The sequence below is a fragment of the Macadamia integrifolia genome, chromosome 6 (genome assembly GCF_013358625.1).
Source record: "Macadamia integrifolia cultivar HAES 741 chromosome 6, SCU_Mint_v3, whole genome shotgun sequence".
Lineage (NCBI taxonomy): Eukaryota > Viridiplantae > Streptophyta > Magnoliopsida > Proteales > Proteaceae > Macadamia > Macadamia integrifolia.
Genome location: NC_056562.1, coordinates 37,675,552 through 37,745,840, shown reverse-complemented (window position 1 = coordinate 37,745,840; position 70,289 = coordinate 37,675,552). Strand labels below are relative to the sequence as shown.

General features: G+C 37.2%; 6 protein-coding genes, 1 long non-coding RNA gene and 1 other non-coding gene across 13 annotated transcripts in view; 4 read left to right on the top strand and 4 right to left on the bottom strand.

Annotated features, from left to right (window-relative positions):
* The window catches only part of LOC122082491 (dynamin-related protein 5A-like), a 10,285-nt gene extending 8,378 nt beyond the window's left edge, over positions 1-1,907 (bottom strand). The window contains exon 1 of the mRNA XM_042650095.1: positions 1,465-1,907. Coding sequence (XP_042506029.1) covers positions 1,465-1,593 — 129 coding nt within the window. The 5' untranslated portion in view covers positions 1,594-1,907. The remainder of the gene's footprint in view (positions 1-1,464) is intronic.
* Positions 1,908-4,156: 2,249 nt separating this feature from the next.
* On the top strand, positions 4,157-4,272 carry LOC122082994. Its single transcript, XR_006141523.1, has one exon. It is a non-coding gene; the product is annotated as a U5 spliceosomal RNA (small nuclear RNA).
* A 1,394-nt stretch (positions 4,273-5,666) lies between these two features.
* LOC122081558 (wax ester synthase/diacylglycerol acyltransferase 6-like) lies at positions 5,667-9,265 on the top strand. 2 transcript variants are annotated; one of them, XM_042648735.1, is made up of 7 exons: positions 5,670-6,062; positions 6,177-6,755; positions 7,414-7,480; positions 7,644-7,753; positions 7,829-8,041; positions 8,588-8,725; positions 8,951-9,265. In XM_042648735.1, the coding sequence occupies exons 1-7, from the start codon at positions 5,793-5,795 to the stop codon at positions 9,107-9,109; spliced, it is 1,536 nt and encodes a 511-aa protein (XP_042504669.1). In that variant the 5' UTR covers positions 5,670-5,792; the 3' UTR covers positions 9,110-9,265. The 2 variants fall into 2 exon arrangements, with proteins under 2 accessions (XP_042504670.1, XP_042504669.1); XM_042648736.1 differs by lacking the exon at positions 7,829-8,041 and having other exon boundaries at positions 5,667-6,062.
* Positions 9,266-9,559: 294 nt separating this feature from the next.
* On the bottom strand, positions 9,560-14,386 carry LOC122081135 (zinc finger protein CONSTANS-LIKE 9-like). Of its 2 annotated transcripts, none has more exons than XM_042648122.1 (4): positions 14,007-14,386; positions 11,572-12,075; positions 10,303-10,449; positions 9,560-9,900 (listed from the first exon to the last, which is right to left on the bottom strand). In XM_042648122.1, exons 1-4 carry the CDS (start codon positions 14,109-14,111, stop codon positions 9,811-9,813), a joined length of 846 nt encoding a protein of 281 aa, XP_042504056.1. In that variant the 5' UTR covers positions 14,112-14,386; the 3' UTR covers positions 9,560-9,810. The 2 variants fall into 2 exon arrangements, with proteins under 2 accessions (XP_042504056.1, XP_042504057.1); XM_042648123.1 differs by lacking the exon at positions 14,007-14,386 and adding an exon at positions 13,193-13,927.
* A 5,920-nt stretch (positions 14,387-20,306) lies between these two features.
* On the top strand, positions 20,307-21,997 carry LOC122082272. Its single transcript, XM_042649735.1, has 2 exons — positions 20,307-20,842; positions 21,955-21,997. Exons 1-2 carry the CDS (start codon positions 20,307-20,309, stop codon positions 21,995-21,997), a joined length of 579 nt encoding a protein of 192 aa, XP_042505669.1.
* An 11,328-nt stretch (positions 21,998-33,325) lies between these two features.
* On the bottom strand, positions 33,326-42,691 carry LOC122082350 (cytochrome b561 and DOMON domain-containing protein At3g61750). Of its 4 annotated transcripts, none has more exons than XM_042649849.1 (5): positions 42,195-42,691; positions 41,437-41,830; positions 39,909-40,192; positions 39,020-39,298; positions 33,326-33,983 (listed from the first exon to the last, which is right to left on the bottom strand). In XM_042649849.1, the coding sequence occupies exons 1-4, from the start codon at positions 42,405-42,407 to the stop codon at positions 39,020-39,022; spliced, it is 1,170 nt and encodes a 389-aa protein (XP_042505783.1). In that variant the 5' UTR covers positions 42,408-42,691; the 3' UTR covers positions 33,326-33,983. The 4 variants fall into 4 exon arrangements, with proteins under 4 accessions (XP_042505783.1, XP_042505782.1, XP_042505781.1 ...); XM_042649848.1 differs by lacking the exon at positions 33,326-33,983 and adding an exon at positions 37,356-37,596; XM_042649847.1 differs by lacking the exon at positions 33,326-33,983 and adding an exon at positions 38,250-38,591 and having other exon boundaries at positions 42,195-42,690.
* Positions 33,773-36,101, top strand: LOC122082351. Its single transcript, XR_006141299.1, has 3 exons — positions 33,773-33,914; positions 34,022-34,127; positions 35,534-36,101. It is a non-coding gene; the product is annotated as an uncharacterized LOC122082351 (long non-coding RNA).
* Positions 42,692-45,738: 3,047 nt separating the features above from the next.
* LOC122082372 (protein TSS-like) lies at positions 45,739-63,937 on the bottom strand. The gene is made up of 25 exons (XM_042649877.1): positions 63,611-63,937; positions 63,460-63,521; positions 63,231-63,323; positions 62,657-62,729; positions 62,076-62,465; positions 60,603-60,670; positions 60,376-60,507; positions 59,262-59,303; positions 58,597-59,118; positions 58,309-58,463; positions 56,738-57,266; positions 56,587-56,649; positions 56,392-56,493; positions 55,376-55,693; positions 54,021-54,113; positions 53,794-53,895; positions 53,579-53,683; positions 53,272-53,405; positions 52,471-52,654; positions 51,451-51,582; positions 50,861-50,973; positions 50,199-50,289; positions 47,207-49,661; positions 46,966-47,042; positions 45,739-45,971 (listed from the first exon to the last, which is right to left on the bottom strand). Exons 1-23 carry the CDS (start codon positions 63,669-63,671, stop codon positions 47,328-47,330), a joined length of 5,898 nt encoding a protein of 1,965 aa, XP_042505811.1. The 5' UTR covers positions 63,672-63,937; the 3' UTR covers positions 45,739-45,971; positions 46,966-47,042; positions 47,207-47,327.
* Between the last annotated feature and the right edge of the window lie 6,352 nt (positions 63,938-70,289).

The following is a 70,289-nucleotide window of genomic DNA, read 5'->3' as shown; positions in this document are numbered from 1 at the left end:
TGGAAAGCCAGTTAATTTCAACTCGTAAGTCATTAATCTAAGTTAGGAAGCACTAAAAATGGCTTAAGAATGTCAAGATGTATTTTGGAAGGAAAATGAACAGAGGAGAAACCATGTCTACACCTACTTTTATATGTTGAACAACCAAAAGTCCTCTCAAATCTTTTAAAATAACAGCAGCACTCAATCTGTCAAAAACATTTCTATGTGCAGCAATGACATTTCACCTCCCAGACCATTGTCCATTAGACAACTTCATCAAACAAGGTTCTAAAATAAAATATGTATTGGGTGCCAATAGTCAGATTGGGAGGGGGGTTGAATTCCAAGGAGGGGTCAAAAAATGGAAGGATTTACCAGAAACCTCAGACCACCCCCACACCAGGGAAGAAATTGATATACAGATATGCAAATTCTACCAACACAGTTAGCAAAAAGTAAATCTATGAGGACCAATATCCAGCTACCTAAAATAATTTGACATAGTGAATTACTTATTTCCAATTTGAAAGCAGTAAAACATTGATTAGCTTCAGTAGTAGCATTAACAGAGGACAATCACAAAAAGATTGATGACTGCCGCAAAATTTTCAAAGTAAGGAATAAAATTTAGAAATAATCAGCCCCAAATAAAAAAAAATGGATTCAGGGCAAATACCCAATAAAAATAGGTTCACCAAACATATATATATATATATATATATATATATATACAAGCAAAATCCAAGGAGCTAGTGTAAAGGCCAGCATGCTGATGCGATTTCAATCTCAACCTTCAAGGGAAAGTTTTCGGATTAGATCTAAATAGGAAAACCCATTTCAGAACAAAGCCAGGGTAAAATTGATCAAATACTATCAGATCCAAAGAATAGGAAATATTTCAAAAATTAAAAGTTCATATAGTAACACGAATGCGGTCAACAATAGATTCCACATGAGAATTTGCACGGATTTTTAAGATTTGTCCAGAAGACTCCCAACACCTAAGAACCAGCCCAAATTTCAACGTGGAACGGTGTAACCATGAATTTGAGCATCTCAGGGATCTGAGAGCTGTAAGCTTATATTCGAAAGAAATAGAAGAATATCAATTCATTAAAAACAATAGGATATCGATAGGAACATAAGGCCTAAAATTGACAACTTAATGTTGCAGCATGAAATTGCACCAAAAAAAAAAAAAAAAGGTAGGAAAAGAATGCTTAAGGAGCCAAATGTGACCAAACCAAACAAAAGCCCCGAAAGGAACCTATTGGATTCGGTTCAAACTTTAAATTTGCAGAAACAATGTTTGAAACAATTAAAATGTCGCATTTAAGATCTATTTATTCATTTACCAATCCAAAGCAAGTGAAGGTCTACGAAGAGAAAAATAAACAATCAACAGACAGATCATCCTCCAAATTTGTGAACGGAAAAAAGGAGGTGAAGAAGAAGACTATAAAAGTGAGATCAGGAGCTCACCTGTCCACCGACAACAGCAATTGCAGGCAACGAATCCCATAAGGTAGGCAATGCGCTCTCTTCTCCATGATCACCTAGGGCTGTACAAGCTCTTTGCAGCTTATTCACCAAAGAGATCAAATTCTCCATGTTCTCACTCCTCTTCCTCCTCAAAGAAGAAAAGCAGAACCAATGAAGATGAAAGAAAGAAGCAGACTACGAACTGCAACTCAGAGCTCGTTGGCGATTATGATACAAACGCCGTCCAGAGGGAGTGTCGCAACTCGCAAGCGCTTAAGCCGGAAGACGTAGATCCGTAGAGGTTGGTGAGAGATCTCTGCGAAGCGGACCTTCGCCTCAGAAATCGGAAGAGAGAAAGGGAGAATGTTTCGTCAGCCACAAGAGAACAGAGACAATAGTGTCTGTGACTCTGTGTGACTCTTTTCGTAAAATGTCTAAATGTGATTGCCCAACGAACTCCGTCTGTTGATTTTTATATTCGAATCTGACTTCACAACAGCAAAAATCCCTGGTCCTTACGAAACGTATTTGTTTTTATTATCCGCCACGTGTTTTTTTTTTTTTTTAATATGATCGGACTCTAATGTGAGTGGGGTACTTAGATAAAGAGCCACGATTGGATACCTTACAAATATCAGCATTATTGGATGGTTTTTAATCATAGGATCTAGTTACGATGTGAAAATCGTCCGGAGCCGTTACATTGGTGTATATTGGTGTACTGAGCATTGGGTGGTTAGGAGTCATTGAGGGTGTGTGCCTTGATGTTCTTAGTTGTTCGATCTTCATTGTATCTTATTGCTTGCTATAGAGGATATGGACTGAACTCCTAGTTAGGGTTTAAAAGGATCCGACTTCTTTTCTTAGCGTCTATTGCTCAGGTCAATCTATAGTTACTTGAGCAAGCGCCACGTGGTGAGTTGATGATCCAAAGTTTTAAGAGAGGCATGAAGAATAAGCTGTTGATAGAGGTGCGGAGAATGAAGTGCTAAGAATCATTGGATCATTATCTAGACACGTGGTGCTTGCCAAAGTAACCATGGGCAAGACATTGGCGATGGGCACTTAGGAGAGAAGCCAAATCCAATTTAAAAATCAGGAATCTAGTCCGAATGGGTCCCAACTAATTGCGATTTGAATTGGATCAAAATTAGTGAAAAAACCCTAAGCTCTATAATTTTCATACAGAATTAGTTTAATCCGAATCAACTAGAATCAAACTTGTCCTAGACTAAAATTTTAAAAGTCCATATTCTCTGTAACGAGCAATGAGATGTGATGAACATCAAACGATTGAGAACTTCTAGACGCATGCCCAAAAAAGCTTCTAGCCACCTAATATTGATTGCATCGATATAATAGCTGTAAACGATTTTCACACATATTTCAAACCCTGGGTCTAGTGGAGCACATCTTTGTTGTTCATTTTTGGATAAGAGATTTGGCAATTGGTAATACTTAACCCACAAGAAATGGAGCCTTCAACCACTTGGGCAAATTCTTTAAGTGTCTTCTTATTGGATGACAGCTAGGTCAGATGCAATGGTTACCTAAATGATTGGGTTAAGTATCAGATCTGGAAGAACCGGACACGTGGCCCGAAACCCATGTTTCATATACTCTAGTCTAATTAAAATTGTCTTTGTTTTGAAATAAAAATTTTAAATTAAGTTAAAATAGAGAAATATTTTATTCTCCCCCACCTTTAATCTTTGTCATAACCGAATAGACAATAGTATGAATTTAAGCATCTTATTTATCTTCTTAAAAAACAAATTTCACCATAAAAATGTAGTAAAAGTTTTTAATTGTGCGAATTAGAGGTGGGGCGTGGTAGCATGGAGCTATTCACAATGGAGCGGGCATTAAATACCTCCCAATGGACGAAGTTATCATAATACCTTTTTTAAATCACATCAATTGCATGATTGATTAGTCTTTTTTGAACATAGAACTTCTTCCTTGAAAATATTTTATGTTTTTTTTTTTTTTTTTTTGCTCTGATCTCTATTTTTTAACATCAAAACAAATGCAGAATTAAAAGCATCATGTTTTATTTAAATTTGTGGGAATTTTTTATTTGAGAATGACTTAGTTAGCAATTAATATTCAAACTAAGTTGATACTAAATGCATGGCTTTTGTTGGTAGTTTTTTAAGTTTTCTTTTCTAGTGAATTATTATTATCGCACTCTTATGTTATTTTCCAAATATTACAAATTGAATGGGAATATATTACTATGCACTCTCCCAATTGAATGAGAACATACGATATAGATTAAAAAAATATTAAAAATGATCTTTCAATTTTTCAAAACATAACCTTCCATTATATGGATAACTATCCAATTTATTTTTTCTTTTGCTTTTTCTTTTCTCAATCATGCCCATTTTTTTAAGTGAATTCATGTGTTTAACCACCTTTACTACTTAAAAGAGAGTGAGACTTGTATTTTAAGCACAATTTCAAAAGAAAACAAGATACTTCTTGTTTCCTACTATAAGAAAATAATAAATCCTTCTTGTCTCCTACAGTCCTACTATAAAAATAATACTTCTTTATCATCCGTAAATCCACTTCATCAACAATCTTATTGAGAGGCTTGGAAGTATTTTATTATATATGTGTTTTAGTTAATTGCCAATCAAATTATGCAATACTACATTTGTTCAACTTAATTTAAACCTAATACCGTGTGGTGAGCACAATGTGAACTATTCTTTCGCCTTTTACTAAAGAATACTGTGTGCTTTTTACCAAAAAAAAAAAAAAACAAATAAATAATGTGAATTTTACAAGGGAAAATTTTTCCCCATGCATTCTCACCTTTTTTTTTTTCATCACACCCTTTATTTATTAGACATGTAGTACATTAAAGGTTTTATCAAATTTAGTGGCTCATTTCAATCATATAATTCATTATGTACTTGCTCTTTTGATTAATAAAACTCTTTCTTAATGTCATCTTTCTTACAAAAAAAAACAGACAACATGTCCACCAAAATTGATTGCTACCAAAATTAGCATTCACCTTTTTAAAGGAATGATGGAATGGATTTCAAGCATCGACGTGTTTGGAACTCTATTGGCAAACCTTGAAAAATGAAATCATACATAAGATCAACTACATCACCATCAAATCATTAATATTTATTAGGTTTTTTTTTTTTTTTTGGTAGAAACATTTATTAGGGTTCTCTAAGCAAGTAACATAGAGAGCACGGCAATGAGGTGCAACAAAACAGGATCATACATTAGAAGGCAGTGCATTTCATGTGAGGAGTAGAGAGAAAACACGTGTGTTTATATTAAGAAAGGGAAAATGTTCTTTGAGTAGTCTGGGCAAGGTGGATAAACACTAAACACATCTCTCTCTCTCTCTCTCTCTCTTGCCCATAAACACTAAACACATCTCTCTCTCTCTCTCTCTCTCTCTCTCTCTCTCTCTCTCTTCCCTGACAGGAAATGACTTTGCTGCCCTCCTATGTAGAAAATCATTTCGTCATACCGCATTGGCGCACTCATCTATGCCGCTTCCTCATAGAACTCTTCCGTTAAAAAAAGGGTGAAAATTTTAGTTGTTTTATTCTTAATCATCCCATTGATCTGATGATCAACAAGATGACGAGAACAACATCAGTCCCCCAGCCAGGCTAGCCAGCTATTGTCTTTATGAGATGATATGTAGCACGTAGAGGATTTTCTAAGCAAGCAACGTAGAAAAACCCACCAATAAAATGCAGTAACAAAATATTGTACGTCGGGGGCAGCATTGATTTTTATGTGAGGAGGAGAGAGATTAACACAAAGTTGCTAGTGTCCTCTCATCCCAACAGTTGAGAGAACTTTATTGGATGCAAGACTAAGCATTTATACTTGATGTTACGGTAATAGGAATCTTAAGGACCATTCGACGAAAGTGCACGCAACACACAAACCAATGAGAGGGTATGCAATTGCATCTTCAACACGGGACAACACAATCTTTCTGCACCGCTATGTCTAGGTATGGACACACGTAAGCTGGCAGCGTTCTTTATTTCTCAAAATGAAAACAGAACTGAATTGAATTTCATTATTTAAAACCAAAAGCGAACCAATTTTTTCGTTCATTAGGTTTCAAATGGCCGATTTTGGTTTCGGTTTTCTGATTCGGTTCCAAATTGACACCTTATAATACCGTAAAACGTAAGCGAAGCCAAGAACAGGAAAAATGCATGCATCGTCCCCGTTCTTTGCATTTCCTGAATTTAAGCACTCGCAAACTCTTCAAATAATCTGTTCTTTCGGGTTTTGGAGAGTGAAATCGCAAGCAACGATCAAACAGAATGGTAGGAGTGAAATCGAGAAGGGAAGATCTGAGACCCATTGTGACGAAGAGTATTAAGAAAAAAATCACAGAAGATGAAGTGGAAGACGAGAGGGTGGGAGAAGGAAATGAACAACCATTGAGTCCTGCTTCACGTCTGTTTCATGAGCCTCATTTCAACTGCTACATCTTAGCCATCATGGGTTGCACCAAGCGTGTCGACCCTGATATCGTCAAAGCTGGACTAGAGACTACTCTGCTTAGACACCCTACTTTTTCCAGTATTCAGGTGAGAACTAAGAACAACAACAACAACAAAAAATCTGACTTCTTATTAGGATCCATACTGGTTAGTTTTCTCTTTTCAATTCTGATTTTTTTTTTCAACTCTGGTCCAATTCAGGTCGTCAGCGACGGCAAAACAGGGGAAATGAGTTGGATCCGAGTGAAGGTGGACTTGGAGAAGCACGTAATCGTCCCGGAAATCGAACAGGGCATGGACTCACATGAGCAATTCGTCGAACATTACATCTCCAATCTGAGTAGAACCACCATCGACACGTCCAGACCTCTATGGGATCTACACATTCTCAACGTCAAAACCTCAGAAGCAGAGTCAGTATCTATTTTCAGGATTCATCACTCCCTTGGCGATGGCACGTCTCTCATGTCACTCCTCCTCGCCTGCACCCGCAGAACCGATGATCCGGAGGCGTTACCGACGGTTCCTACACAGAAAAAAAGGGTTGTCCAGACCAGAACCGGCGGATTCTCCCGGCCGTTCTTGGCATTATGGGAACTTTTTCTGCTAATTTGGAATACGATGGTGGATGTTCTCATGTTCATCGCCACATTGATGTTTTTGAAGGACACAGAAACGCCTCTGAAAGGACCTCCTGGTGTTGAGTTCACTCCTAAGCGCTTCGTCCACCGGACTGTTAGTCTTGATGACATAAAGTTCATCAAGAATTCCTTAAACATGGTATATAACTATATATACTCTCTCTCTCTCTCTCTCTCTCTCTCTCTCTCTCTCTCTCTCCGTTTAAAATCGAACCAAAATAAATTGGTTCAGTTTCGATCTTAAAAGCTGAAATCTATTCTGGGTTTGATTTGATTTCATGCTTAAAACCGTTGGATCGAATCAAATTACCTATTTTCAAATTAAATAAAGAAACATATAAATTATGTTCTTTTTTACTATTTTAATCATTGTGGATGAAAAAAGTTTGATTGATTTTGGATCAAGGTCTCGTACGAGAATCATCCACAGCTGGAATCCACTCAAACTCTAGCATGTTGTAAGAAAAGAGAGATTAATTGGATTCTAAAGGTGGATTAGGCAACCTATAAGAATGGTTCTCATACGAGGACCTGATCTAGGATCACTTGAATCCTCCTGACAGATTATGACTTTTTTATAAGTGAAGATGTGAAAAGTTGACCCAAACATCTAAAAATAGGACCTATGCCAAATAAGAAATCAAATAAAAACCAAAATCAAACTGAATCAGGTTTTGAAAATGTGTTGGCATTCTCAGTTCAATTTTATTTTACTCTCTCTCTCTCTCTCTCTCTCTCTCTCTCTCTCTCTCATTAATCTGCAATTTCATTAAGCTCTTCATGAATGAATCTTGCAGACAATAAATGATGTTGCACTGGGGATAACACAAGCTGGTCTTTCTCGTTATCTTAATAGGAGATATTGTAAGCTTTCTTTTATTCCATTAATTTTTCTTTCGTGTCTGTATTCTTACACTACTTTGTTTGGATGCCAAGAAAAAAAAGTAAAAAGAATATGAATTTGATAGAAAGATTGACACATAAATCAATCATTGCATCATTATGATTTTTTTCTTTCTTGTGATAGGTGAGGAGAAGTTGGACAAGGGAGCAACGGAGAAAAAAAACAATCTCCCCAAAAAAATTCGTTTGAGAGCAGCTCTTCTTGTTAACATTAGGCCTTCACCAGGGATACAGGTGAGTCTCTTCTTGTTTGTTAATTTATTATAGATCACTAATAAGATTTTCAGAAGCTCACAACCATGACCACAGGCTTTAGCTGACATGATGGAGAAAGACAAAACTGATGCTAAGTGGGGTAATTGCTATGGCTATGTTCTTCTCCCCTTCAGAATTGCCTTGAGAAATGACCCATTGGATTATGTCCGCGAAGCAAAGGCCACAATTGATCGCAAGAAACATTCATATGAAGCTATCTACTCATACTCTGGTTCTGACTTGACTGTCAAATTATTTGGCTTTAAGGTAACTAACTAAAGGGGGAAGAATTTGCTATCCAATCACGTGGCCCATATAGGACAATGAGGGGTCAAGTAAGGGCATCTAATTGGAGGGGCAGGGCGGTTATTTTGCCCCCTTATGCATGAGCACGAGGAATGCGATCAGACAATGTTCTATTTTGTCATAGGGACCCTTTGTTATATATGGAAAATGGATCCGCGTCATTATGACTAGTGAAGTATAATGTTTCACTCCTTACCACTTAAGTGATAGAGGATCTCACATCCTTCTTTACTAAAATTTAGCCCAAAATAAGTAAGAAAAGTGACTCAAACTCTAATTCTTCAAAGATTTAGTAACATTGCAAAAAATGTCATTAAATAAAAAGGAGTATAAAATATAAATGGCATATTTTGTAATTTTAGCCATTCCCTCTACTCATGTACTATCATGTGGTAAATACTGAAACGTTATATTTCACTTGGCATTAACTTTGAGATCCTGATTTTTCCATAAGAATTATTATATATTTTGGTTGAGTTTCTTAGGTCATTCTTTCTGTGGTTACAGGTAGCGAGCGCCTTATGCTACAAAGTTATGTCACGCACTACGATGTCATTCACGAACCTCGTAGGCCCAGTTGAAGAGATCTGTTTTTATGGCCATCCACTGGCTTTCCTTGCCCCTAGTGTTTATGGGCACCCACATGTAAGTATTTTCTATTTGATCACTAAGTATGAAATATTGTTGGAGGGTCCAACCCAAAACTTTGAAGTCGTGAGGTGAAGAAAGCTCCTCAAGTATATGAAGACACCAAAAACCTGAACTGGCCCATATGGGAGTTGGGACTATGCCTCTATAACCTCTAACATCTCAAAAAATACCATTCAATATATAGGTAAAGCTTACTAATGTTTACTCGTTTTTGTGTAGGCCTTAACAATTAATTACCAAAGCTATATGAACAAGATGACCTTTGTTCTAGCAATTGACCCAGATGTGATTCCTGATCCTCAACAACTCTGCAGTGATCTCGAAGAGTCTCTCAAGCTCATCAAGAATACTATCATATCAAAAGCAATGAGAACATAGGTTCAAAGATTTGAGAAATAAACATGACAAACCGTTTATCACATTGTCATCTTGCAGCTCTTGGGTACGTAATAATTGTGCAACAGCAGATTTTGGAGATGTATTAATCGGTTTAATATATAAACCCACTTGGTTTCATGGCGCATTACTAGTAAACTCTGGTCTTAAATATTGATTCCTAACCTTAACTAATTACTTGTTAGTGTTTAATCAACGAAAATTAAGGGCACTGCTTTGCTGTTGGCAATTAGGAATGATCAAATATGTGGAATCCGCAACAGGATCGGCCTAAGCCGATTTCGGTTCTGATTTAACCTAAATCAATCGGAATTGATTTGAACCCTAAAAAGTCAGTATGGATTGGTTACTGAAAGGGAGCACAACATATGATATTCTGACTAGCTTCTTGTTCAAAGGGAGATTGTAAGGTTCAGTTCAATAATTCACATGTTAGGAACAAAGTAGAAATTTTGCCATCCTTTATTCAACAAACAATATTTACAGCTCTTTAACAGGTTGAACTACAGAAGAGATTATTATTACAACGAAGAAGACATAAGCTGGTTTCAAGATCTGAGGCCTCCCTAATTGAGCAAATAGTCATTATCTTAAAGGAACCTAGCAAGCTAATTATCTTTTCCTTTACTTTTATTCTTCATGAAATAGCAACCTCATTCCTTAGTGCCATATTTACAAACTTTCTAGCTCTTCGGAACTTCAGAATCTTCGGTCTTGGCAAACCTTCCCCGTACTCTCGGCTGGCTGTCAGCTAAGGCTTTCCTGCATGCATACTGAAATAGACCACCATTAGCACAGTATAGACTGGTGATATAGCTTCAAGTAACCCACGCTTCCCGCACAAACCCCCCCCCCTTCCCTTCTCTCTCTCTCTCTCTCTCTCTCTCTTCCTCAAAACTAAATAGGTTTCCAATTAAAACCCAGTTAACAGAAATTCCAAGTACAAAAAGGTACGATTTGGAAGTCTTCCTTGAAGCATAAAAGTATAAATAGGAAACTAATCAAAGAAAATTCTCAGATTAGTGGCTATGAAGCAAGTTCTTGACCACATGACTAAACTAGCACAGAAAAATTAATTTGATGAAGTTGTGATTTCTTTAAAACCAAAGAACTATGACCCAAAATTTCCAGCCAAGCAAAAGAGGAAATGGGAAACATGGCGGCTGAGAGCTTACCTTAATTTTCCGGCCAAAATTCCTCTTTGTCTTTTTCTTCCTATATCTGGAAAGCCTTTGACGGCGCTCTTCAAGGGTATAGTTGCCAATGGTTACTGGGCGCTCGAACTGAGAGTGGATGAAGCTTGTATTCCCATTACCAAGAGTCTGCCAGAAAATCCAACGTCAATAACTACCCCCACATCTTGTGGAAAGGGCCTAAACATACTAAACATCTCTCAAATTCTATAGATTTTTATTGCAAAAACCATGAATTGTTAGAGGCCATAGCAAAGATAAGTCGTGCAGAGCACCCCAGAAATTTGTGACCATAGACAAAAGAGAAGTGTTGTTTCCACTCTTTAGCTTAAGGCCCTGTTTGCATGATATTAAATTTTCTTCTCACTTCAAAATTTTTCATCAATATCGTTTTTTGAATTTTACATCAAAATATTTGCCAAAAACCGCTCTTATAGAAAAAATTTTCCTATACTACCTCTTTTACATGGAAACAAATATGCCCATTGTAGGAACAGAGAAAACAGGCATCCAAAAGAAGTCTGAAGACAGAAGCTCTTTGTAGACCATAAAGAGGGTCCAATAACAAAGTATTGCAGAATGAAGTGCAAACATGAGGTTGGACTAGCATTCAACAAGTACCAACTATAAGATTTCCTAATGCACAAAACTCAGCTTAGTTTTTAATCCTAAGGTAGATCAACCTTAGTCATCCAGTTTCACTCAAAACTCGTTGACATGGTCATCCTGGACTGTTGAACCTTTAACCTTGTCCAGTTTGATCATTTAAACATGTTTCAATGAAAATTTTGGAAAATGCCAACATAGTGCCTAGCAGGATTGAATCTTGAAAACTTTAATAACTCTTATCACAGCCCTCAATACTTTCCACCTCAATTTTGTGATATATTAACTCCACTCCATATCTAATATTCACTGAACTCAATTGAACACGCAGAGCCTTGGAACCAAATCTTGTAACCTGTTTGAACCGGTCAATTTAACCAGTAAACCACCACCGGGCTTCATTTACAGGTCAGGGGCAGGGCGGGTTTCAGATCATTGGTCTAAACCTTTACATGTCAGGTTTTAGTCTGATTTCTAGTTTGTACCAGATACATCCCACACTGGCCGGGACCAAAAAAAAAAAGGTAAATTGAATGTGAACAGTAGTTACTTGATAATATTTAATTTTTTTCAATCCATAGCCGCAGTATTACCAGATTGCATAGATATTAGACGGATCAAGAACTCTGAAAACAAAGCTCATACCTGTATATCTCCCTCACTAAAGGCCCTCCGCATCCCATAGGCAGTTTCAAAAACCATTCCCTGAAAATCCAGAAAATTTGGTCTGGCGGCACCCCCATGAAATTGGTCCATAGAGCTCAAACAGTCAAAACTCACACTTTTTGGGATGGGTGCGTCTGAAGTCGACCAATGTTTCTCTGCTGTTGGATTGTCATCCATCTGGACAGCAGGAATCTTAACATCCAGGTCCTCAGGAAATGATTCCTCTATGCCAGAGTTGGCCAATAAATCCTTCTTGCACTCATAGTAAACCTCACTTAACAGTTGCTCGCTTCGAATATCAATATCTGTGACTTTGATTGGTTGTGATGGTATGATATCTTCCCCACAAGAAATCATCGAAATGGCAGCTGACATGGGATCAAGGCGTATTATAGGTTCTTCAATGATGGGTTCTGGAGCTTTAAAGAGATCTCCTTCTCCTCCCAGGTCATATTCACACACACTGGTCTGAAACAGGTTGTCCTACAGAAGAAGAAAATAAATGTCAGAATAAAATGCAAAGATAAGAACATTTGGGAGCACCCAGGTAAGATGTATCGGCAAGATGTATCGGCAGAACATTATACAGGGTCTACTACTTTCTTTTCACTTGCAAGTAGTACTGTTAAATCTCTTTCCAGTCATTACAATCTGAGAAATTAATGAACCACTACTATAAGAGCAACAAAATAGAATCTCTCTCCAGATAATTTGAAAACACCAAAAATGACATGCAAGAGAAGAGAACAGGGAAAAAAAGGAAGCTATCAGGATTTCCTCACAAGCCTTACACTTGAATGTCCAACTGGTGCCTAAAAAGGGTATTATTTTAGAAAGAATGGTACTTGTCCCCTTCTTTCATAGAATAATACTTAAGCTTTCTTTGTTAATATAAAATGATAGCATTTGGGGGAACTAAGAACTAAATAAGATTGCTGTTTATGACCAGACAAAACTGAGTTGCCTTCAGCTCAAATAAACCGATAACCATTTGAACTCCCTTAACACTTGAACATAATAACAGAGGTACTAACAATAATTTCTAGTCTGCAGTACCTGTTTCAGAAAATTCTCCTTGAAACTAAGACATAGATATCAACAAAAGGCTTTCAAACTTAAGTTTCTCTGCAACATTTTTTCTAATCGATTCAAGCTACAAGCTATGTAAGTATGATCTATCGTTAGCCCATCTTTTAGATTCTTCAACCCAATATCCTATCACCTTCATCTTTCCAGAGGATCATCTACAGGAATGCTTCCAAAATATTTTCTTATTTCTAGAAAATTATGCCTTATACCGTTTATGAATCATCAACAGAAAGGGAAAATTTTTATTTTGCATCTTTGCTCTTAAAGTACATATCGGGAGTTGGTGATTAGTTGACCAGAAGCCCAGCCAGTCGAAGTTCGTAACCCATTGGAGTTTGGAGAGGCAAAACTAAGGCCATGATAGAATAATCCCCGGATCGTAAAGGAATAAACCCTCGGTTCATAGCTGTGGCCATGGGACCCCTATCGGAAACCACTATCTAAGCAGTAAATCAACCTTGACAGTGTCTTAATATATATATTAAAAGACTAAAATGCCCAATCGAGCAACCTGGGTGATATTTTCCCGGGGAAAGTAAGTCCGGAAAAGATCTTCCGCAACTTTATAGGACTTTCCCATCAACCATTAGACCAGTACCACTACGTCTCTCTCTCTCTCTCTGTGATGAAAAAGCTTCTCATTCCCAACTAGTCCTCAGAATCCAGATCCCATAAACGGAGTGGTGCTGTGGTGGGGATGGAAAGCAGGAAGGCAAGCGGCCGAAAAGGGGACGATCAACTTTCGCTTTTCTCCAACTTTTTCCTCTTTTAATCCCCGTAGGTGCGAAGAAAAGCGAGTCCTCAACTTCGAATTCACATCAGAAACCGAAAGTACACCATACCAACACAAAAAACGAGAAAATACGAAAATTTTGGGAAGAATACATGTTGTCTCCGCAGATAGGGGAGAGAATAACCGAGAAAACATGGAGAAGATAACTAAACAAGACCGCCATTATTAACATGTTCTTCTTCCCTTGTTTCACTTCTTCTCTCGCTTCTGGATCCTCCCTTGTTAGGCCAGAAGTAAAAGAGACGCCCAAAAAGAACTGGAATAGAACTAAATCCCTATTTACAGTCGTATTCAAGGATAAACAGAGGAAAATCGAACTGTAGTTCAAGCAATCAGAAGCAGGAGATGAATGGCAACAAAGAAACAATCAGCAAAAAAGAATAGAAACCCTAAACTAAAACCGAAGAAGAGATCCCAAAATATGCAATAGGTAAAGGAAGCTCAATCTGTGATTCTATGGAAGCAAATACTGCAGTAAAATCGATGACCAGAGTCAGAGAACAGTGGAGAAAAGAAAGAAAAGAGAATATACCCCTGGAACATTGGTCTTCTGGAATCGACAGAAGTCCTCGAGTTGCTGAACTTCTTGGGAGAAGCCTTGGAAATATGGATACAGAAACCCCGTCTCTGCATACATTTCTTTGTCGACCTTGCCACCTTCTCTCAATGGTGAACTCTCTCCCTCTCTCTGTGTACCTGCACCCTTTCTTTGACCAGATTCTCTCTCTCTCTCTCTCTCTCTCTCTCTGTGCAATCGAGCTGTGTTATATGCTTATAGGCAACACACAAACCACTGAGGCAAGAGCAGTGAGTGACCAACAGAAGCAGAGCAGCAGAGGCGAAGTGGCAGGGAAACCAAAGAATCTGACCGTGGTTGGGTCTCTGTTTGTCTTCTTCTCTCAGTCTTCTCGTTAGTCCCCCGTACCCCTTTATTATTTATAGTTATAATAATAATGCGCTAATCAACTATTTGCAGAATGAGGAAAGCGATAGCCGCAATCGCTTCAGGACTCGCCCAATCTTACTCGCCCCTATCACGTGAATTTTATTGGCACGTGTCAAACAAACTATCGCTAGGTCTTGCAATCAACATAAAAATATGATTCATTTGAAAAAAATAGTTAGAAAAAATAACATATTTGTGACAATGATATGCAAGGTTTCAAGTATCGGAATCGTATCGATCATATCGTATACTATTGATACTTGATTCGGATTGATTATCTGCATCATTTTAAAAGTAAACTAGTAGGAAAAAAAAAAGATAAGAACAGAGATATCGAAATAAAAACCTATGAAAAAATTAAGACCGGGCGAAGGATAACCAATAAGAAATTAAAAAAAAAAAAAAAAAAAAAAAAAAAAAACATATATTTATAAAGGATAAAACCTAGGATCTCACTCATCAATAAGTGAAAGGAAAAAATTGTGAAGTAACATCAACAAGTTGTACATTGGAAGTTAGTGTAATAATATTTTTTAGATTCTTTGTATACTTTTGTTGATAAAGAGTCCCAATTCCTCTTGGGAATGCCTTGTTTGAAGGTAGAAATATCTACAACATAATAAGTTGAAGAAGGATTAATATTTTGTGGATATATATGTTCTATAGTTTTAAGTATCGGTATCTTATCAGTTGAGATCGATATTAATTCCTACTCGATTTGAATCGGTTATCCATATCATTTCAGGGGTAATACAATAATTAATTTTTTATTTTTTTTAAATAAGTGCAAAAGTGATTGACGCATTAGATCCCTAAATCCATGGTATGTGCCATGGTTATATATTCTTTTTTTTTTTTTCCCTGGGAGGGGAGGATGTGGTAGAAGTTCCAAGTATATACTCATTGTGTAAAATTTCAAATGGAGACAAGTTGTTCAAGTGACAAAATAAAGTTTCAAAAAACTAATAAAAAAAATCAAGACAAAAATAAAAGTATGTGGTGGGGGTATAGGATGAAGTTCAAAACATAGGCTATCTAGTTTCTAGACTAGTTGAATGGTCTGATTGTCCTGCCACTTGGTACATCTAAGTGGATCTATTGAAAATAATCTTATATTGAAAAACTTTGGGACCTTAGATACCTTGCTATGCGTATTGAACTTCTCCACCAAATAGCTTAAGTTTTGGAGTCGAATACTTCAACATGATATCAAAGTCATTAAATATATTACATCAATTAAAATTTGTATAAATACAACATATAGTAAGGCCATACATGTCATATGTACTTCACTCAAAAAAAAGCCAACATGTGAGGAGAAGTGTTGGAAATAATCTTGCATTGACGAAATCTAGAGTATTTTTGATGCCTTCATATTCGAATTGGGAAAGACTTTTGATTCGTTCATATTCTACTTGGGTATCTGCACCTAATAGTTTAAGCTTTTCGATTGAATACTACAATTAAATCATTGTCTAAAAAAATAAGGGAATCATCTATAATATTTTTTCCCTTAAAAGCTTTATATATGTTTTACATATATATGTAATTACTACTGCATCAATATTTAGAGCATTCGCATCTTTGTTATGTGAACAACACATGCACACGTTTTATTATGAGAATGGCATAGAGATTTCTTATGAACAAGTATGATGAGGATTGAAAGACTTGTGACCACTAAGAAGCTCCATCAACCATGATAATGTCATAGGCTTTCAGGAGAAGAAATGTTGTTACATATTACATGAGACTCTTACAATTACATGAGTGGGTAAATGGTTAAATTATAATAAATGGTAAGTGTTTTCTATGTAGAAGCAACCCCTGTACTCATATACAAGGGTGCGTGCTCTCAAGAAGGGCACACTGGTCATTGCATACCCCTTGTATATGAGGTGTAATTGCCACTTTTGGATAAAAAACTTTGTCCTTATAATAAAATTTGACACATGGTAAATCCATATCATCCCTTAGATTTTTTTTTTTTTGTGAAAATCCCTTAGAGATCCAATGAATTCAAAATTACGAGGGAGAATTCCTATGCTTTCGCGTTCTGATTTTTTTTATTATTTGATATTATTTTATTATTATTGTAATGAAAAAACAAAAGAAAAGACATCTTAGGTTTATAGGTACATGTCCTGATGTTTGTTCTTGTCATCCTTCCGTCTACGAAAAAAAAAAAAAAAACCTATGCCTTCTCCAACACTGCCCCCACCGTCCCCCAAAAATATCCCGGGCTCTCACAACTTTATATTATATAGCACATACCATGTCTGTAATGTTTTGAAATTCGTTTGAAAAAATAAAAACTATTTTTGAGTTTACTTGAAAATTAATAAATTTGAAATACATATATATATATATATATTTATTATTATTATTTTATTTTTAATTTATCTTATGATAGTTATGGGTTCTTCATAAATTTTTAACTATTGTGTAGAAGGAAAATATTCTAAATTAGTTACATGTCAAATTTTATAATTTATTTCACCTGTTTGATTTACGATGTTTGTGATTTTCCCTTCTTTTTTGAAAGTTTTATATTTTAAGTAACGATGGATTTATTTTAAATAGAATTTTTAATTTTTATTTTTAACATATAGTACTATTGGGAGTATAACTTAAATTATTATTAGAAGATGATATGAACCTAATCACAAAATTTCGACATTGATTGAAAGTATCATGGAACCCCATTCAAAAAATAAGGAAAGGGTAAATTTCACTCCCCTCCCCTTACCAAAGGCAAAATATCAACCGGACTCACTATCTTTGCGAAAATATCATTATCATTCCTTACAAGAAAAAGATGTATCTAACTGTCCCAACCGTTAGATTTGACCGTTAAATCAAGTTAAATTTTTATATAATTCCTAAAATACCCCCTTTCCCTCTTTCCGCATTTCCCCATTTCTTTAAAAAAATCCTTCTGATTGCTACCACACCTTCCACGATGTTCTACTTTCGCCACTCTCTCCGTATACTCCGCCATCCCTTCCCACCTCCTTCGGAACTCCGCTACAGCCACTTCATCCAACTCCTTCTCCCTGTGTTGAAATCGTCTGCAATTCCAATCTCGTATAATTCTGTGCAATACCACCTTCAGGTGGTGACACGTGTATTGATATCAATACAATGGTTCATATCTGGTACAACTAATAAAACATTAAATCAGTGAAGAGGCATTTAAATCATATTTTGACCATTGCATTGGTATCAATACACGTGTCACCCCCTGAAGGTGGTATTGCACGGAATTGTAAGCGATCAGAATTGCAGAAGATTTTTTTCCCTTCTCCCTCGCCCGATCTATGACAGCGGTGGAGAAGTTGTAATTATTCTCCGAAGACTTTTCCAGCGTCGGACGCAGCATGATTCCGGTCAGCGCCGCTCCTTGGTCCTCCAAGAACCGTACCACGGTGACTTTAACCTCGGGATTAAAGTACAAATATATGAAACATAATTTATAGAAATCTTTGATGGCTTATGTATTACGGAGAGAGATGATCTTTCAGGAACTTGATCGAGAGAGAGAGAGAGAGAGAGAGAGAGATTTGAAAATCAAAGAGTTTTGGATCTATAGAATTAGAAGGAGCTCTAGTTTAAACTTTAAAGTAGATGATGACGATGATGATGTATTGGAAATGGGATTCCAGGAGAGTAGAAAATGAATGGAAGGAACCCTAGATCACAAGAAAAAAAAATGAAGAATTAATTGGGAAGTTTGGATGAATTTGTTCTTTTTCCGGGATCGAAGGAAACAAAAACCACGCCTCCGTAGATGGGTAGAAGCTCTCGGTCTCGGCAGTTTGGGAGAGAAGACAATGGAAGCGAAGCAGATATGTTGGGGATTTTACCTAGGTCGCATTGGTGTCGGCTGAGAGAGCGGCCGATGCGGCAAATGCAGCGTTGGCAGCAGCGAAGGCGGCGGAGGCCGCAAAGGCAGAGGCGGAGGCGGCGAAGTCGCAGGCTACAAAGGCGAAGGGTTTTCTGCCCTTCACTTGATCGATCAAACTTTTAAGAAAGGGCTTTGTTAGCTTGATTCTCTTTGAAATGTTCAGCTCTTCAAAAGGTTCATTTGAGACAGTCGCTCTTTTCTTGTTTAGGTTCTGACAAAGCCGTAGTGGTCATCGACACTACAGGGATTGTGCGAGTACCCGTGGCGGTGATAATTGCAGGTTCTGCTTGTTGTAAAAGCCACTCGATCGGATTTTTCAGAGAAAGGGGGAAAGGACGAAAGAGGGAATGGAATATTTTAAGGATTATAAGAAAATTTAACTCCACTTAACAGCGAAATCTAACTGTTGGGGGTCGTTGGATAATTTCTTATAAGTGAATAAGAATATTTTCACAAAGATAGTGCGTCTAATTGATATTTCACCTTAGTGCAGATGAGGGGAATAAAGTTTATTCAAAAAAAATAAAAATTTGATTTTCTGAGTGATCGCTTCTTTGCCCTTAGCTTACAAATGGAATCACAAATTTTGTTATTTCTTGTACACAACTTAACCCATGATTTTTATTTTACATAAAGAAATTTGTTACACTTTTATGGTGATTGGTAGACATATCTTTATACATGTGCATACAAAACTATGTGACATGTAAAGAAAAATGCATTGCCCTATCCAAAATAAGTTAAAGCTGATAATTGTATGAGATCTAAATGTTCCAAACCAAAATGTTAGAACCTAGAAAGTAGAAATAACAAAGATAAAGTTCATTTTACAGTGAAATAGTGATGTACAATTTATAATAAGAATATAATAAATTATTCTTTTCAAACTTCAAGAAGCCAGCTACTTAGCTAGTTGCTAGTAGTGCAAGATGAAAACTCTCAAACTTGATTAAAAATCTTAGGATGTAATACATAAACTTAGTGAAACAAAATGGAATCTCAAAGTAGATGAGCACTCACTAATTAAGAAGGTTTTTTGTTGATTAGTCCATTCAAAATGGAGTGTTTTAATCTCGGTATGATTCAGTCCATAAGATTGTAGTCAGCATGGACCTGCAGTATTAGTTAGGCCGAAGGTCTGGATACTCTTCCTCAGCAAAAAAAAAAAATCTATCTATTTTTATGAAATAACTAAATACAAGTTGTTGCTAAAACAATGGATACATATTGTCCACATTAAAACCTACTCATATGACAATTTTATCAGACTAAACTATCATTGTTTGTAGAGAGAGACATCCCCACCTATACAAAACCTAACTTAGACTCAATTGATCAAAACCATAATTTTAACAGAATCAAAATCAAACCACCAAACTTTAACAAATATAACATAAGGGGGCAACAGACTCAATTATTATGATTATTATTAGAGAAAATTGCATTGCCACCCCCTGAACTTCGGTTGTTATTCAACGCCACCCCCTGGACTTTTCGAAACGTCAATGCCACCCCCTAAAAATTCAAAAAATTTCAAATCGGTCCCTGCCGTTAGCCGACCGTGAGAAATGAATGAAAACCGGTTAGTTTTTTTCTAATATACCCAAAATACCCCCACCTATTGTGAGAGGACAATATTGCCCTCTCCTTTATTTCTATCTCCTAAACCCATACCCATCTCACATCTCTCATCTCTCATCTCTCATCTCTCATCTCTCCTCTCTCCTCTCACTCCTCTCACTCACTCGGCCGGACAAGAAGAAGAAGAAGACGAAGACCCACCTGCAACTCGATTCTCCCCTCCTCCGGCGTGCAATTCTTTGTAGGAGCTGCTAGTGACCACCACCTCCCCTTCTTCTAGGAAGTGAGAGAAATAGAAACCCGTCTCTTCATCTTCGGTTCATATTCACTTCATTTCCAATCTTCAAAGAAATCCCAGTTGGGAATTCAGGAATCGACATTCATTTATATATAGAAAGATGGAATTTTTCGAGAAAGGCAAGTCTGTTAGGCTCAAAAGCCACCTAGACAAGTACCTCTTCGCCGAAGACGACGGAGAAACTGTTCGACAAAGCCGCAACTTTTCCTCAAGGAAAACGAGGTGGACGGTGGAGTTCGTGGAAGGGAAGAACCATTTGTTGCGATTCAAGAGCAGTCACGGCCGTTACCTCACCGCCTCCGATGCTCCCTTCCTTCTGGGTGTAGCAGGGAAGCGAGTCACCCAGTCGCTTCCTTCCACCAAATGTGAGTACTCTTCGGTGGAGTGGGAACCCCAAAGGAATGGGAATCAGGTGAAGCTCAGGTCATCGGAGAGTACATTCTTGAGGGCTAATGGTGGTGTGCCCCCTTGGAGAAGCTCCATAACCCACGACGTCCTACAGTTTCCGGCTACACAAGATTGGGTATCTTGGTATGTGCAATTGGTGGAAAACGCTGAAGGCGATGATGATGATAATGAGTCTGTCACCGATTACCAATCGCAGATATCGACCTTATCTTCTGTGACGGACGATCTGTTACTGGATTCCGAACCAGATTCGCCATTGTCGACGGCGTTGAGCAAAGCTAAGAAATTTTCATTTTCGGCGAGGGGAGAATCGCACGCCAGAGGAGGGGAGAATCGAGTTGCAGGTGGGTCTTCGTCTTCTTCTTCTTCTTGTCCGGCCGAGTGAGTGAGAGATGAGAGATGAGAGATGAGAGATGGGTATGTGTTTAGGAGATAGAAATAAAGGAGAGGGCAATATTGTCCTCTCACAATAGGTGGGGGTATTTTGGGTATATTAGAAAAAAAACTAACCGGTTTTCATTCATTTCTCACGGTCGGCTAACGGCAGGGACCGATTTGAAATTTTTTGAATTTTTAGGGGGTGGCATTGACGTTTCGAAAAGTCCAGGGGGTGGCGTTGAATAACGACCGAAGTTCAGGGGGTGGCAATGCAATTTTCTCTTATTATTATTATTGGTGTTGGGGATTCCAAATACCATAGAACAACATAAAGATTGAGCATCCGAGCTCTAAAGAATTAGAAAAGAAACATTAAAAAAAATGGTGTACACCTTCAAAAGAAATTTGGGCTCAGAAAAATTTTTACCTCCCTTCTCTTGTAACTTTAAGTTCAAGTATGAGCCAAGATTTTTGTTCGATTTAGAGGTGTCAATCGGTCTATTGGTCCACTTTTGATTGGTCTGAATTGGTTTGGTACGGAATTCAATTTCTGATTTCGGTTGGTCACCTGGTCCATCCAGTTTTGATTTCTACTGGTTTTATCAACCCAAATGGAAGCTGAACCAATGAAATTTGGTTTGATTCAGTTCGGATTGTTCCAGTTGGTTGTGGTTGGCCCAACCGGTTCGGAATCGAATTTGACACCACCCCTAATCAGATTCATGAAACTATTTAAAGACACATTAGGAGCTGTACAAATTTACAAAGTCAGACTGGTTTACCTTTCATTCTCCTTCTTATGTTTTTTTTATCAAATTTTCTTTGTAAATGTGTGTTTCAATCAAGGATCGGATCCTTTATACTATACCATGCATGATCAATTGATCCTTTATGGTGTTGGTTAATTGAGTTCATTAGATGCTGTTCTAATGATGCTACCATTCTTAATTGACTTTCATTAGATGCTGTTCAAAAGTTCTGGTGAAGCTACCATTCTCCTTCTAGTAAGTGTATTAACAAGATGCCCTAAAAATAAAACTTTATAATCATGAAGGGTTGGCTCCACAGCATCTGATCTGCACTTGCTTTGGTGGGCAGTATACATTTGGCGGATAGATGCTGTCTTCTATGATCTCTCTCTCTCTCTTCTTCTTGTGTTGGTCCATCACCAGTCAACCCCTACTCCCCCTCTGTACCAGCTATTGTACTTCACATAGTTTTTTTAGCACACACTTTTTTTTGGTAAATGTTTTTTAGTACACACACAACACCTAAACAGAACCTAGTATCTCAAGCTGTCCTCCTTTCCAGGCAAATTTTAAATACAGGGGCACCTTTTTTTTTTTTTATGGCATTCTTTGTGATGTTTACTCATGAGTCACTTTTTTTTTGATCCAAGGAAATAACTTTTCTTCTTCAAGGGTATTTTGGTCATCATATATTAGAAAGGCATCTTTCTCTGTTTAAATGTGGCTTTAGCACATTCACTTTCCAATGAACCACATTCATATTATCTTTATTTAAGTCTTAATAGAATCTTTAGTGTGGAGCACCTATGGAGCTACAGTGAGGATTCATATTAAACAAATAGTTATACTCACATTACATAGTTTATGCATCTGTGTTCTTTTATTTATTTATTTTTCTTTTGAGGGCTTTATTGAAAGTGGCCTTAGTCTATAACTCTTTAAAGATAATATCATTAACCATGATTGCTCCTCCTCTATGGTTCCATTTATGTATTAATTAATCAAGTCTTAGGTTCTAACAACCAACCTATAAAATAAAATATAGCTTTAAGGTCACTCTTAACAAAATATTATTAGGAGATTAGGTCAACAACCCTCTCTTTCTCTCTCTTTCTCAGTATAAGCCTATCACCACAAAACCAGAGTCTATATCATGATATACATAAGCATGTGATTGGGTATTGATAAAAAAACAAACATTAAAATAAGGAAAGGCAAAGAAAGATAAGAAAAAAATTAGCTGGAATAGAAACAAAAGATGGATTCTTGTCTTTCAATTCATTCAAATTATTCAAATTCTCTTTAGAGTGCTTGCTGGGCCTACTCTTTGCCCATGCTGCAATTTGACATTAAATAACAAGAAATGATGAAGGAAGTTACATGGGAAGTGCCAAGATACTCACACATGAAAACACACTTCAGAAAACTTGACTAGAGATGATATCATGATACCCTTCTCTTTTCCCTCTTTTCTCCAACTCAAAGCATAGAATATGTAGCATGGAATGAACACAAACTTAAAGTCAATATTAAGACAGTACAATGTAAGTTAAATGAATCAAAGGACCAAACCATTAATAGTAACACCCACTTAGAGATCCTTTGCAAAAGTATGTGTATTTATTCCAAAGTCAAATTAGCTTTCAAGTTTTCAGAGGGGAATTTTTTTGGGCAAAAGTAGAAAGAATATGGAGTATAGGTTGTAAAGTTAAAGCCAAAAAGCTTAGAGAATTTTGGCTAAGCCCTGAAGTAAAGAATCAAAAGGAACTGTGAAAAAATAAACGGGAAAAGGCTATACATACTTTCGGGTTTGTACGAATTCCTCATTGACATGTGGGTCTTTTTGTATACGAATTGTGAGGCATCATCATCACTCGTGCTTTCATTGGTTTAGTGTGAGAGATTCTATTCCATATAAAAATAAATAAGATTAAAATCAAAAGAAAAGAAGAAAGAAAGTGTGGAAGGTAATCCAATTATATGCTGTCGTTTGGAAACTTTTGGAATGTGAGTTTTGGAATGGCTAATGGAACAAAGACAATCATAAGTGCCCACATAAGGTAAAGCATGCGTCAAGAACAGTGTTGTGGTCATTGAGGACACTCATCGAACACATCGTAGACATGATGGGCACGCACTCTTCTCGCACCATTCACACTGGTCTCTTTCTCCACTCTCTAATAATTCTCTCTAGAGTTCGAGATGGTCTTGTCAAATACATTTCATCAGCATTGTGTGGCTCTCCCAAATCTCAAGCTGTACACCATCGAAAGTGTCAGCTTCACTGGTCTCTTGTCTTTGATTTGACTTTTGGAAACTTTTCTATCGCCACAGCCCTCTCAGCTCTCAGTTTCGAAGTCCTTTTTTTTTGTTGTTACCTAAAACTCTCTCTAACTTTGTTTATATTTTGTTTTCTTTCGGCTGAGTGAAGCATAAGCTCAACATGAACATGAAGACACATGATAAAACAGCACATGCCACCAAATCTGCGCAAAATTAGTGGGTCCCACATTGAAGAGGAACTTTCAATAAAATATATGGAAGACCTAGAAGTGTAGAGTAGCTTTCAATAAAATATATAAGACCCACTAGTGGACCAGTAGTATTGATACCGATATTGATAGTTGATATAAAATATATATCAATATAGATTGGTGATATAATAATTTTGATTATTAAATATCCAAAGACATATAAATTAATCACTGATCATATTTAGTATTTAAATTCGAAAACCATCTTAGTTATTATCATGAAATTATTTCAGTATACTTTTATCCGGAAATACATTAGCATCAATTTCATTTTTCAAAATTTTTTTCCAATTTAAAAGAGTAATTTGAAAATTCTTACTCTTGGATTTCAAGGAAAAATTATATGGATTGTTTGGAGGTTAAATTTCAAGCCAAGATTTATCATATCTTTTTATATATAGGTAATATCCTCTCATATATGTCCTTGCATCCCTCTAAAGTTCTCTGTAAGTCCTTAATTATTTTCAACATATGTTGTTACATCAGTTGTCATAATCAGAATTGAAATTTGATAAGTTAGTACATGACCTTGAGTGGAATCAATGCATAACGCACTAGTTATAACCTCTACTAGCTTGTAGAACAGCGGCAGGAGTGTGGAAGGTCTAAGGATCGACTATTGTCACATGCATCCCCCATTTCCTATCATCCCCCCTCCTCTAGTATGCATGAGTAAAGTCCCCTTGAGCCATACTCCATCTAAGTTGTCATATGACGACAATTAGTGAAGCACATGTTATTGTACCTTTGGGTGAAAACATATTGAGCCCCTGCTTGATTCATTTATTGAAAAATGATAAAATTACTCTTAAAGGATCTAAATTTTTATTTCTACATGTTTAAGTTTGTCCTTAAAATTTAAAAAATATCAACCAAAACAAGTTTTTCTAGACAGACAAGGCTAGAAATATGAATGACAAGTTGGCACATAAATGAAGAGAAAAAAAACGTGAACCCATACCATTAGATGCGAAGATGATGGTGCATATCCATCACACAAAAAATTATAGGGCAATTGTCATATCACAGCCTTCCTTTTGTATTTTCATTCATCTAATATATTTCAAAGATTGTGTTTTGAAGACTTCCTTTGTTTCATTTTGACAATAATCCGATTAGACTAAAATTTGATATATGGGAAATATATGAGTTGGGACTCTGAATCATACTTTTCAAGATCATTCGTTGTGAATATATAAAAAATTCATACATGTATGCATATTATATTTAAGATTAAATTTTTCTTCACTCGTGGAATAGATAAATCTCTTCTCCATGTAATCATGTGATTGAACTCTTATGTCATTATTAAACTCCCGCTAACCCTTATTTTACAGGATCAAAAATATCTTTATTCATGTTAATCCAAAGGGTTAGATGTCAACTTAAATAAGTAGATTCCCTCTTCACCATGAGTATCAATTTATATATTGAGATAGATTCGTACTATAAGCATCATTTACTCGTATATTTATTTATTTTTTTTTTAGAGTTGGGAGTTTAAGAGCGTTGTTTACTTCTAATTTATGGTCCACGGCCATTCAATCGAAACTAACAAGTTAAATTATAAAATTAGGCTGATTAATTAGTAACTGTCAGTGTCAAAGAGATTGATAGCCTAATGAAAGAAGCCTTTACCCACATCACCATTTAGATTGATTGGCTATAGGTTCAAGTCATCATGCCCCACCACCGCTTGTTGCATCAGGACTTGGGGCCTGAGAGCTATGATCACCACCTTCACCCTTTTCAGTCTTGAAACGCACTAATGAATTATTTGATCAGAAGTTCACTACCACAGCAACTGCCTTTTCTAGTTTCTCAAGTATGAATCACACACTAAAATCCAATTCCTGACTTTGCTATAGCTGGATGGGAAATCGGAAAGTAGGAATGAGCAAATAAGGAGATGAGATGAAATGAATCTGGTCACACGACCTTTTCCAATCTCATTCCCTTCTTTCATTCACTTTCTCCACCTTTGTTGACTGTTAAATTTTGAAAGAAGGGAACATGGATGCAGTTCATGGCATTGGCATTGATAACTTGCCGACGGTATTGATACCGATTTTGATACGCATTAATCGAACCAGACTGATACATATCAAAATATCGAAATTTCATGTTGGTATCATGCCGTGTCAATTAGGTATTGAAATTAGTCACAGTCAATATCAATACAAATCGTTCAATCCAAGGATTTAGTTCTCCGTATTGGTATCAGTATCGGTCTCTGTCAATACCAATCTGATTTGGATCTGTATCGGTCAATTTTGCCCTTTGGTTTTCAGAAAAAGTATAATTTTTTTACTTTTTTATTCCTGAAACGATACAGGTGACCGCTCCAGATCGATTAAGGATTGGGATTGGTCTCAGCTGATATCGATACGATACCAATACTTGAGACCATGGTCCAATCTGTAGTAATCAGTAACATTAATGGTCACGGTGGATGCTTGTTGGGTTTTTATGTTTTGTATCCTGTAATAATTCACATAATTATTATTGGGATTATATGTATACATGTTTGGATCAGATTTGGGTCTATTATATGCATAAAGGGAAAATTATAATTATGTGAGAATTAGGTTTTTCTAGGATTTCTTATATATTGTTTATGTGAAGAAAATTCTTTTTTTTTTTTTGGTAAGGGAAGAAAATTCTAGACACAAGCAAAAAGGTCACATTGTGAAGTGAAAAGTGGTGTAGAAAGTTCTTCGCACTTGGTGAAAATGTTTTCTCAGATGGAATCACACTAAAATTGTCTATTGTGATTGTTTGCTTGAGTTATTCCTTGTCAAGTCATGATTACACAATTGTTTTGACTAATGATAATATAAATTGGTAACCATATGAATTGGTAACCGTGGATGAGAAAACACTATAAAATATAGCAAAAACATCCTCTGTAGTTAGTGAAGTGGTGTAGTGAGCAATCAGACGGTCAAGAGGACCTCGGGATGCATGCCCAGATGCTCTTAGCCATCTGATGCTCATTACACCACCGCACTCATTGTAGACAATAATCGCTAAAAAATGTATATCTTTTTTTTTTTTTTTTGGTTAACGTGTATAAAATTCCCACAATTGTATAGGCTCGGATTGAATGAGACACCCCCATATAAGAGTCCTAAAAAGGTAAAAATAGTTGAATTCAGAATCATATGCTTTTTGAAGTGAAGATCTTTTATCAACTCGGTTACCCTTGGGGTTAATGAATAGCCCTTCTCTCATTTTTTTAGCGAAAGAAAAGGGAAAGGAAAACTTGAAAGCGGGGAGGTTTTTCCATCACCAATGATGGAAAAAAGAGAAGAACTTGAAAATTTTACCGAAAGAAGTAGAAAAAGAAAATAGAAAGCAGGAAAGATTTTCCATTCCCAATGATGGAAAAAGAGAAGGACTTGGAATTGAGAGTAAGCTTTAGTTGAGAGACGAGATCAGTAGATGTCCACATCAGCCGAAATGGCTTGTCTCTTAGTGCACTTTGGCTTCTTTCTTCCTTTCCAGACAGACGCAGCATTATTGGAGCAGCTTTGCAGATCTTGGACCCTCTCCACCTTTCTTCTACCATATTCTTCTCTTAAAATGGATCCAAACTTTAAAGCACTTTTGGATTTTTTTGCTTAATAAGTTTGAAGGTTTGAGCCATTCTGTGTTCCAGGATTTCTTGAAGTTGAAGCTACTTCAAAATTTGGCTTTAAGAAAGACCTTTTCATAAAAAAAAAATTTTAATTTCTTTTCTATTAATTTTTTTGAAAAAAAAAAAAATACAAACAATCTTCAAATATTTGATTTGTCTTTTAAAGATGGGTTCTTATTCTCTTTCATATTGATCCAGAAAAAATTTTAGGGCTACCCAAAGGTGTTGAAGTTATATAATTTTATTTTGGAATGTGGGCTATGGTAAGATCTAAGATCTGGTTAATTTTAATAGTTGTAGGAGTTAGGTTTGTTGGGTATGAATTCTCGGAAAAAATTTTAGGTCTAGAACGCAACTAAAATCCAATTTTCTGTATTTTTTTTAACTTCATAATGCGTTCTGAAACCCAAAATCTACTTTGAAAATGCATACCGAATACAAGTTAGATGTTTGTTTTCTAATTCAAGTTCAAGATTATGATTTTTTTATTTTAAATATTGATTTAAGTTTGTTTTGAGTTTTTTATATCAGGGATTTCATATTTGTAAATTTAAAGAGCATTGAAAAGCTAGGGGTTACATAGAGTTTTAGTCTCACAACAGTTTATTTAGGTCTTTGTTGCCTTAATCCAAGGAAATAGCGCAATTGGTGAGCAACGAACTTGGAACAAGCCGTAAACTTGGACGTCCTAAGTTCGACTCCTATTAGGTACACCTTGGGCCACTCACATACCCGTCGTTAGAAAAAAAAAAAAAAAAAAATCCTTGTTGCCTTCATATATGCTCTCATATACATATTTAATAATGGATCAATGTCGAAAAAAGAACCTCAAAATAAAAAAAAAAAATCACTTCATTATTGTTTTAAAAAAAAATTAGGCCCTAGCACCAACTAAGTCTTCCTTTTTGTAGTTGGGTCAAAGCATTCTAAGGTGGTATTCACATCACTCTCTTCAATTTTCTATTTTATGAGGTCTGCAAGTGGTAGCTTCATCCTCTTTGGAAGATCTTGATTCCTTTCCAATTCCACATCCTGGACCACACATTGGGAATAATCAAATTTAAGGAATCATTAAATGTATGATCCATGAGTTCTTAAATGACACAGTGCATGATCATGAACATGAAACCTAATGGGAAAAAGGGTTCCGTTATTAACACTGTAGCTATGTAGCATAAGAAACCAATCAGTGTCAATTCGAATACTAGATCTAAGGACCACAAATTCTCAAATTATTAAATGATAGCCGAACTAACTACTATGCCTAAGCATTTGCAATGATATGATTTAGTGAAGAAGGTACTGGTAGTGTTTTAGAGGTTTCTTACTCCCTATAAGACATCACATCGGCTTATTCACATTCAATGTGGGATCATCGTTCTAACGTAAAATCTCAATAATTCCAATAATTCTAGTATCATAGGTTGAAACTCAGGTAAATCTCACTCTTGGATGCTTAACCATTAAAAAGAGGGTGTCTAAACCCTTATAAGTCGATCTTCACCTTGAATTATTTAAAAATAAGGGGACCCACGTCTTGAAGTTGAGCAAGTTTCCTAAACCAACTTGACTTGGGTCTAAGTCACCAAACTTTACTTTTGGTTATATATTTTCCAATTACGTGAACTGTTTTTGGGAGATCTCCCTATATGGATTGTGGTGTGACGATGTTTTCTTTGTCAAAAGAAGAAATGAAGATATCAAGATTTTGCCATATTTATCACAAGAAGTTTTGAGGTGAGAGTATTGTGCCATTATGCATCCACATTTATTTGGGGAGTTGTTTTGTTAATCCAAAATTTTGTTCTCAAAGTTTGATTTGCCTCTAGTATTGTCCAAATAAAAGATCTAATAACTCAATTATTATTCTAATGAAAGTTTTACTTGGACAAGGTCATGTGGTTTTTCTCCATCGCTTAGGAAGAATTTTCTATGATAAAATTAAAGTGTACTTTTACAGTTGGATTTAATTTTCTAATATATTATTATTTTACATATATTTGATTATCATTATATATCTCCATTAACTTGTACACACAGGTAAAAAATGTTTATTTTTTTTTCCAACATACCCTTGAGATTATACCAAGGTTGTCGTTGTCTATAGAAACACGTCGTGCCATCCAAATTTTGGGAATAATCTACGAAAGGGTAGATATTTAAAAATGCCCCATACTATATTCGCTCCCACGATTGGACAATTGAACTCCTCCATAATATTAATTTCTGGACGCTGCGTATAATGTGGAGTATGTTTCGCTTTCTTCTTAGGGGTTGCTCTCCTTCCTTAGCATGTGTGATAGGTGGAACGGTCGTGTTCTTCTGTTTATTTATTTATTTTATTTTATTTTCAATTGACCTAATTCAATGTTATTCAACGGTTGAATCAGTTTAAAAGTTAGGGTTTTGGAACATCGATTTTTAGCAAAAGTTTTAAATGATGAGATACCCTTTCTATGAAAAGACAACACCACAGAATGAGACAAGAAGTAGAAGATGATGATGGCCCATATAATAACCCACTTGTTACTTGTCATCGTTCATCTAGGAGAAGGCCTCTCCTCTGCAACTTGGCATTTACAAGTTTATGAAATCAGCCTCTTCAATCTGTCCATCACTTGCCATTGCTCCTCTGGAACTTTGGCAGGATCCCACTTCATGGTTGGTACTACCCTCATTGAGTGGGACAGCGCACTTGAGACAAAAGATATGGGCCCAAAGGGAGTGGCGGTGGAATTCACAGTTTCAAGTATCGAGATTGCTGGGCGATCATTTGGTGGTACAGGTGAGAATTCAATGATTGTTTTATTTTGTTTTTAAATATATCTTTCTTCTCTTATATAATGATAAAAAATGAGATAGATATTGAATGCCCATTTATACAATCAAGTGATTATATGAGCAATAGATTTATTCTAGGAAAAATTACATTATTATCTATTTTTGAATTTTTCTTTACAAAATTATTCACAAAAAATTTTGATTAACAAAAATACCCAAAATTAGGTTTGAGTTTACAAAATTACCCATTCAAAGTTTTAGTTAATAAAAATACCTAAAATTATGTTTAGATTTACAAAACTACCCAAAATAGTGATTCTTCATCTTCCACATATAATCATGTATTTTTTTATGACTAAAACTTTGAATGGATAGTTTTGTAAACCCAAACTCAATTTTAGGTATTTTTATTAACTTAAACTTTAAGTGGGTAATTTTGTAAATGGAAACCTAATTTTGGGTATTTTTATTAACTGAAACTTTTGATGGGTAATTTTGTTAAGAGAAACCCAGAAGTGGGTAATCATGTAATTTTCCCTTTATTTTATCTTCTTTTTTATAATATTTCATTATGAGTATCCATCAAGACCTTGTCCTTGATATGGTTGATGGACACCTCGTCCGTAGCCAACAATTGTATCCCATGTGTTTGCATGATATTTTTAACTAATTTGATGATTATAGCCCTTGAATTGTAACTTTCTTTTGTGCCAATCAGCTTTGATGATTAATTTTTGAGGGAGAGATGAAACTCGATGAAATTTGATCACCTTGATGAAAGTTTTTTTTTTTCTCTAGAATATCCTGGTGAAAGTTGCTCCTTGCTTTTCTTTCGATATTGAAACTTTCATTATTTTATGTGATGGTGTGATATTCATGGATGAATACATTTTAGAATTCTTAGCCTTTGGATTGATCACTGGATGAGAAAAAAAGGATGATTTTTTACTTTGAAGCTAGGCTTTACCTACTTTCATCATCTACATCTTTTTTCTTTTTAGAAGTACACATAATGTCAACATAAGCTCTCTTAAAAAGTTTCGGGCAACTCCTCAGGCGATTCGTATTATTATCGATCGTTACTAATACCAATTCTTTATTGATACAGATCAATGAATATAGCCAGCATGGTTTGGATATCATATTTTTAACGAAAAAATGGGTTTCGAATCTCTATTGAACCAATATATTATAATACATCCGTTGGTGGATTAGACAACAAGTAAATAAATATATTAGGAAGAAAAGAATGAGCACACTTATGTACCTAAACACACATGGTGGCGAAATGACCACCTCACTTCACTCTGTTGGATGGCTTAACGTATGCTTCTATTGGCTCCTAAATTAGCATAGGTCACACAACTAGATAATATTCTCTCCCTCATATATTATTTATGGGAAAAGATTAGGCACACGTATCACAAGTTAGTGCCAGTCTTATCTGTCTCTCCCTTACCCCCTTGATATGACCCCTACACCTCTTGTATGATGTCCCGTCTCATGCGCTCATTAATGTCACCCGCTAGCTTACTGCCCAAGGCAGTTTGCCTATCCCTCTCCTATTACAATGTAGATGGGGAATTACATCAGAGGGATACACATCGACTTTTGGGGATGAAAGGGAAACAACCTATGAACTGATCCAGCTGTTTATTCTTTCACACTTTGACAAGTGTCCCATTGTGGTTTCAGAAGTCACAATTTCGAATTTTTACACCATGGGACTCAAGCTAGCTTGGCACTCTAATACTAATGGAAGCTGATGTCTGTGGACCACCGTTCAAGGTATTGTTATCATATGATTTGTAGCGGTCAATACGTAACGTTGGTACTCGATATCAATACTTGACCTCTTAACCGATACAGTAGCAGTCTATCGATCTGTACTGATGGTGAAAAAAAATTGTCCACCTCTATCAGTCTATTCACATTAGTATTAATATCGATATCAGTTGAAACCAATACAGATCGTCATTATCTATCTTTTTACGCCACATCACGATTCAAAACAAAATATGGCAATTTTAAGTGAAATTTTGAAGCATCCTATGTAACCAACGAATGCAGAGTTTGAATCAGTTCCATCACAATCAGCATCAATAAAAATCATATATTAAAGAGGAAACCCAGATCATCTATCTGTATGTGTACACTTCACATACGATTAGGTGATGACACGTGTTATATTGTTTTCATAAAAATGTTCCTTCATTCACTCCTAATGGAACAAAAACACACATGCCATCGCCTAATTGTAGGTGAAGTGTACATATACATATTGGTGATCCACAGTGCCTAAGTCATTGGTACATTGGATCTATAATAGGTTGGAAAATAAGCAATTCAGTTGAGTTAGAACACTAGACACCTAGGCTAGTTGGCCATTCAAAATATTATTTAGATAATTTTCTTTTAGAATGAAAATGCTATCCTCACAGATTTTGTGATATCAATTACCAAAGATATGTCAGATAAAGATGATATTATCTTTCATTCTTCCTATATTCTGGGGTTCTTCATGCCCATGATCCTATTTGTTGTGTTCAGATATGCCTAGTGAGCTAAGGCATCGTTTGATAATGTTTCTAAAAACGTGTTTCTATATTTTTATGTTTTCAGAAAAAGAGAAACAGAATAAATACCATTTGATAAATATGTTCAATTTTTTCTATTATCAGAAGCATAAATTGAAATTTATATCAATTTATGGTACAAGAACACGACAAACATGACCAACGAAACATGTTTCACCTGTTCCGTCGTTCCACGAAACAAAATTTCCAACGTACAAAGACCCCTGCCCGATAAAAAAAAGACGCCCTGTTCACACTCTCTTTTTCCTTCGTCCCTGTTGAAACACCACGAAAGGAGAGAGTCCTCCTCTGCTCAACCCGACTGCTACCTCCAAGATTCGACTGCTACCTCCAAGAATCGACTGCACACAACCCTCATGATCACTTACGCAGCTCCCGTGAACACTACGGAGCTGTCCATTACCAGAGATTCGTCCTTCGTCCTTTGCCCTTGCCTCACATTCATCCAGCTTCCGTGAACCCTACGGGGGTTTCTTTCTTCAACCTTGAAGAGTCTACAAAAAGGTGGGAAAAGCATCCGACTTCTTAGGTGAGATCATCCTTCGTAGTCTTTCATTCAGTAGAGGTAGATCAATTCAAGCTTCGGTTTACCTTTCCGCAAGCGTATCTCTCCTTTTCAAGGTAGTATTTCACTTTCCCCAATCTACTGAAACACTAACACATTTTTGAGCTTCGTCGTTCCGCTGCAAGCTAGTAACATATTTACTTATTTATGTGTGTTGATGCAGAGTCCAAAAAAAAAATTAGGGATTTGGGACTCTTCGGTTCCGCTGCAAGCTAGCAATCACAATTTTTGGATCGGCTGAAAGGGAGAACTGCAGAGGACTTACCTAGGTATGAATTTGGCTCTGTTTGGCTTCGATTGGTGTTGGGTGAGACAAAGAATGCTTGGATTTGACTGTTTAGGTTTTGGATTTGGACAGTGTTTTGATTTCTAGTTCAACCTTTGAATTCAAAATTATGAGAAATTTTGAAGAATGAGGAATTGATCGAACATATATGGTCTTCTTTTCTTTTCTTCTGTTTCCATTCTAGACTTCCCAAATCATGAATTAGACACTGTATACTTCTCTGCTTCCTTTTTCAAATTGCACAAGTAATGATTTTCAGAAGATAATGGGAATTGTTCTTATGGATTAATTTGAAACTGTTAGTTCATATCTATTCATGATACAAATTTTTTTTGGGGGCCTTGGTTTTGATTTTATTTACTTGGTTGGTTGTTGGCATTTCAAAATGGCATTATATAGCTAATGTAGTTGAAGGCTCCATTATTTTCAAAATGGCCTTGGTTTTGAGAATTAATTGAGGGGCTGCGCTTTATTTTCTTCTTCAGATATTCTAGTCCCAATGTTGCAGGATACTCTTGGAGAACATTAGATCAAATATCAGAATAGTTCAAAACAGATTAATAACAAGGATGAGATCAGATCTGAGATTAAGAATATCAATCTCAGATTATAGGGTGTCAGAAATCAGAATAGAAGCAGATAATAAGGGGACTAATGGAATGATGAATTAGGTCTACGCAGGTTCTGAAAATTGCTAACAAGGTATGCAATTTTCTGGTCAGAACTGAGAAGGAAAACTGAATTTAATACCTGTAAGAACTTGAGCAAATCAATAACACTTTGTGTAGTTGAGAGAAGAAGAAGATGAGTTAAGGAAGAGGACCTCTTGTGCTTCACACCGCTGAAAGTCAATTGGATCAAACACCAATTCCATCAGCCTTGATCAAACACAAGACAAATCTCCATGTAGAAGACAATAGCAACAACCATTAAATTTTTTATCAAAATCATCTAGGCCTTTAGGAGCCTCCTCTTCTTTATTTATAATGTTAATGGGGGAGGGAATTACAAAATAGAAGGTTCCTCAAAAAGGAAACCAAATATTCTCCTAATACAATAGCTACTAAAAACTGAAATTAGAAACTAACTGAAATTAGAAACTAGTTGAAAAAGGAAACTAACTACTAAGGACTTGACTCAATTAATAACTTGACTCATAAGGAAACAAATATAACTCAAATCAAGCCCAACTAGAAAGGAAACTAATGAAAATGGAAACTAACTAGTAATCCCGTACTCAATCTTAGAGCCCCCTTTTTAGACCCATAAAAGTGGTCTATTACACTTTACACTCAAAACACATGGGATCAAAAGCCTAACATGTATGGAACCCAACCCTAGGCTTATTCCTAATAAAACAAGCTTATTTTGGTAATTAATCTGCATCAGATATTGGTGGGGTGAAAGGCACTGTTGATTCTAAGAAGGTTGGGAACATTCTCAGCTTGGTCTTTGTGCAGTTTGTGTTCATAGTTTGGAATATGGCAAAGTCTTAAACATCCCTTCTTTGTTTTTGTTTTTTCTGAGTTTGATGATGGGTAGCAGAGTGACTGGAGTGAGGGAAGACCAGAGGAGGAAAAAACATTGGCCTTGAGACCTGTGGGAGCTGGGAGTTGGGACTTGAATTGCTAGAGTCCAGGTCTGCTTGCGTCTGTGTGTGTTTTTGGTGGGTTTTGCCTTGTTACTTGAAATGATCTGTTATTCACTACTTCTTTTTTAATCCGTTTCTACCTTGTTGGCTTCTATTTTCCTCATTTGAGATTGGGTTTTTTATATTTTTATTTATTTATTGGGTTTCTTTTTTATATTTTTAAGCTGATGATGAGGAGTGTGATTGTTTAGTCAATCTGTTATGGGTTTCTATAGTTTAAGTGGATTTCTGTTTCATCTCTGACAATCCAAATCTTGGAAGTTTAAATGGGAAAGCAAATAAAAATTGGCACTGAACCTATTTTATGTTTCATTCTTTAAAATTCTGAGTTCTGAATGTATTGTAGATCTGAGTGTCAAACTACAGAATAACATAATACAATACCAGAAGAGGCCCATTTGTTAGAATTCTGAATCAATTGAGCTATGGACCTTTGGATCTGATGGCCACAATTATGCAAATAAGCAATTTTCATATCCAGAGGATCAATTGGATAGAGTTTCTGATAATTTGTTTCTGTACTTTTATTAGCAATATATGGACCTCTCTCTCTCTCTTTGGGGTTAGTTGATTATTTACAGCGCATCATGGGACTGGTTCTTAATGGTTCTGTTTTTATTTTTTCTTTGACTTACATCAGCTGGGTTGCATTCCACATTTCATTCCACCTTTCATCTAGCCTTATGTCCTGTAGCAGCCCTACTTACTTTTGCTAAAAAAATTATTTTTGACTTCGCAGTAATTTACACTTGTTTCCTTGCTACTTTTGAAACCCACCTAAGTTGTAGTTTTTGTTTTCAAGCTTTATTGCATGTCAAGTTTCATATTGTGGAATATTGAATGGGTCTCTTTTAAATAGGCAACCATGTCGGCCAACTCCTGGAGAGAATAGAAGGTTTTCATATGCAAAATTTTCAATGTAGTTGAAATCTACTTCTGGAACCTTGTGTACCAAGTGAAATCTCTTTTTATTTCCTTTTCATTTTTTTTTTTTTCCCTTTGGTTTTGTGAGAGTGCTAGTCAATGCTTAGCATGGATCTACAAAATTGGTGTAATGACGTTCTTGCAACCATCCAATGTTGCTGTGATAGACCACACTGAGTTGAGAATGCAAAAATTTTGCATCACCCTAGAAGGCTTTCTCTATGGCCATTATTAGGTTCTAATACCCTAATTTGTTTTGCACCCATACCATCAGGTGCATGTTCATCCGATTGTGGCACAAGCATAGTTGTTACGGCGTTAAATCGATCCAAGGTGGTGAAGGGGTGGCTAATCGATTTGGTGATGAATCGCTCGTTATGGCGTTGCCATAGCGGTCAAATTGCCCCTGTGTCATTTTTTATTTTTCCTATTTTTTGAAGTTATTTAATATGCTATTTTTTTATTTTTCCTATTTTTTAAAGTTATTTAGCATCTTACAAGCCTACAATACATACCCTATAACATATAAAACCAACATTAAGCAACATCAAATCATCAAAAATCAACATAGCCCTATCAAAATCACCTTGCATTTTACAAAAAATTGACCGCCTAGTGAATCAGGTGTGACTTAGAGTCCATGGGAGTGCCATGGCGACGCTTATCGGCCAATGGCGACGCTTATTGGCCAATGGCGACCGCCATTTATGAGTCACGTAAATCGTAGCATTGTCATGAACTTCTTTTTCCGTCAGGATGCCAAATCATCGCCTTGGCAATGCCTAGACGACGCCATGACAACTATGGGTACAAGCAGTTCAATGGTTGAAGGTCAATCTTCTTCATCAGCACCCTCCTCTGATTTTGTGAAGGGGTACTTGGAAAGAGCAATCAAAGGTGAAGAGGATAAGTTTAGAGAATTAAAAAACAAGATTGATGTGTCTGAGGAAAAGAGAATGATATATACAGATATCCTGGATGCAATTAATAAGATGGACATAAACAAAGATGATAGTTAGACAGTCATGACCAACTGCTGAAAATAATGTAAGACATTTGGTGTACCCAGATGGTATTGTATTATTAATATGTTTTAGTAACAAACACAATATGATGTAAGTTAAAATATCGACAATTGGAAGGTCGTTCAGTCGCTTGTATCCTTGGTCGGAATAAGGGTTATGAGTTTCTCTAAAACTTAACAAATGTGGAACATCAACTCATGCCATAAACAACATTTATCAAACACCAAAGTCTGCCGGAAACGTTTCTAAAAACAAGTATTATCAAACGCCTTCTTTTCCGTTTCTGTTTCAAGAAACGGCAGTGTTTTCAGAAATGGCAATTTCTGTTTCTACTGTTTTGTGAAACAGAAATGAATAAATGTTATCAAATGGTGCCTAAGTGGAAACTTTTTTCTGGAAGAGGTCTCTAACCATGATCCATGTTTATAATTTTAGCATATATCATAAGAATCTGATACTCCATTACTTGACCACATAATTCTTTCCATGCATCATTTCACCTCACTAATAAATCAACAGATCAAACATTTTTTCAATACAAACAAAATTGAATACAGATATATCAATTGGAGTCTGACCATTGCACCAGTCAGACCCTCAAGAAAAACTTCAGTGCACAATGCAATCAAGAATCACCCATTTGCACGATACAACACATAGGTATATTAATATGAACAATGAGTTTCCAGCCAAGGTGCGAAGCGAGTGGCCAAGATATATATGTAACTCTCTCTATTCCATGTCCAAAGGATCATCATCTAGGCCATATCCACATACTCTCCTTCAAAGAGTGCATCCTCAGCCATGTATCATAAAAGTGAAACTGATCCAGCCAACAAGGAATGATCTTCTATAGAGACAAGATGGGTGTGAACATTAGTTTTCCTTACGATCACTAAAAAATGAAAGAGATATTTTGTTGTCTTTAGATCATAGTTGTCATAGCGTCTATGTGACCCAAGGCCTTGGAGGTGGCCTGGATGCAAGGCGACACCAACAAGATGCTTGCCTAGGCGACCAAGGCACCTGGATGCCTATATGAGCGATGTCTAGACAACTATGCTTTAGAAAGAATATCCAAGCAATCAACTACTATAATTTGATCGACCAAAAAGAGGTGCAACTATGGCAACATAATATTTATCCCTCTATGTGAAGAAGCACTAGAAACTCAATGAATCAACCACTGATAAAAATAGAACAGACCATTCATGTACAGAGAGAAAGGAGAGAATGAGACAGCATATGTTTACTTTTCAGAAATATGAAAATTACCTATTCTGATGGATTCATCTGGAAGGCTGGAGGACCAACTGTCTTTCGAGACATTCCTATCCGCAATAATACTTCTAAAATAATAACAGTGATCAGAAGAACTGCAACAAGAACCCAGTAGCCTGCTACCCAAAAACTCCCTGCGCCTCCATTTTGAATTCCAAGGGCAATATTCAAAACTCCAAAGAACAAAGCAAATCTCCCAAACCACTGATGGTACCAATTCCAGAACTTGCGAAACTTGGAATCCTTGTCAGGCCGTATAAAAAAAGCCAATATCTGTCCGAGAGTAAGAATTATTGTTAGGTTTGGAATGTAGCAGATTTCAAAAAAAAAGTGGAAGAAAGAACAGATGATATGGATGGTGCATATATGCATACACGCACAATATGCACACATACATGCGAATATTCATCCATGTATATATGAATTTTCTCATATCTGGAGCATTTTTGCATTTACATAATTCTCTTCTGATTGACCCAAGTTTGGTTTTCATGATCATATGAAGCTTTCTACCTGAATTGTTGTAGAAATGCTGCATATGGTCATATGCAAACGCACATCTAACAATGTAAAGTTTCTCCCATATATGGATCATGGGAGATGCTAGGAACACGAGCATTAAAGCATTAAATGCTTGAACAGGCATGAATGGCAGGGATGCACTGTTACAATGGAAGCACCCATTTATGGATTAAGACCTGCCATCCGGTTGAGAAAACAACCAAATTTCGTTACATCACCAGCCCTTAATACTCAATTTACTGGTGCTCCCCATACATCTTTATGCAAAACTTTTCAAAATAATTCCCACACTAGAATAAATGATACTTTATAAAGAAAAGTTAACATCAGCAAAAGGGAAAAAAGGAATAATTAGATGAACCTGAAGAATACTAAGTACGAGGACAAATATTCCGATGCCTCTGTGTGCCTTTACATTGGCATGCAGTTTACCATAGAGTACCTTCCCGGCAACCACAGCAGCAAGCCCAAAGATAAACCCTACAAACTGAATGGAGATATGGAGATAATACCATAGAGGATCCCGGTGCTTATAGTATCTTGCAATAATTGCCCCAGTTGGAAGGAGCATACCCCATCCAATCAAACCCAGTATTCCATGGTTCCTCTTCAAACCATCAAAGTTGTTAGCAGCAGATGCAGTACCTGAGGCAGAACATTAATGTCTGTCTTGTCAAACATCTAATTTTAATAAATAAATTGGATACAAAAAATAAAGCAAAGACAAGCTTTGACAGTGCATAGAAATTAACATGAAAGATAGTTTGAAAAGTATAGTACTAGCTGGCTTCTCCATCTACCATTATAGGAAGAGTACTGAATTTTTCTTTTATTTGTGAATGGCAAATTGTCAAAGATAGAGCAGCAATTTGAATTGCAGCCTAACAAAAAAAAAATCAACAGTATAAAATCCCATTGGAAGAAACAGGAAATACCAGCAGAGATGAGAACATAGAAACAAATAACTTTTCTTTTTAAAGAAATGTCAGCAATTAAAAAGAGAGTAATTAAGATTCTAAATTTCCCGATTATTGATAATTGCTAAAGTTGGGGTCGGCTACATGGATCAGATCAAAGACAGCAAAAGAAAAGTAAAAGAAAAGTGATTGTTGTTGTTGTTGTTGTTGTTGTATTGATAACTGCTAACGTAAATCTGTTAATATATCAATACTTGTTATGAAGTAGAGATTGGTAATAAGTAAACAAGAACCCTGAAACAACTGATGAGAAAATTATCTGAAAAAAGTTGATATTTCACTCAGTTAAAAATAAGATGTCTGCAAAACATTCTAATGCTTTGTTCAAGACACAAACAAATACCACTGCTCCAATCTTCCATTTGCAAGTCCTGTTTTACTCAGGTTTTTCAGAGGTAGTCAGTTAAGAAGATTTTCAACCAAAGTCGACCATTCTAAATCTTAAATTTTGGAGTTTAAAGGTTCAATCATTTCAAGCTCCCATACATGAGCACTGAAGAATATGCTCCAGGTAATTGTTTTTGACCTTGATGGTACAAAGTTTGAATTTGTGTAAGAAAGTCATAATAGGAAAATGAAAAGACATCCATAGAAGTTTTATTGTTCCTTTTCACTTCTGCAGTGAAAAATCTTGGCCCCCAACCCCAACCAACCTAAAAAATAAAAACTATTTCATCTTTTCATAAGAAATGAGCAATTATATGTTTCTTCATTACCAAAACAGCACGAGCAGTGGTCATTCAGCACTAGGACCTTTCATAACAACTATAATACCACTAGGACCCTCCATATTTTCATTGTTTGGATTTGTGTAAGCAAGAAGTCCATCCACACAATACCACATAGATAGCATATGGTGGTAGCATCTATTGAGAGAGAGAGAGAGAGAGAGCACCAGAGTAAGGAACAAACCTGTACTGAAATCAAATATAATGCTTGTCCTAGCTTCATGCTTCGATAAGTGGGCATGGAGAGGAGTTTTACTTCCGAATGCTAATAAAATATTTTCAGTGTGAAGTCGTGCAGCAAATTTCAGTTGAAATGCCAAGTAAATGGTGGCCCCATGAACAGCAACAATTGGACTGCTAGTAACATTCAAGTTGCCCTCATCTGGTTTGACTTGTGATGGCTTAGATCCTCGTAGGTAGTACTGTTTGATTCTTGCTCGGCCTTCGTTATTAACCCAACCCACCATGGCACTGGAATTAACCATGAGTCCATTCTTTGAAAAACCCATTCCAACCCAACCAATCATGTATTCAGTAGATAATACAACGGTCAGGACATGATCTTCACTCTGAAAGAACTGCAGTGACCATACTGATGTATCAGAAATCCATAAAGCCTTTACCCATTATGAAGACTACTTGCATATCACAGATACAAGAATTGGCTACTATCTATCATCTAGCCAATTTTACTTGTGGGCTATGGTCCAGCAATTGACTGGTTAGGAATTTGAAATTTGTACTCCCACATTTCAAAAGCATACATTTCTTCCACTAATAACATCTATAAACAATTTAGAGGCAAAGAAAAACGAGACAATGGCGTCGGAACGACAACATTTCATAGTTCATTCATTTACATATCCACGGTAAGTGAGCAACTGATGAAATCATAAACAGCATCTAAAACAGAGGAAGAAGGTAAGATCAGTTCAGACTTACTCTGAGGATATAGCCATTCCACAAAGATCTACAAGTGAAGCGGGAGGAGTCGCTGTAAAGAGCAGGAAGAAAACTTGTTAAATCCTCATTACAGAGGATCCCGCTAACATCATCAGCGACAACAGAGTGAACCTCGATATTTAAGAAGAGAATCAGCGTTGTACAGATACAGAGGAACCTTAGAGGCAACATCTTAAGATTCGATCCCGCCATTTGCCGTCGAATTGAAGAAGAAGAAGAAGAAGAAGAAGAAGAGCGAGTGATAATGAAACTGGAGGGCTTTGCAAGGAACAAGAAGAAGAAGAAGAAGAAGAGTTGATGTTGCTATGCCAACCAAGCGGTTGTTGGGTTGTTGTCTCTTGCATTTGAAGCCTCCCCACTCTTCTGATTATTGTGTAGAAAGCCGGTTGGTAACGAAATGTAATCATCCTTTGCCTTTCCATCTCCCTCTCTCTCTCTTGCAATACGGGGAATTACAGTTCCTGTAACATTAAATGCAAGAACTGAGAGAGAGAGAGAGAGAGAGAGAGAGAGAGAGAGGGTTTTTTTAAAAAACCTTGACTTGATCTGAAGATTCTGAACTTTTTTTATAGGCAACTTGCAATTATTATGATCCGACTCGGAATCGGAAGAAAGTACCTTCACGAACTCCCCTAGTCTCTTTCGATCCATAACGATGGATCGGTAAGTATAGTCATGAATTCATGACTCGTGCTTAGTGCTTCCAGCTCGGCGCCATACAAGATTACGATTTTCAAATTACTCTTTACGATCGCCACTGTCACTATACGGTGGCAGATCTGATGGAAGCTGACAACTTTCTTTCGGATAAGTAGGTCGCCTTGTCCCTGTTGTCTTGGTTCAATCAAAGTATGCTTAGCGGCAAAGCTAAGCTTTGAAAAATATATTACTGGGCACATCATTTGTAATTTTTTTTTTTTGGTTTTATTTTAGGGAAGGAGAAAGGTAGATATGGCGAAATGGCCACCCTACCATCATGAAATGAAAATTTTCATTCCTGTTGGACACTTTTGTATATGATCTCGTTTACCCTGTGTTGGTGCAAAAGTCACGTATCCTGTTAGATTGTGTGGAACCTACGCCTAAACACAAGAGCTCGTGAAATTACTGCCCCATCCCATGAAATCAGAAAATCTCACTTGTGTTGATGCTCTACGAGTGGTAAGGGAGCAAGTTTGGCCTTATCAGCCTAAGCCTGCCTTTAGCCTAAATAGGTCTTGAGCTGAGATACCCTAGCCTTAAGGGCGGCGGGTCAAGGCTAAGAATTTTTTACCCTGAGTCAGATTCAGGTCAAGCTAGGGTTGAGGCCTTGAGCTGAGCCCAGCCCGGCCTAGCCTAGTCTAGTCAGATTCGGGTCAGGCTAGGGTTGAGGCCTTGAGCTGAGCCCGGCCCGGCCTAGCCTAGTCTAGCCAACCTTGTCTTCTTCTTCTTCTTCTTTCTTCTCCTTCTTTTTCTTCCTCTTCTTTCTTCTTCTTGATCTTCTCCCCCGACTCAATCCAGCCCAGCTTAGCCCGGAGAGTGGGTCAAGGTTGGATTTTTCAAGCCCCGAGTTAGGGCTGAGCCAAGCCTAGGCATAGCCAAGTGGACCCAGGGTTGAGCTGGGGTTCTTAAGAGCTTGGCCCAACCCAAACCTATTGCAAATCTACCTACCCATGCTTTGAATGGCCTCAGTGTTGGTGCAGGGTCCATGCAATGTAGCAGCAATCTCTTGCCCATTATTATTATATATAGGGAGCTATGCTCCTTATAAGTATTGAATTGGATCAGATAGCTTTCCTCACAATTTTGATTAAAAAATCATTTTTGATCACCTAATTTTATAACTGTCAAGTTAGATATGGCTATAAAGAATTGGCCAAACGACAAATCAAAACAATAGAAAATTTCAAGATTATGAAGAGGGTGCAAAAAATGAGCAAAATAGTATTAAGAATTGGGATAGGATTGGTCGAGGCCAATCCCAATTCCTGCCTCTGAATCAGTTGATCCATATTAAATTTCTAGGGTTTAAGGCATATTTTGACTGATTCCTAATCGATGCACAAATTAATTCTTGATCGGTCCAAATTGAGTTGGGCTAGATCAATCCGATTCTTGAATCTGTTCTTTAAAACCTCATGCATGCAAAACCATTAAGATGGCCATGGTCATACATAAGAGGTTTACATATAGGCCACGGTTTTAATTTCTCAAATATTTCATGAATTTTAGGAAAAATTTACCACATTTAGGCACATAATTTGGTCAAAGGTTTGTGATTGACTAGTGATTTTGGAGAATTAAATATGTATTTTTTTGGTAGAATTAAATATGTTACGATATCTGAATAAGAACAAACTGGCCTCTATAAGTTCGTAGAGGAATGACGAAGGTTATTCGCTTGGTCTGAAATCTGAATAAGAACAAATTCCGAATCTTTTTCTTATTTCATTCAATATTTATATTGAGAATGATTCGAGCACACCCCTAAGAATTATCCTTAATGAAAATTGCTGATATAAAAGAATTTTAACCTCATAAATCGGTTTATAAGGTGAGGGAACCTAAGACTATATCAATTCACATTAATTTTCTTATAAAATCGATGTAGATTCAATCCCCATATGACTGATATGAAATCCTAACAGCCAACAATACCGATAACCGTATCAATTCGTATCAGGCTGATTCCAGTACAAAATAACACTTTTTTGGAGGGAAGGGGGGAAGCACTTATGATTGTATTTAGTTCAGGAATCATACCTTCACAGGCGAAAGTTTTTCTCCCTATTATTATTATTATTCATGGTCACAAATACCCATCTAGGGTTCAATTAGTGGGTCTAGATGCCAAATGGTGAAGAGACTGAAAGAAAACTCAGTCCTAAAGATAACAAGGAAAGAGTTCTCCAAGGAGCTTGGAGAAGGATTTTTTGTATTTAGCATAAATATCTCCCGTGTGGCGACCACATGGGGAGCGAATTCTGTGGACAACTATGCCCTAGGTCCACTACTCACACAACAAATTTCACCCAAATAAAATGTGCTCAACAAAGCATTGAAAGATCCAAGAATGTGAAGAAAGAGCACTAATCATTACGAAAAGGTGGGGGGGGGGGGGTCATAGACACACAGAAAGGTTTTTTTTTTTTGCTAACGGGTATCAAGGCCTTTGGCCTGACTACTGACCCCACAATTGCATGGACCAGATCATACCAGGGTTGAATGAGAACCATTCAACTTTCACTGAAAGCAGTGAAGAGTACTAAACACCCCCGTGTGAGTGGCCCAAGGTGTGCCATTCACATAGGAAGGTATATGAATGAGAACAAAATATAGCTACTCAAAGTTGAATAGTTATCGCTACTTTGCAACAGGAAAATAAAAAAGCATACTCGGTGCACAAGGCTCTCGGATGTGCGAGGTCCGGATGGGGGGTTGGAGGGGTGAGAACTACACAGTTTTATCGCAAGAATGTTAAGAGGTTATTTTGACCGTTTGACCACTAGGTCGCAACATTTGTACCTTATCGTTAGACCACTACTTTTGCACATTTCAAAATTGTCATTATTTGTTTTGGCAGTTTAACTAAACAATATGAATCAGGTTTTGTTTCAAATGATTACAAAGACAGTAACCTGGTAAGAAACCCAATTCACATTCACCAAAAATTAAATCATTTTATTTGAATCAATAACAAAACATGGCCAGTGGAAACCAAAAAGCTGTTACCCTTGAGACATCATCTCTCCGAATTCAAAAGAGATTACTGTAAGCCTGCATAATAGCATAATACACTAATCAGCCTGCAATGATTTAAGGCTCATTATCATACAGAAGGTAAAAGCATTACACGAAGAAAAAATTATACTGCATTCAAGCTATATGATATGAGCCTTTTTATATAAGCCCATCTGCCGAATAAACCAATTACTCTCTCAAATGAGAGTGATTTTATAGGGTGCTCGAAAACTGTATCGGAATCCAAAACATGAGCCTTTTAACCCTAAAGTTCCCCTCTAATGCTGTTTGGAATGTGGTAATTGTAGGATTCGGCAGCCAGCAAGGAACCTCAAATTTTTTGTATCTGGCCCAACCAAAACCCAGAAATCTCAGCCCAACCTCAGGATACCCCAGGACGTTTTGGGTTTAAGCTTGAGCAGGCTTAGACCCATCCAAGTGCCCAGTCCAGGGGAGTAACAACTCCCATCAGTTTTGGGTGACTCCTAATAATTTCTGATATGTTTAACATGAGCTATTAGATAGGAATTCTACTGAACGGTGATTTTCCTATTTCATTGGAGTTAAAACCCTAAAAATTAAGTGGAGGGTGCTGGCAGTTTCTTGGGAATCATGTTCATTACTGAAACATGTTACAGAATTTGGACATGTACACTGTTGGGTTCATTGAGGACTTAAACTAGCATGGAAGTTCTGAGTTTTGTTGGATCAGGTTGTTTTGTTGGGAATCATGCAAAAAGGCCATGTTTAAAAGACAAAATAAATAAAAACATAATAAGACAGAAGTTATGATGAAAACATTGATTGGTTTATGTCTCTCTCTTCATTTTTTTTTTTTTTCCTTTTCTCTTGCCTTCCAAACATAGCCTGAGATCGGCTCGTACCTAAACTTGCGCTAGTGGCACTGTGAACCGTCCTTCGGTGGCCCACTGTGGGGGAACATTCCTGGGCTTGCGTACTTTTGATGGCTTTTTTGACCCTCATGTTTGTTTTATTGATGAAAATGGAAACTATGAAATAGGATTTATACCTCTTCAAACAGAAAAGCCTTCTGCTTCTGCAGTAGCGCCTACTATGGAAAACCGACCAGCTCCTCGCTGTTGGCATCTGCACCAATGGGTTTTGAGTGTCAGTAGAAGCTCAATTTTGACTCTCAATGTAATTGGTAAAGAAGGTTCTGATCACACATGGTTGCTCGCCAGGATGATCCTAAGACCGAATATGTGAGAAAGATGGTACAAAACCTGATTAGTTTAATGGGTAGAACTAACCTGTATTCATTCCCAATTCTTGGCCAAATCAGCAAAATGGTACCACATCATGTGAGGATTAAACCCGAAAGGAAAAAAATACTCCAGCCTACTGAGTATAATATAGGAGTCAACTCTAGTGTTAACCTTCACTAGAAGATATGCCACTGGATTTGGGAACTTCACTTCCTCTTAGTACTCTGTTATAAAAAACTTTGAAGGATTGTGATCCATATGGCCTATTGAGCAAACTTATAGGCCTTCGCAGAGTCTGTTTTCGGTTCCTTCGACCCCTAATCAAAATGCTAAAGCTTCCCCCTTCATCAATCCTTTGACTGTGTCTTGACACATGCTCCTCAAGTCTGCCTCCTGACTCTTCATTTAGATTGCTATTATTACTCGGTTGACTTTTATCTGTTTCATCTCTACAAGATCTTGATTCTTCATTTTCTTCCTTATTCTCCAATCCAATTTCAGATACTGTGCTCCCACTATCTTTGACCTCAGATGCCAGATCATCAATATTGTTGTTGGCTTCCCCTCCATCCCTATTCTCAACTGGCACAGTTGAAGCTGAACTCATTCCCTCCAGATGATTGGTTTGCATTTTTGGCACCAAGACAGGGTCAGCAATTGGCTCAACAAGTGGCAAGACAGATAACTCCATTGGGTCCCTGCTCTCAACTGGCATTGTTGAAGCTGAACCCACTCCCTCAAGAGGATTGGTTTGCACTTTTGGCTCCAAGACAGGGTCAGCAATTGGCTCAACAACAGGTGGCAAGACAGAAAACTCCATTGGATGGCAACCAGGCCACACAGTGCCAGGAACAAATTCTGTTGCATTTGGGTTCATGTTGCATTGCCATGCAATGTGATTATGATGAAATGGGCTGCTAGTCATGGGATAGGTGCTGGTTGGAATAGCTTGGGGCTGAGTAAAAGGAGGATACATAAATGGCACAGGGTGTATAAGGTTTGGGGTTCGAGGGGGTGATGGGTATGGGTGGTGAGGGGACGAGCACATGGGAGTCACTGTAGGGAGGATAGTGGGGGGCCCAGGGTGAATGGTCATTTTCACTGGCCAAGGAGCAATGGAGGGAATATTAATGTTCATGGACGGTGGCCCACAGACAACGGCTGGAGATGGGTTGAATGGAGCTGCTGAGGCAGACAACTTCTTGTTTGGGATGTCTTGAATATCACCCGTATTTGTAGCTGAGAGTTTCCCCTTAAGATCCTCTCCTTGCATTGTAGAGTTAGAACTATCCCCAGGCTCAACAATGCTAGATGTAGCCTTTACGCAAAGATCTTCCTTTAGCACAGTGCTGGAACTTGCACTATTATCAGTTTGGATGCAAGCATTGCTGGAATTTGCACCGTTATCAGTTTGGATGCTGTCGTTGCTAGAACTAACACTATTAACAGTTTGGTTGCTTTCATGTAACAGTCCACGATCCTTAATGATGTCTGATGCATCCTCTTCCAGCACTGGAGATACAATCTCGGAAGTGTTATGTCCCAGTTTATCCTTTTGTTTTGTTTCTTCTTGCCTCCCAACAATTTCAATTTCATCATTCAAGTTGAGCACAGAATCAGGAATGCAACTATCTATCTTCTCTTCCATTGTGCTTTCTACCTCCAATGTCATGGGTATCATCTTTTCCTTTGGTTCATTTTCTCCCTCTTTATGTTGTCCAATTTCCAGCACATCATCACCTGGAAGGTCACTTTGGGGCTTCATGACCTGCATCTTGGCAATAGTGCCTGGTGGGGCAAGTGCTACTTCCTTGTAAGAAGGAGGCTTTCCAAGAGTAACTAGTGAATTGCTCTGTTGTACTGATGTAACTTCATTTGGTGCAGAAGAGGTCCCTGGTTCAAGTAGAGGATTGGATACTTCATCTCCAGTCAGAGAATTATCTGTTATTTCAACTTTGGCAGATGAAGGCATTGATTTAACCCTGTATGTTACAGCCTTGACTACTTTCCGACCAAATTTAGTAGCTGGAGAGTTGCTTTTTGCAGGGTGAGAATCTATGTAGCTCCCAGGAATAACGGTTTTTTTCTTTAGTAAATAATACCGGCTGTTGTGATAAGTGTTCTTAGCTCTAAACTGATCCGTGTCACCAACAACATCCTTTTTCTGATAATTATGTACCCTGCTAACATTTGTCCTTCTTTGTCTTAACTGATGACTGTATGAGCCTGATGATCGTGGCCTTTGGACAGGTAGCCATCCATCTTCTCCTTCAGCATTCACTTCTGCTGGTACTTCATTTATGTTCTTCAACTTCTCTTCTGCAACTTCTTCCACCACAGTCAACTCAGACTGAACTGGTGGAATACTTTCCTGGCTCTCTTTTTCCTTATTTATAGAATCAGGGACCTGTTTTTCCTCATCTGAAGTTGTTGCAGGCAAATCTTTTATAGATACTTCAGAACTTGCTAAGCTGAAATTTTGGTTGGATATTTCCTTAACCTGCAAAGGAGAATTTGAAGTTATATAAATATACATTACCTGTCCAAAAATCTCAGGAAAGAACACAAACATATGCACCATGGTTCATCAATCCAAATTTTCTGTTGGATTGATTATACCTGGACAAGCACCAAAGTGAATGTCCAATAAGAAGAACTCGAAGAATTAAAGAGTCCAAAAAGGAAAGTGAAAGGACTAGCTCTAAAATTAAACAAAGATGAAATTCAGCTTGCATCTTATCACAAGCCAAAATTTATCTTCACAAGCACATGAAAAGTCGTAGTTCCATTATCAGTAAAGTTCTGATGTCAAGATTTAAAGTACAACCAAACACCTATTGCAGCCAATGTGGACAATGTATCTGTTTGATTAGTGGATAACCATCGAGCTGTCACTGACCAAAGAATCACATCTTAGGATGTACCACTAAAGATTCACCACCTAGTAGTGAAGAACTAACTTGTCGTGATCATAAATTCCAGTGGCTGGATGACCGACAAAAAACAGTTTAAACCATACTAAAAGAATTTGGCATACCTTTGTACCAAGGCTTTTCCTCTTCATTGCATCAACATCTCTTCCTTTGGCATCTTGATTAGGATTGATGTAATCAAGCAAATCTGACACACTGTCATGTAAAACAAATGGTAACCAAGGGTCACTAGGACTTCATACCATTTATGACCTATTAGATTGTTACCATTAGTGATCATCAATGCCAGAAAATCTGACCCGTTGACAGTGCCATATATGCACATGCACATGCACATAGGAATAGTGACCCAATGTTTAATGAATCATGCCCAGGAAATCTCCAGGGAAAGAACTAAATTGATGATGCTAACCATCTTGTCTATTGCATTCTTCTACCAAGTCATGACAAACACCTTGGATCCAAGCATCCAATGGTTAGAATCATTTAATTTCCCCATAGCCCCTTTCCAGAGATTGTTGAATCTCAAAGCTGTTAAGCCATCTATCAGACTTGTGGCAGTACTGAGTTAAGTTTATTCCCAATGCCCATTCTTGAGATGTAAAACTAGGCCATATGATATTCATTCATATCAAAATTTGAAATACAAGATAATTCAATATGTATATCAATACTTTCAGAAGAAGCAACAGTTTTACAGAAATGACAATACATCATAAAGATCATCAGTGCTATCACTGCTAGCAACAATGTCAATGCGTAATACCTTAAGTGGCCTTTGCTAGCAATGGATGCATCAGGCTTACGGGTTCCATTTCGGGCAGCTTCTTGCTGTTCAAAAGCCTTAGACTCAAAGTACTCAAGCCAAGTAGCAGCATCCTGCAAAATTGAAGCATTATTTTACACATCCATTCTATGGATAATAAAAAGTAAAAACCAGATTTCCAACTAGAAAGAGCAGTTCAAACCACCCATGTCCCACTATGTGGTGGAGTGGGGAAGGACTTCTGGTTTTGTGCTGCCACGTAGTGTTCATAGAATCAAACCATAATACCATATATAGATTCCGTGTTAAAATTAACAGAGATAGGATGAGCTAATGTATTGCAATCTTTATCTTTTGCAAAGAAAAACCCTCTTGACTCTGTCCAAAGAATTATGGTTGGAGCCATGAGTTTTATCAGTCAGTTATGATTGGGATCATATGAGATACTGACCATGTGGCTATCCAATTGGACATAGAGGACAATGACCATAGATATTATAGAGTTTTCAGGAGTAAAAATAATCCACCTTCTCAAAAGGAAAAACTCATAGTTCTTAACTTTTGTGGAGACCACAGAACACACAAGATACCTGAGTACGCAGATCATCTGGGCCCAGCTTGGCACGGAGAATTTGCAAGGTTGTCTGCTCATGCTGAACACTTAAGGGGTATGCTTCCATCAACGAGAGTGCAATTGCTATTGCATGGTAACTTGCTGCAGTCTGTGTCAATTGGAAACAAAACATTCTGCCTCTCAGAGGATGCAAACAATCCGTTGAAAAAATTCTGAATTCCATCTTGAAGTTCTTGAATAGATAATAATATGTGAAACAATTCTAAAAAATATTCAATGTTTAGAAATTAGAACTCCACTAGGTTCAATCACAAGCACGGATCACATCCCCACAAACAATGAAGAACATTTAAACAGGGTTATATCTTTAATGGTTTAACCTCTTCTATACTTGTGATATTACATGGTCATCTAGCACAAATCTGTGCATGCTCATCCATCCGGAATTCGGAGTCCACAATCAATCAACCAGTCTATTATTCTCCTGTTCAACCAATCACCCCTTGGGTGAGTTGATATCTACACTGCCATTTAAGGGGCAATTCTCATGTTAAAGTTTTGTGGGAAATATCCAAGTAGTGGTAGATGCACTAATCCACGGTGTAGTGATTTTCGTCTTCAGTTTCTCCCCACCTTGCAATCCTGGAACCTTTGTAGAACCCTAAGTGGAGTAACCTTTTAGGGAAGAAAAAAATGAAAAAGACATCTTGGTTCAAAACACACCCAGTAGGATGACTGACTACATTATCATTTGCATTTTTGGGACCATTAAGATGAAATGGACAAAGGTGATAAAAGAAATTGTTTGAATTGGTAACACAATATCAGACCAGCTAAAATTTCATTCCAGATCCTAAGGTATGACTCATTGATACAATGGGTCCATATACTCCCTGCTTGTATGCCTGCCCATGGAGGAACGATTCACTGTGATGATACACAAGAATAACATAACTGTAATACCCCATCACTCTATTGAACAAAATAGAAGAGCATACCCTAAGAAAGGGAGACATTAGATAGATTTGAAAAGGACCTGAATGTGATCTGGGCCCAATAATTTTTTGTTACACTTCAGGGCTTTGTGAAGATATCTAAGGGCAACATGCACGTTTCCAAGGCCTTCCTCCATCATAGCAACGTTAATGTATGTAGCTGCAGTGTTTGGATGAGCTGGGCCACAAGTAAGATGTAAAAGATACAGTGCACGCTTTACATACCTGCTCAACAACAAAAGATAACAAGGATCAATAATTATGAGAACCAAAATAATCTTGGCGGGTTTTATGGGCATTAAAATGGAACAGGTATCTCATGATTATGTTGATGGAAGAATGGAGCGGGATTGGGAATCTATCTCAGATTTGAATGATACCAATCAAGTTTAGCTTAATTTAAAAAGGCTGGATAAAGTTGATCTCCACACCTCTTTGATATTTTACAACGTCACGCTTAGCATTAGCTTCCGGACTACTCCAACAACTTTATTAGTAAAATCATATTTATCAGGTAGACAACTCAGGAGGACCCACCAACACATCAATCAAAAGAACTTAAGGGTTGGCCAATCAAAATATCCAATCATCAATCAAATGATCAAACTTTGCAATTACTCATATAATCACAATGTTTTGGCCACAAAACACACACACATGGCTAGAGTGAAAAGGAGATTACATAGCCAAAACATTGAAGTAGACAGTACAACTCACAAGATTTGGTCCTTATTGATGTATGCCAGCAACAAAAGACCAATAGATTTTACCAAGATCAGATTTATAACATATATGAACAGCAACCACACATTAGTATTATTTAGAAACAGGAACAAACGTACTTGAGAGCCAGCTGTGTGTGTTGAAGCCTGTAATAGAACACTGCAAGATCCCCATAACTCTTCATTGTATCAGGGTGATCAAGTCCTAGCTCTCTCTCATTGATATCCAGTGCTTTTTGTTGATAAATGGTGGCCTGACAATGGAACAATTTCAAGAGGACACCATACTCAGACTATGTTCACATGAGAAGAAGATACTCTTAAAATGCTTACAGTGAGCTACCAAATAGAAAAGAGGAATAAAATCACTAAGGCACATTCTCAGAAGATATACAATTTCACAAAGGAGAAAGAATTAAGACTGGACCTGATTGAAGTCTCCAGTATGATAGAGAACTACAGCCAGAAGACTGTAGGCTCCTGCTGTCATCCGATGGTAGGGTCCACAAACTGCTACTAGCTTTGCTAGAGCCTGAATCCCCAAAAAATTCAACCGGTGAGATGCTAGTATGATATGGTTACTTTGGCTGAACCACCAACATTTTTCAATAATCACTAAGAAATGTTTTGGATAAGTAATACCTTTGTTCCATAGCTGACAGCATCTTCAAGTTTTCCCTTATCTAATGCAGTTTTTGACGACTCCAGCAGTTGCCGCCCATCTGCAGATGAGCAAGCAACTTGCTGCAAAGAAACAAGGTGGCAATTAAGTATGGATATTGACCCATTCAGTCGCTTAAGGGTTCAGTTTCACACTAGTGAAGAATTCATTTCAGCATTTAAAGAAGCAGCACTCTGTTGTTCATCACCTTATGCACTGGTACCAAGCTAATAATGTCCACCTTCCTGAAAGGGTTTGAAGAATCCATATCAAAATCCCTGGGAGCCAGTTCAATCCCCACCTGCAAAGAAAGGATCCATGTTGCATGAAACACTCCAAACAAACCAAACATTCGAGCCAACAAATCCTGAAATTTTCCCCGATTTCATTCCCATAGATGGATCAACAAACAATACTTCACAAGGCTTTAAGTTTCACAAATATCATTAAGTTCTATCGACAGTACTCAAGATAAACGAAATAAGCTGCCCAATGTGCTTCTCATGGCAGAATCCATACTGGTTCACAGCCAATGCTTGATTGGTCCTTACAAAGAGATCTTATGGTGCAAGAGATTTTGCTTGAATGGATTTAACAGCCAGATATGTAACAAAATTTGAATTTTGATCTTCTATACTTATGCACAATCATTCAAAGGAATACATGGGGTCGGATTGATATGATCATAAAATAATCCTCCTCAGTAGAGTCAACAACAACTCATCCTTATCCCAACTAAATGTGGTTGGCTACATGAATCCTTGCCCTCCAATCAGCTCTATTCGATGTCATACTTGACACAAGGCCTAAGCTATGCGTGTCTTTCCTCACCACTTCTCCTAACTTCATTTTAGGTCTGCCTCTAGCTCAATAGAGTCAATTGAATGGAAATTCCAACCATGTGAATGCATACCATGTGGACAGCACAAGGAGGACTGCTTTTCCATCCTCGTACTCTAGGTTAAGCAGAATTCTGAAATTTATATATGTTCTAACAGTAAGTGTGATATCACATTGTTACAGCCGCTCATCCCAAAAGCTCGAGCTGTTAAGGGCCACAACGATGTATATCAACACACAACACCCCCCGGCACATGCAAACCTATACACACACATACACCTCTACACGTGACACCATCATGTGGCACCAAGGGGGCACAGCGCATAATACAAACCCCTCGCACTTACCAGGGATCGAACACCTGACCTCCTGGCTATGAGACCATGTAACAACTGCTTATCCCAAAAGCACAAGCAGTTAAGTAAGGGGCCACAATCATGCATATCAACACAGAACAACACATATAACCCATGATATGTACCACCGTCTAATCCACAGGAACCAGATCAGTAGGACCACTGAATATTTTATACTTTACATTTACAGGGGCTTGCTGAATATGAGAAGATTTTTTACTCCAACCCTACTACACTTGCCAAAACTAGACAGCAGGTTCTTTCTTTCTTTCTTTTTTTTTTTTTTTTTTTTTTTTTTGGGTGATGGGTTAAATAGAAAGCAGATCATTGGCAAAGCCTAGAAATTAGAATCCTAATATCAATTACCTTATGGCATAAACCTCGTAGGATAGCAAATTTCCGAACATCTCTGTAGTTTAATTTGCTTATGTCCCATTTGTATCTCTTCATCAAGAAAACCTCCAGCCACCTCCACACAAGGGCATGCATATTACAAGAGTGACAGGATTCACCATTTTCAGGGACCCCAAGCATCAGGTTCAGTGTGGCAGCTATTGACACAGCCATGTCCTCAAGATTGGTGACAGCGGCAATCACAGCCTGAAGAATGTGCTTAAATGCTCTTACTATCATCTCATGAACACAGAGTGACTGAACATGTGATAGATTTTCTGAAAGCTTAACCTAGTCAAATGAAAGAGACAGAGAGAAGTAGTTAGGGAGATTGAATCCAAATGCAGTAGTGCTAATAACTTCAAATGAATTTTTTTGGCATTCACTGTAACCCTAGAATTGAGCGACAATATTGTTTAGTACGAGTAACTCACACATAAAACAAATCATATAAAATTGGTAAGAAAAATGATTCAGTGTGAAATAATTTAATCCCCACCCCACAACAAAAAAATAAAACTTAGATTGACCAAGTCTATGTCATAAATAGTGTCAAATATCTATCTATATAAATAAAATAATGTGACATGCTCATCTCAACCATCCAATAAAAATATGATAGTATTGGATGATATACCCCTGCTTTTTCATAAAAAGTTGAGAATAATTTCTGGAAAATTAGTTATTTTATGATACCAAGATAAACCTTATTGTTAATATAAATAATGGAGTTAGTTGAAATATCAGCACTTTTAAACTCTATTTTTGCAGGAAATGGCACATTGATTCTTTGCCAAATTAGTACAATAAAGACTCTTCGCTACTAAAAATTTTATCTTATCCTTGAAACTGAAAATCTTTTAGAAAAATCGATGTTTTGCATATAAACAAATGGATGAAAACCCACTACATGGAATCATATGTGTATATGGCAAAAAGCATAACTAGAAAAGTAATAGAAAGTCATAGTTTAAGGAACAAGAACTCACAACACTCCCCAGTGAGCACATCCGAAGACCTCTAGTGTGCATAAAATCAGTCAAAGTCCGCCCATCGACCGGTGAGAGTTCCAGTGAGCCAAAGTCAGCAACCTGTAATGCTCAAAGCATGACAGCAATGAAAATCACAGTAACTATTTATAAATGCAGAGGAAAAAATTAATTCTGATTGTTTTCAGTAGTTACCAGCTTTGGAAGAGCCACTTCATCATAATATTTCTGAGACATCTCAATTAGCTCCTGCAAAGACTGTCAATAAAATTATGGCGGTCAGTACACACTTCTTTACATGAACAAGAAGACCAAACATCATCCGACAAAATCTAGGGAATAATACCTTGCGATGAAGTCCCGTTGCTGATTCTTTTAACCGTGTAAAAGCTGAATCAGAAAGAATCCTTTTCAGTGCAAGCTCATTCTCATTGGCTTTGCTTTCAACAAGAGATTCTGCAGAGCCCAACTGAGCATCTTCAGCGCTAGCAGAAGAACCCTCGGCTGGAGATTTTCCATCCTCAGATTGCACTTTTTGTTTTCTCTCATCAGATTTATTCTTGTGGTTCTTAAGGAGCTTAAGGGGCTTCCCCAATCCCTTGACCTTTGCTTCACTTTTAGCCTTCTCATTGGACGGTTTCTTATCCTTTTCTGCATTATTTTGCTCTTGCAAATGTTGTATCCAGCAAGCTCCAAGTTCCCATCTCATGAAAATGTCCTGTTCTACTTCCTCTTCCTGAAGTTTAGCAAGACTCTGTTCTAACATTCTCTTCACAAAACATTGGGCTCCAGTGAGCTCTTCACATTCCAAATTTTGTGAACGTGATGTTGTTCTGTTATGTTCTGAAGGACTTTTATGAAGCAGCTTCCTCAAACTGTAACCAACAACATATATGAATTAAATTATCCAAAATGAATTAATCAAATTATCTGTGGAATAAAAATAAAAAATGAATTTATGAGATACATTAGGGGGGAAAAACAGATGGTATCCAAGTTCTGAATTGTGCATATAAGTAGCACGATAGACACGTAGAATGATTCAGCCACAGTTCGGTGGTTCCGATTTAGGAGAACTCTAGGAATTCTTACCAAAAATTTGCCAGGTCATGGCTGGGTGTTTTGGGGCATGGAGCCATTGTTTCATGTGTAAGCCGGATGCTAACACTGAGTTGGTCCCCCAGCTGCAACTAGTTGACTATTTAACTCACATCTGTTAGGGTTTTACCTTTTGGGGCTCTTGACTTTACTATTTGGTGAAAAATTCATATCTTTTGGTCTTGGGTGTTCAGCCACCAACACATAGTTTTACGCTTCACTTGTTCTTTCGGCATTCACTACTTTAGTACACTAATAATGTGTTGTAGCATTTAATGTCTTGAATAATATGTCCATAGTGTGGTCTTTATTGCTATCGATAGGATGAACAATCTTTAATTGGAAGAACAAATCTTATTATTTACTTGCCAAGCAGTCCTTGCCTAGGCCTAAACTATATTTGCCTCACCAAGAACACTTGGGCATCAACTAGCCATTTTGATAACCCTTTCTCTAAAGCAAGCTCAACCCAACCTTTGGCCCTGACCATCCTCGTCGACTTAATTCCATAACAGTTCCTGAGATTTTACATATGCAAGGAAAAAGCAATTGATTAAAGCTAACTAAGATTCATTCAATCAAGCCAACCTTGGCCATGAATTTCTCTGCCGTGAATTGCATATGCATCCCAGCCTATACTCTTTGTGATTGACACATACACCCAAGGAATTCTAAATTTCCATTACAGATTAGTAATAATTCTTGGTAATTAATATGGCACACAATAACAAGCATGGCTTATACTTTCTGTAGCTAGATAACAATATACAAAACTGATTCACATTATTTATTTAAAAGGATAAAGGTGCTGACAAGAACCTGTTCATATTGAGGGCATTGGCGCCACCTTCCAGTTGATCGATGATTTCAATGCTTTGAAATGGACCCACATCGCTACCCTCACTCTTGTCAACTTTCACAACTGCAATATAACCGCAGTATCTTACATTGACAATGCCAAGAGTGACAACATCCTGCACTTCATAAAGTACATTTTTACTCACTATGCAACATAAACAAATTTTAACTTAACAATTTCCCAGTCAAAAAATCCTCAAAACCATGTGAAAGAGAAAAACAAAAGCATTTGTTTCGAAATTATCTTACATGGGCTGTGGTATTTTCATCTGCAGTAATCCCTTTCAATAGGTTTCTCTCAATCAGATGCCTGAGGTCTACTCCTATTGTTTGATTTCCATCAATCTTAGTATCTACCTTAACACTGGCATCACAAGCATCCTTCTTCACAGTGATGCTCAGGTCCCCCACTCTTTCACTGTAACAAATATTTTCTTCAATTGCAATGGTTAGATCCACTTTTTCCATTACACTCTGTATGGCTGAAATTGCTTTAAAAATTGCAACATCTACAAAGAGGCTGTGAAGGAGGAAGGCTTTCCTATCCCGGACCTGCCTCTCCTCTGCTGTTTTGCAAGGCATAGACGCAAGAAATGAAAGTTCACAAGCCCAACTAATCAAATCATTTTTTCCATCTCTTCCTAAACCACCTCCATTTCCTCCCCAGGTCTCATCCTCCACTGGGAGGGGAGGAAAAATTGACGGCAAATGTGCTGCAACTGGAGGAACGAGCCATGTGTTGGCACGGAACCCATAAGGGAGATTTCCAAACTGCAAAATAAATTAGTTCATGAAAACAGAGAGAAATGAAAGTTTTGAACAAAAAAAAAATACTTTAGGAAAAGAAGCATTAAGGAATGCCAAATTCCATCTATAGAATGTTGCTTCAAGTATATACAAGATATGAAACATGCCTTGTTGCGGTCTGAGAATGCTTTCATGAGGTCATCATAAGCCTGAAAAATAAGCCACAAGAAATGCTTATGGAAAATCAATTCGAGGCTCAAGTAAAAGAAACATAAAGCCGAGAGAAATCATCTCAACTTCTAACAAACAAAACCACATCCAAAACTCACACAAACAGCTTGTCTAAAACGTGGCTTCAAGTAAAACAAAATAGGGGAAGTTAGCAACATAAACTACAACTTCAAATAATAGCATCCTGGTAGGGAAAATGAAAGTAACTTAGATGTTTTGAACCTATCAGTACAGACTCTTGAACCATCAAGAAGTTAGCATCTGAGAACCTCTGCAGCGTCCCTCACCATGAAGATACATCTCTAAGTGATTCCCAACATTGCCTGCTGTCAGGAATCAGTAAGCAACACTGTTTATCAAATCCTTTTTTATTTTTTTTCCCCCAAGAACACTAGATGTAGGAAGCCATCATGGTGGAACAATCGAGACAAGTCACTGTCTTGTTGACCAACACATCTGTCCTTTATTCTAAGATTTTTACATGAAAGATATCAAAGATTTTTAACTGTTTTGCTACATGGTAAAATGAAAGACTGATGCTCTTTTGGTCACTAAAATGAAATTGGCCAATCTCATTTTTAAACCTTGGGCACAACAGTGGTCCCTAAACCTGTTTCAACCGAGTTTTGAGGAGGCGGGATCAGCAAGTCAAATACTGTGATCAGTCCCAGCAAATTCCAAGTCAACTAGGATAATATGGCCAATTCAATCCCAATCGCTAAATCCATGCTTCAGTTCACTGCCCAGTGTCAACTGAAATCACTGAGTCAACCATGTGTAATGAAAACCTTTAGATCAGTCGCTCAAAAAGTTATCTTCCATTCTGTTGATGCCAGCCAACAGCTGTTTAGACATCTTTAGAAACCAATAACCAAGAAATATCTTCAATGTATATCTAGAATTTGTTTGAAGTACACTGGTAGAAATGAAAATACATCTAGCAATGCATGTCGTCAAAATAAAAAATTTAGAAACACACACACACACACAAGATACAAATAAGCACAGTATTATTCTGCACAAACTAGAGAGAGAGAGAGAGAGACTAACATTATCAAAGGCTCTACTAAGTTGCCGTAACAAATCAACAAGGTTGTGGCTCAAAAGCCGCTGTTTTCCTACACTATAGAATCCTTTGCTGCAAACCTCAACAAGAACCAGCTTCCCATTGGAGAGCTTCACCTGCAAATCAACAGAGTAGCTCACTCTTACCTCTAATTTAATAGGCATTGTCTCAGATGGTAGAAAGAAAACATGGTTCATGTTATAGATCCTACTTCGACTGAGAAAAGATAGTTGTCTGGTGCAATTTCGTCGATTTGCTGTCTTGTCACCCTCCTTATAACTGCAAAATTCACACAATATTCACTGGTGTTACTTTCCAACATGGTAACTCAACACCACACAAGCAGAATTTGTGCCTTTCACAATCTCACTCTCTTGAGTTCTGGAAACATGCAGCTTGGAAAATGATGTTGTTGCAAGTTTCCAACCATGCAATGCTTTGATGCAAAAAGTGGGAAACATCTGGCTTCACCATTCCTTTGACCCAACTCCCAACCACGATGTTGGAAACTACTAACCATGGCAGCAATGATCATTCCCAATGATGTTATGACTCACTGACAAGTAGGGCTGTTTTCTATCACATTTAACTGTTATAAACTTCTGGTTACTGAAAAAAGAAATGTAACTACCTGTACCATCATTTTGGGACTGCCCCATGCTACCAAATTTGTTTTAACAAAAACTACCATTTTTGGTCAAATGAAAATGTGGAATGTGTAAATTCCGCTCAACTAAGACTTATCGACTTATCTGAAGTGCTTGGGATATAACTTGAAAAGCCTGCTCTGCCATTCTACTCTATTTAAGATAAATATTGGGTAGATAGTTCAATTCAGAGAAAACTCGAGCGGATCCGCAACTAGTGGTTATTTTCCAGTCAATATTGATCAATGACTTCCTGTGCTCTTGCCATGGAGCACTTCAGAATTAGCAGCTCACATACATAGGCCCAGTTTAGCTAACAAACATCACACGAATTTAGTGTTCTCCTTCTTAGTCCTTTGATACACATCTCAACCAGCTCTGTTTTGGATACATCGTCGGAGCAATCTATGGCTGCACCCGTTAAGTTGGCAACAAACTCCAATAAGTCATTAATCCCATACTAAAGAATTTTGACCAGAAGAGTAACAACCCTCGCTATGATGATTGGGATAGCAGATTATAATTAATCTTTCATGAACCAAGGGTATGCTCTGATCAATCAAAGTGAAAGACTTGGAAAGTGCTCCCAATGCTTCGATGAGTCCATCTTCTTTGAGCATTTCACCTTAAAAATCATTCAATAATCAATGATGTTTGCTTTGAAAAAGGACTTCCTTCGGATAGTTCAGAGGCCACTGGCCAACAGTCGGGGGTCCAACCAACTCCCCATTCTAACGGTCAAAAGTGAAATCTTTTTCATTTGGAAGGAGGACTCGACGGTTGACCGTTTGATCAAAAGTGTGACCAAATGGCCGGACGGCCAATTATAAGACTCTGATCACGGCGCGCAACGAACAGGTGCTCGCGAATACGTTTCAAAATCCACAAATGGGTGGATATCGTTTAAATATTAGTTAGTGGTTCATAAGCACTATCTGAATGAAATTGACAGAAACTTGATAGATAGGTGAAAAGACGTAAAAAAAAGCATGAAAACAGAGCCCAGAAATAAAGGGGAAAAAAAAGAAGATACTTACATTGAATCGGAGGCGTGAGATCGGAAAGCGAGAAGAACTCGTAGAAGCTACCGAGCTTAGGACAGGCGCCGCTGATCTCTCCCTCGCCCTCAATGGAGACATCTTTCGATGAAGAAGAAGAAGTAAGAGTTGGAGACGGAGATGGAGGCGGAGGCGGAGACGTAGAAGAGTGCTTTGGATGGGATTTGGTGGGTTTCTGCTTAGGTTTCTTATTGTCATTGCTACCACCAACCACTGCATTCTTCCCGGCCTCACACCTGCAGTCCTTGCCTGCAGAGACTGGAACTGCTGCTGCCTCTTTGCTCCCCGACGGCCCGAAGAATGTCGTACAAGCCACGATGTCCAGCAGCCGTCGTATGTGTGCCACCGCTCCATCCTCGTCGTAATCCTCTGTTCCATTCCACCGCAAACGACCAATCAATTAGAAACTGAACCTTTCCGGCTTCTCCCCATTGGAAGGGAAGCCTCTTTTTGGTAATTGCATAAATTAAAAATAAAAAATAAAAAAAAAAAAAAAAGAAAAAAAAAAAAGGTCGTTTCAGAAATAAAGTTAATTACATATAACCCCTTGCTTTGCTTACCTTCGACCAAGTTTAGAACGCACGGCTTTAACGCAGCCACATCGACCGTATCTTTCAATCGAGAACCTCGGACCTGCGTAGAACAAACCAATCAATCACAACATTCCAATCTAACGATATCCTGTCGCCCCCCTACCATTAATTCCATGTCTCATAGTCTCACATTAGCATAATCTCCCAAATTGGGTCAAAGACCTGGTCGGACCAGCAAGCCCAAGTGGTCCAGCGTCACCCACACCTGATCTTCAAAACCCCACCAATACCATTGTGTGAAGAACTGTGGAAGAATTTCTACCAAAAAAAAAAAAAAAAAAAGAAGAACCGTGGAAGAATCGGATTGATATTTACGTCTTTCTCACGTCCGCCATGAACGATAGCAGAAGCTCGAAGCTTTGAATTATTACCTTTATAAGTAATCACTGGACTCTCTCTTCCAAGTTCAAATTTTTCCTTCCTTTTTTCTCTTTTTCAATGGGGATTTCTTCCCTTCAATCGCAGAGTTGCAGAAATTCGTGTTACCTCTCTCTCTCTCTCTCACAAAATCGCAATACCCCGTAAGAAGTGAAATCCTTACCTCATGAGATAACGAAAAGTTTGTAATGTTGCAAGTAACTGTATTCACAGACAAAAGACGACGAACATCGATAATCCTATCCGTTGATATTCCCTGTTTCGTTTTCCACATCAAATCCCCAGAATCTCCATTAGAAATGTTACAGAGAATATCTTAATTTGTAACGAAATCAAAACAAAACGTGACTAGTGAAGCTCTACAGAGCATGGTAATCATAGCAAAATCTAACCTTCAAAACAATTCGAGATTCATCTGGGAGCTTCACAGTAATGTCCACAGCCACCGGAAGAACTGTGATAACGAGAGACATAGATGATTAAAGATGAGTTTAAAGGAAGAACAATCAAAGTTGTGTACAAAATAATCTATAAAGTCCTTACCTTTTTCCTCTTTCTTCTTCTTCTCTCCCTTAGTCTTTCCCCGACTGCTTCTAGGTGCCATTTTCTTCTTCTCGCAAGATTGAGTTTGAACTCTCTCTCTATGAGTGAAGAAGGAATAATTACCAGATAACAGTAACAGAAGTGTAGCAACACTTCAATTAGTGAAGACTAGCAAAAAAGTTATTTGAATCCACCATTAAAGCTCCGAACCAGAAAGTAACAGTAGCTCAGAGATTTGATGAATAGTAGAGGGCTACACCATTGAAGGAATTGAGAAGAGAATAGAAGAGAAGAGAAGAGAAGAGAAGAGAAGAGAAGAAGAGATTGAGAGATGAGAGGTGTGATAAGGAAGGAAGGGTGGACATTTAACGGTCAGAAAAATTGCTTTCGCCATAGCAATGTCTCTTGGTCTCATCCTAGACCGAGCTTCATTATCGTCTATTTGGAATAAATGGTAGGACATACAAATCCATATATTCCAATCCAATCTCAGTAAAACTGCCACGTGGAATCAATTTAAGGTTTTTTTTTTTTTTTAATATAAAGGTTACTTTTCTTCTGATATTTCATATCTTCATTCTTTGTTTCTTCTAGAGTAGATTTGTTCAAATGTGGAAACTGGAAAGAAAAGGACAGATTAGCCTAGCCATTTTGACTTGGAGATTTTTAAACATGAAAGATAAACCATGACCGCTGGAAGGAGCAATTTTCCCATCCTTCCTAGTTCCCAAGCAGGTGTCGGTTCGGCCAAGCAGGTATCGGTTGCTGCTGACATCAATACTAATCGGTCGTATTGGTTTATATCAGACCAATTTAAGTACCCAACACAAAAAATAAATAAATAAAAATTTAAAAAATCACTTTTTGACCTTATCAGTATGATACCAACACTAGTCATCATCGATATGTATGGATTGATTCGGTCAATGTAATACCTATACCTAAATCCATGTATCTAACGGCCTATTTTAACTTTTAAAGGTGATAAATGATGAAGGATGAAATGCCCATCCTCTCACTGGTCATGCACTGTGCGATCATGCAACAAGTCAATTATCCAGCTATAGATTTCACTGACTGCCTAACAATTCAAGGCTCGCCATCGTTACTACACCGCATAGTTAATAATTGGGTTGATGTGAGTCGGGCTATAATTGAACCAACCATACCATAAATAAACCACAATTTGACATCCAACCAAATATTAATTGATCTAGCCATTTACTGTTAAATTAATCTAATTTTAAGATTTAACCAGTCAGTTTTGATCGGACCTATCGATACAGGTTAATTTTTGACAACTCAAAATCTAAGTGGCATCAAAAGGTGGTTGGTCTGCCCTGATGGCCAATTAGGTGAATCTAAGCCTCATTGAAAGGCGGTTAGACCAATCATTCAAAATGTCAAGCATTTGATTCTTATTTTTTTAACATTATCATTTGATCACGAATTGGATGAAAAGAAACTCTTTTCATCAGCATCTAGTAGGGTGTCTAAAATTGGTCCACGCCAATAAATCGGACCTGAACCAACCAGATATAAAATATATCAAGCTCATGCACCGACCAATTAATAATCAAACTTTCTCGATATAATATAGTGATCTTTTTTAGGGGCAAAAAAGGTTGTGGTGACCTTTCAAAAAAAAAAAAAAAAAGTTGTAGTGACCTACTTGAAATAGGATCTAATGGTACGGTAGCTACTGACATGGTCCGCATCTCATGTTCACAATCCTTATCTGCCGTGCAACATGGCCAAAGGGAGGTGGCAAAGTCTACAATTGTGACCCACCTATAAAAGGGTAGTATATCAATACATCTTAGATCCCATACATTTTGAATTATAACCAGTCTTAGTAAGTTTCAAATTTTTTAGATCAAAACATGTTCTAGATCGTCATAGCTAAGTATAAATCATATGGATTACCTCATGTACAGTTAAGTGGTAAATAGTAAAGCATTAATTATGATGATGCTCAGAAAAATTCTTTAAACTATGCCCGTGATTGTTCCATGTTAAAATTGAACCTGTGAATCTTCTACTACATTGATCCTATCTTTATCAACCAAGTATGCCTCTAGAGCATATAATGTGGAGATTGGATTAGTTTTCCATGAAGGCTCCACTTGTAATTCTGTGAAGATATTTATTTTCTTTCAAAAATACCCTCTAACCTTTAGAGAGAATTATTAGGGGAAAAAAACACATGCCATCAAGATTAGAACTCTCCAATGGGTACCTAAGACATTATACGTTTGGATCGTGTTCCCACGTGGGGACAGGTCTCACATCCTCCATGAGACCTATCTTTGGTGCACAGGACCCAAACTCTTAAGGAGGGTGGAGATTTGTCACCACTCATTCCATGTGGAGAAATGATCTACACTTAAACATTTGCTATAAAATATAAAATAAAAATTACATGTAAAATATATAAACTGATGAAACTTACCACACAACTACAACATGGGATCTCACCACTCTCTTCTTGCATCTCCATGCCCCTTACAAAGAAGGTGCATGCACTGATTTTATAGAATAGCCTCCACTAGGAGGAACAAAATGAACTAAACTACAAGCTCTTTTATTGGAGCTTTTCCGCTCAAAAAAGAGAAAAAAATGGATAGTTCTTGCTTAATTTTTCTTGGTAAAGCAAAAGCCATGCATAGCTATTCTGGCAGAACCTGATTAAATGAGTTATGGGTCCATACCTTCATTAGTAACTTAAGAAGTTTATACAGTCACATGGTATAATGATTACAAAAAATATTTTTCACCTCTTTCCCCTTTAAATTTCCTTAATCAAACATAGCCTACTAAAGCGTTTAGAATTCACTCAAAATTCGAAATTATGGCATCATTTGACAACGTTTTGTTTTTACATTTTCTTGTTCTCAGAAACGAAAAAACAGCCTAAAAAGTGTTTGATAAAGTTATTTTGTTTCACCCATTTCTAGAAACATAAATCAAACTTTATGTCTACTTACAATTCTAGAAACAACTTTGATGATGTATCGTCGTTTTTAGAAACGAATTGGGAGAAAAAAAATGTTGTTGTGCCTGATAAATCTGTCAACTATTTAAACCTAAAAAGAAGCAACCGAACTCTCTCTCCCTTTTGGGCATTCGATGATACTATTGGATTTTTTAGTGGTATTATGTCTGCAAAAAATGTTTTGAGAAACAAGTTTATCAAACACTAAAAAATCTGTTTTTGTTTCCGAAAATATGCAAATTCGTTTCTGTTTTTTCTAAACATATAAATGATATCAAATCGTGCCTATATCCCAGCGAGGAATTGATCCAAACTCGAATATTATAGGGTCATTTACGTGAAATTACAAGTTCCAAATGTCAAAGCACCAAGTGGGATTAAAGGGTTTCACTGGTCAGCAGCATTTACTTAAGAATGATATTGATACCGATGTTGATCCCTAAGACCATTTTCCTTACTATGGAAGAAGGGGGTCGACAATAGTGTAATAATGAGCATCTTCAAAAATCGTAGATAATTAAATGATTTAAACTCGAACTATTAAGTGAAAGGACTTACAAATATCAGGGGTAAATAATCGATGTCAGAATTGAAAAAAACTCACTTTGTTATCATATAAATATTCATTCAAAAAGCTTAAAATATTAAGTAGATAATAGGCATTTCTACCAAAAAACACAAAAGATAAAAGGCATCAAAAGTAGGGTTTTGGAAATCGGGATCAGATTGGTCATATTGGCCGAGATCAGCCGATCCCATTTCAAACTCTTACATTAGGACTTTTAAACGCAACTGATGTGAGATTATTCCTAACACCCATCTACTGTTGAATTGTTCGAAGCAACAACAGAGAGTGGGAATTACGTTCAAGCTTTGCTAAGTTATCATTTGGCCTCTTTCAGCCGTCAATGCTGGATTTTGATAAATAGTTTGAATACATATAGGTGGAAGACACCGACTAGGGGTCCTTTCCTTCCGTCCACGCTGGCCGAAAAATGTAGTTTGTCTTTTTTTGGGGTCCCACCCTTCAGGTCATAGAATATTCTATGACTGAAGGAGATTCTGTTGCCAGGTCCACAAGCACCATTGGAGTTCTTCGTCTCAGTGTTTTAGATAACAGTATCGGAATGGGTACCGGCCAGTTTCGAAATCGATATCATATTCCATGCGTCGGTGGTCTGTATCATTGTTGGAAAATCAGGTTTTGTGACCTGATTCGTCTTCTTCAAAACCTAGCAAGTCGAAGCAAGTCATAAAAAACTAAGCGAGTCATGTTCATTTCCATATTAGTATTTCTCAAGTAATCCAAATAAATAAATAATAAATTAATTAAATGAGACAAGATAGAATAAAAGTGTAGTTTTTCAAAAAAATTATGAAACTCATCATTCATGTCTCTTGGATGAGAGTGATAAAATCCGACTTGAAGATGTCATGGTCATAAATCATGTTTTTTTAATTAAAATTTAGATATATATACTCAATAGTCGATAGACTCAATACAGAAGACCTCAACCATTGGATATTTAACATCATTAGAATATATTTTAGTTGAAAACTATTCGGAAATGCCGACTCAAATTTTTTACAAGAATCGGTCATTTTGTTGTGACTCGAGCAAAACAAATGAGTCTTGAATGACTCGATATGATTTAGTGTCAGTATTGTCATTTTTTAATACAAGACAAGTCTCCATGACTTTTGACCGGGTTTCTAATCTTTTGACTAAACTTGGCCTAGTTTTCCTAGTCAAAACTTGATTTGCCAACAATGGTCTGTATTGACCATATCGAGGCCTTATCTCAAATTAATAGGATCAGCTTAATGTCCTCCGATATTGATTTCATAAGGGGGTGTTTGGTTCAGTAAATCTTTGGGATGACATTCTTTAGAATGATAATTCTTAATTTTTGGAGTTGTTTGGTTCCACTAGGATGACCCTCATAAGTGAGCATTTTATTTCCCATGAATGACCATATTACAAAGGATGTGCTCCAAATCTGAGTTTAAGTGAGTTTACCTCAACACTTAAACTCAGATTTGAGCAACCTTTTTACCACCTAGTATAAAAGGAGAAAGCGGAAAGATGTTCTCTACGGAAGCCAATATCTCAACCCGTGAGAAACATGTACTAGCCTTAAGGCAACCAAACGATTTTTAAAAAAGAAACATAATTCAAAAGAATGTCTATCAAAAGATTGACATTCATATCCGATACATACACCATTTGATTTCTTGAACCAAACACCCCCTAAAGCCCCCGCTTACCCATGACTTGTGTTGAGGGCGGCTTGTGTTGTGCCATCATTTTGGATTCCCGATCGATTTTGGCACTAGTAAAATGGGGCGAATGTCCCAGATCTGAATCAACTATTTGATCATCAACACGGGACCAATTCTTCATTATCCAGATGATTTGGGAGTTGGGGCAGCCCATGCGTGACCCAGCAAACTACTTACTCGTTTAATGGCTTTCACGTAGCCCAAATTTGAGGGACTCAGTGAGTGGCAATGAGGATATTTGAATCCTCACTGCCTCCCCCCACTGAAGATTTTTGTGCAAATTTCAAAGGCTCAACCAGACCCCCTAGTTTATTATTGATCCACGAAAATGAAATTTAAATTTGGGCTCTATCGGTGCCAATTAAGGGTGTGTGTTGGTTTGGTTTCGGTGTATATGGTATGATTTGGTTTGATTCACATTTTATTGGTTGAAATCAAAACTGAACTATTTACTAAAGAGTTACACTTTCGGAAATCAGAAGCGCTTAATAAATGGTTCCGGTTTTACGGTTTTTAAACAATGTCAATTTTACAATTTTACATGCTTTTGATTGCGATTTAATCCATACAGTTTCTAAACGATTAGCAACTTGTTTGCTAGTTTATTCGCATGCCTACTAAAATTTGTTTTTGTTAAATAAACTTCAATGAGCAATGAGGTATTGAACGGGCAAGATTTTAACTACATTTCTTCTTCCCTAAAAAACTCATCTCGTTATGTTTATATGAAACTCATTATTTGGTAAGTCATATACAATTTAAACGGGTTAATTTTGACAATGTAAACAATATGGTTTTGACAATGTTAATTCAATTTGAAACCACAGGCTACACGGTTAAAATCAAATCGAACCGTTTAATTAATCAATCTAAAAATTGAAAACAGAACCGAATCATTTACTAAATGATTCACAATTTCGATATAGATGACTTGGTTTAATTTTGGTAAATGATTTCGATTTCAAATTCACATCTTTAGTGCCAATCCCAATAATCTCTTCTATCATGAGATAAAACCCTCTGATTGGACTGATAAAGAGTTTGAGTTAATGACAAACCCAGATTATCTTCACCATTGATTGAAATAAAACGTTATCCTATATGCATGGTTTAAAGTATCGGTATGTATCGTATCGTATCGGCCAATACGTATCTGTATTGATCCTAACCGATATGATACTAACCGATACGATACATGAAATTTTTAAAATCCTTTTGTATCGATACGTATCTTATGATAACACCGATACACCACCGATACGCACCGATACTTGCCGATACGTACTGATACTTTATGAAAAATTCAAAATTGAAGTGAAATGTACATTTCAGCATGTATCAGTACGTATCGATATGTATCAATACATATCGATGCGTATTGATATGTATCGATCGATACAC

What these genes read in the sequence shown, in the direction of transcription:
- LOC122081558 (XM_042648735.1), top strand. Translation starts at nt 5,793, where the DNA reads ATGGTAGGAGTGAAATCGAGAAGGGAAGATCTGAGACCCATTGTGACG. An exon ending in TTATCTTAATAGGAGATATT is followed by an intron (nt 7,481 to 7,643) that starts GTAAGCTTTCTT and finishes TTCTTGTGATAG; the next exon opens with GTGAGGAGAAGTTGGACAAG. An exon ending in TCAAATTATTTGGCTTTAAG is followed by an intron (nt 8,042 to 8,587) that starts GTAACTAACTAA and finishes CTGTGGTTACAG; the next exon opens with GTAGCGAGCGCCTTATGCTA.
- LOC122081135 (XM_042648122.1), bottom strand. Translation starts at nt 14,111, where the DNA reads ATGTATGCAGAGACGGGGTTTCTGTATCCATATTTCCAAGGCTTCTCC. An exon ending in AGAAGACCAATGTTCCAGGG is followed by an intron (nt 12,076 to 14,006) that starts GTATATTCTCTT and finishes CTTCTTCTGTAG; the next exon opens with GACAACCTGTTTCAGACCAG. An exon ending in TTAGTGAGGGAGATATACAG is followed by an intron (nt 10,450 to 11,571) that starts GTATGAGCTTTG and finishes ATTTTCTGGCAG; the next exon opens with ACTCTTGGTAATGGGAATAC.
- LOC122082272 (XM_042649735.1), top strand. Translation starts at nt 20,307, where the DNA reads ATGGAATTTTTCGAGAAAGGCAAGTCTGTTAGGCTCAAAAGCCACCTA. An exon ending in TCTTCTGTGACGGACGATCT is followed by an intron (nt 20,843 to 21,954) that starts GTTACTGGATTC and finishes GACTTTCATTAG; the next exon opens with ATGCTGTTCAAAAGTTCTGG.
- LOC122082350 (XM_042649849.1), bottom strand. Translation starts at nt 42,407, where the DNA reads ATGGCGGGATCGAATCTTAAGATGTTGCCTCTAAGGTTCCTCTGTATC. An exon ending in GGAATGGCTATATCCTCAGA is followed by an intron (nt 41,831 to 42,194) that starts GTAAGTCTGAAC and finishes TGGTCACTGCAG; the next exon opens with TTCTTTCAGAGTGAAGATCA. An exon ending in TATATTTGATTTCAGTACAG is followed by an intron (nt 40,193 to 41,436) that starts GTTTGTTCCTTA and finishes GTTCTGCCTCAG; the next exon opens with GTACTGCATCTGCTGCTAAC.
- LOC122082372 (XM_042649877.1), bottom strand. Translation starts at nt 63,671, where the DNA reads ATGGCACCTAGAAGCAGTCGGGGAAAGACTAAGGGAGAGAAGAAGAAG. An exon ending in AATCTCGAATTGTTTTGAAG is followed by an intron (nt 63,324 to 63,459) that starts GTTAGATTTTGC and finishes AAAACGAAACAG; the next exon opens with GGAATATCAACGGATAGGAT. An exon ending in TCTCACGCCTCCGATTCAAT is followed by an intron (nt 60,671 to 62,075) that starts GTAAGTATCTTC and finishes TGAATTTTGCAG; the next exon opens with TTATAAGGAGGGTGACAAGA.